Source organism: Nipponia nippon, unplaced genomic scaffold, assembly GCF_047370975.1.
Source record: "Nipponia nippon isolate SJK-2023a ecotype South Korea unplaced genomic scaffold, ASM4737097v1 scaffold_7, whole genome shotgun sequence".
Lineage (NCBI taxonomy): Eukaryota > Metazoa > Chordata > Aves > Pelecaniformes > Threskiornithidae > Nipponia > Nipponia nippon.
The window spans coordinates 10732461-10791452 of NW_028262391.1; the positions used below are offsets into that span (position 1 = coordinate 10732461).

The following is a 58992-nucleotide window of genomic DNA, read 5'->3' on the forward strand; positions in this document are numbered from 1 at the left end:
CTTATACAAAATTTGTTGGCAAAGTTTTAAGGATAAGTAATTGGAAAGCTGGGATTTGGTTTTGTGTTGTTGTTGATTGTGGTTTTCGTTTGGTCATTTATTTTACATTAACCGGCGTCTTCAGATAAAACGATATAATTTTCTTTCATCTAGCACCCAGGTTTATCCACGACGACTGTTGTATAAATCCCTTTTTGACAGAACATTTCTTTCAATGGATAGCAGTGGCTGCCTCAGTGACTTTGTGAATGTATTTATTTTCAGTTATTTAACGGAGCCCTGGAATGGTCGGTGAAAGTACTCAGCTTTTAGCAAAGGAAGCTTTTAAAACTCATCCTCTTTTTTTTTTTTTTTTTTAACAGCAGGCCAATGAAGAAGAAAAATTTTTTTGCTCTATTTGACTTAAATTACAGCTCATTCGGTTACAATTCTGGGGAGAAGCTGTAGGAAACTTCAGAGTGGTTTCACTTAGGTGACGTGAAAATATTTTTGAAAAGGCTCTGTCCTGCAAGGGTGCCGGTGCTTGTCATTGTCACCGGCCGTGGCAATGATTGAGGAGTTCACGTACGGATACTTCAGCGATTCTCAACAACGTACTGTTTCCGCACAAGGTAGCCTACCATGTGCTTTTATCTTGTTTAGTGTATTAGAGATGCTGCTTTCTAAATCGGATCGTTATTACAAGATAAGCTTTCAGAAAATCACGTTTTGGCAACCTCGTGCTTTGCCCTTTGCGCTCTCTTGCATTTTCTTGTCGTCTTTGCAAACTCGTAAACATTTTCTTGTCTATAACCGACGGTTAATCGCACGTGTTCTCTACCACTGTAAACAGGTTATTGTAACACTGCCGCCTGTCTGGCGAAGCTTCCGTGGTGTGCTGGGGGGGCCGGGTACCCCGGCGGGCGCGGTGCCCGCCATGGCTGCCGGCGGGCTCTGCCTCAGGGCGGCGGCGCAGCGCCCCACGGCGGGAAGGGCGCTGGTGGGCGGGGAGGGGCGGGCAGAGAGGCGTCCTCTTCCTGTGCGCGGTGTCCTCATTGGCCAGCGTCTCTGGAGGCGCCCGCAGCCATTGGTGGTTGCCGCTGTCGGGCCTGGAGCGCGGGTTCGCGGCCGGGAGCGGTGGCTGGGGTAGCGCTGGCTGGGCTTGGCGGGCCGCGGCAGGCCTGCTGCCGCCATGTCGCGGAGGCTGCCCAAGTGAGACGGCGGTGGTGGCGGCGGTGGTGGGCGCCGTGCCGGGCCGGTGCTGAGCCGCATCGCGCCGGTCGCTGCCTGCGTTCGGCCGCTTCGCGCCGTATCCTGCGAGCGGCGGCCGGGGCGCGGGGCGTTGCGGGCGGCGGGGCGAGCTGAGGTGGCTGGGGTAGAAACTGAGCCCCCGCCGCCCTGTGGTTGTCGGTGCTGGGTACCAGGGCCGTTCCTGTGGCTTCTGCATTCGGGCAGGGCTCCCGGAGAGGTCTTCAGCGGGGCACTGGCAAAATGGCTTCTGGTTAACCCCTCGCTGGCTCATCTGCAGTTACCTCAGAGCAAAGCCTCTTAAACTGTTCCTTTTTTCTGTCAGAGAAAATGGGATGCCGATTATACGGTAACTTTAGGTGTCATTTGCAAAAGAAACCAAAATTTACTACGCCAAACTTTGAATAACTAGTATATGAAAACTAATTATTTTAATTGGGAGTACTCTTCAATTAATCCAGCAACACAGTAGGGTAGTTTTGAGATACACTAAAGGTCGTGGTTATTATGTATTAGTTGAAACTTGTATTGAGATTTTATTGTTACATATTACTTGATTAAAACAATTGGTAGTATGTCGATCTTCGCTCAGATGTGCATTAAACGCATGGCCAGAGATGTTTCCATCTCTTAGCGTGCAGTACCGTGAGTTACTAGGTGTATCTCTTCACCTAAAGGGGCACCTGGCTGGGGGAAGTTTGTATTAGAGACAGATAGTGCAATTACCCAGGTTAGGTTGGAGGAGGTGATTATCTCTAAAGTTTATTATGAAGATTTATTATGAATAATAGATGTCAAGGTGTGAAGGTAAGCTTAATGAATATGTGGGGAACAGTTGTTTTAGCATTTCAGCTTTTGTGGATATAGGCATGAAGTTATACAGAGTTAATCAGTTACAAACAGCTTTTTTTTTTTTTTTTAACCTTTTCCTTAGATGAGAAAGATTGGTGTTAGGAAAATAAACGGAAATTTTGTTGTCTCAGGTATAATTAGAGATGTAACTAAATCTGGAGAATTCTTAATGTTGTTGACAAAGATAATCTGTGAGGGAAGGTAGGGTGGAATGCGCAAATACCATAGTTCAGTCAGTTAATTTGTCAGCTCTTTATTGTAATTGCCTTAAACTAATGTATTGGGGATTAAAAAAATGGCAGACAAAGTTTTCTCCTAATATAAAACTTTTTTTGAATGTTTCCAGGTAAGTATCTGAAAAAAGTTGTAAAACTGGGGTTTATAGGTACCCTTACATAAAGGAATAAAATAGATTACAAGGAAATAAGAATTCTAAGTCATTGTCAAATATTTCACACTTTGTCTTTCTGCAGAGATTCTGCAAGAGAATGCTCTCAATATAACATCTACAGAGGAGAGAGAAACTATTCCCGTTTTTCCTCTCCTGACTTTTACTCCAGTCTTGGGTTGGAAGACTTCCTCCCTGTAGGTGACACTTCTGGAACAGAGGAGGATACAGACTCAGCTATTTTATATGGAACTTTGCGAGGAAGTGTTGTTGGGTTACGATACTACACGGGGATTGTAAGTGCGTGATAAATTATAAAGCAGAAGAAAAACTTGTTGTCAGCTTCAGAAAAAATATGTTTAATTAAATTTCAAAAATTCCTAGAACTTTTGACCAAGCATAATTTTAATAGATTCCCTCCCCCCCCCCCCCCCCCCCCCCCGACTTGCTGTATTCAACATTCTTAACAGGAAGTACTTAATCTAAAACTTTAATTCAAAATTTAGTTAAGGTAGCAAGCTTTCAAATCTGGTTTAGTTATTTGGTAGCTCTGCTCACCCACATATGGCAAATGGAAGTGACTGAAAACAAGAAATTAGATACGTCTTTGAACTGTTTACACGGACAAAAAGGGATGTTTATTCCCTTTCAAAATGTATTAGCAGTTGAAGGTAGTTCTTGCTCTCAGGAATACTTTTGAAATTGCTGACATTTATCAGGCAGCTCTTATAGTAGTTTGAATACATAGTAGGTTATTAGACTGACTGAACAGCGTGCTATATACCAAATTAATCTTTAAACTTCACGATGTTTAAGTAAATGTGTATTAGATATTTCTGCAAGTAATTTGCAACTAAATGAATGTGTTGTGGTGTTTGTTTTGCTTTGTTAGGTTAATAACAATGAAATGGTTGCACTTCAGAGGGAGCCCAATAATCCTTACGACAAAAATGCAGTGAAAGTAAATAATGTGAATGGAGACCAGGTAGGCCATATAAAAAAAGAACTAGCGGCAGCATTGGCAGGCATTATGGACAACAAACTAGCATTAGTGGAAGGGTAAGTGCGAAGATTATGCTTTTGGTTCCATGAATATAAATAATGGAAACGTTTTTTGTTGCTACACTAGCAAGTTCCAAAAACTATTTATAAGTGTTCAGTTTTGACAGAAATGACAGGTCTTAGTAATATGATTAAGGCTTCATGTTTTCAGACTCTTTATTTTCCTGTTGAACTGCTTGCATACTGTTCATTCTTTCCTATATATGATAAAATGTGGAGACACTCGTGAGAGCAAATTCTTTAAAGATTGTTGTGGAACTCTTAAATTAACTGCACGGGGTGGTTTGTATAAAAAGTTTATGCAGTGTGAGTACTAACACCTATCTGGAACATTTTGTATTTTGATAAAAATAAGCACTTTGGAGTACCTCTTGCTGAAGAAATAGCAAGGTTTATTATTAAAAAATTAAATAATTAAAAGATACTGCTGTGGGTTTTTTTCCTGCTTTTTATCAGGGTTGTCCCTTATGGAGCAAAAAATGCCTTTACCATGCCTGTACAAATGAGCTTTTGGGGGAGAGAAGAAAACAAGGAAGCGGTGCTAGATCAGCTAAAAAGGCATGGATTTAAATTGGCTCCTCCTCTGAAAGGTAAGTCCTGAAGTTTTGGGTTTTTTTCCTTTTCTAAAATACTTAGATTGAACTTGCCACTGATTGGAAGAAATGGGCTTACTCCACATCGTAGTCTTGTCATTCACAAAATTATTTTTTTTTTAACTTAGTTGGGGAATAATGCAGAGCCCACAGCTATTAATTTTAAACTTCATAGGCAGTATACTTTTGTGTCTTATCTTTTATGTGACCTGCCAGCAATTGGAGAGGCATTTGAGCAACCTCAGAAATATACTCGATTCCATAAGTTTCTTAAAAATTCATAATGATTCCCTGCATTTCTCCAGACTTGAAAAAAATTTATTTTTTAAGAAACAGGTTAGACCCTTTCATAGGGTGAGGGTTTCGGAGACAGTGCTGCCTTTTAGCAGAGCGCTAGGACGCGTATCTTACTAGTGAGGCGTGAGCAAATAGAGATGAGATGTCTCTGAACAAATAAGCTTAGCAGACCTGATGCTTTGCAGAGCCAGCCTTGTGCGAAAAGCACCTGTGCTCCTGCAGCTCGGCTTTGTGGAAGCAGTGGTAGTCAGGAGTAAGGATGCGTGCAGAAATCACGCCTCAGAAATCCCTCACCTCACTTGATGAGGGATAGATCTGTTTTACCTATAGCAAGATTTCAGTTTTTATCTTCTAGGATCTATTGTGCATAGTTAACAAAGAGAGTTTGGAGTAAAAAAGCATTTTGCGTTATCAGTCATCATACTGTTAACCAAGTCAAATTTCGTGTAACAGAACAGTTTTTAAGAAACACGGTTACCATCTCAAAGGATCCCAACCCATAGCTCATTGCCCGTGAGTCTTACAAAGCTTTGTGGAAAGCCTTTGTGGCCCGTTGAAAGTAAAGGATAAATTGAGGTTAGAAGACAAATGGTGAAAGATACTGTTTCGTAGCCCACAGTCTGATCAGCATTGTTACTCATGAGCCAGTGAAGGCTGAGATTGGGAAGTCATCATACTGTTGTGTTTCAAAATACTATCTTTTTAATGGCAAGTAGGTCCAGAATGTGGTTTTGGATCAAAGTGGATTTCTGGGAGAGCTGGTCCAAGTTATAGCGCTCCGGTTCATGCTGCTGTGCAGTTGACAACTGAACAGGTTTGCATTTTGTACTTAAACACCTGGAAGTTGGAATTTTAATAGTGGGGGCCTTTAACTTTTTGATTAATAAACCAGTGCTTGTGAAGTGGAAGTCTATTGCCTTTTTTTTTTTTTTTCCTCTTCTGAACCACAGATTTGCTTTGAAGTCATCTTGAACTTTTGACTGTTTTCATTTTTATACTGTAAGCAGATGTTTCAGCTGTGACAGCCTTGAGTCCCATGTAATTTCAGGAGGTTTTGGTTGTTCAATAATTTTTTTACATTGTTGTGGTGGTGTGTCTTCTTGTCTCTGTCCTAATGCTTTACCAGATAACAAGTATGTTAAGTTCTCAAATGAGAGTAAAATCAGACTTCCAGACTTTTTATCGTCACATTTAGCCCAGGGTGATACGTGAAGGGTTGGGTGGTGGTTTGGCTTTGGTTTTGCTTTTTGTTTGCTCTTTCAAATTAGAGTGAAGTAGTTTCTTTAGTGTATTGTACAAGGGTGTGACTATATTCAGCCATCCTGTCTCAAGCTCTTGCTCGTATTGGCATGTGCTTGTCTTGGAAAAAATGAACTTAACTTCTATAAAGCAGTAGCTAACAAACATATTCCAGCAAATCAGGTCTAAAGTGGTAGAGCTATCTATACTGATTACCATATGATAGGTAATTGTAATTCAGTAGTGTCATTGATTATTTCATGAGGTTATTTTTAATTGCAATAATTTTAATTGGAATTTTTGTGTTCATTTATGCAGCTTAAAAGTGAATTTGACAAATTGTTTGAGGATCTGAAGGAAGATGATAAAACTTGTGAAATGGAAGCAGCAGAGGTATTTCTTAAGCTAGAAACTGTTTTCTATAAAAATATAAATACTTAAACATCGAGATGCATATTTAGCTTTGTCTGGACACAGGAGATGCTTGAATCAGAAAGAAATTTAGTAGATACAAAGGACTTTATAAAAAAAACATTCTTCCAAAGATGGAATGTCATTTTTAATATGCAAATAGTGCATAACATATCTCTTTCATTTGCAGGCTGTTGGCACACTCTTGCTTCCCCATCAGAAGCAGGCTTTAGCTTGGATGGTTTCACGTGAGAACAGTAATGATTTGCCACCATTTTGGGAAGAAAGAAGTGACTTCTATTACAATATACTCACAAATTTCGCAGAAAAGCAGCGACCTAAAAATGTTCTTGGAGGAATACTGGCTGATGATATGGGACTGGTAATAATACTTACCAAGCTTGAAATCTTTTTATACAGAATGTGTGTGTGCATGTTTCTTGATCGGTTGGTCATTTGGTTTGTTTTAATCTGTGGAAAATACTACATTCTTTTCTCTTATGCAGGGTAAAACGCTTACTGCTATTGCATTGATTCTCACAAATTATCAAGATGGCAAGCCTCTTCCTGTTGAAAAGATCACAAGTGAGAAGTTCTATGAGGTGAGACGAAAGAAAAAGCTGGTTTTAACAGAGTTAATATCGCAGTTAATAAAAAACCTACGCATAGTAACTGTCTGTATGGTGAACTTTGTATACGTTTTGTAGAAAAAGTTATTCAAGTACATCAAATAAGAGGAAGAATAGGGCAGATCAGTTGAAGGTAGGTGGACTGTGTTACTTCAGACTGTATAATTGAGCTGTAGACTGTGTTACCTTACGAGTGTATGCTTAAGTATACTCCAAGGAAGAATTTATGAAGGTGTAAACATTTTCAGTGTTAAGTTTTATAAATTCTCAAGTTTCTTATAAATTTCTCCTATAGGCAAGTTGTGACTGCACAAAGAGAAATGGTGTGTTTTTCTGGGGGTGTGCATGCATAGTTCCTGTGCCTGAAACAACCAAAATAGCAAGCAGAGGGTCTTGGTATAAAGTACATAAATAAATAAATAAACCAACCTCAGTTTATATTTTTGCCAAATACTTGAAATGAAGAGAGGAAGGGAAGCTACAGTTAGTAAACTGACACCAATGTGCAAACTCTTCTTAGGTAGTGCAGTTCAAGTGCTTTTTGCTTTTGTTATGATACAATTTTCAAGACGATGAAATAAACTAAATGCTAGGATTAGGTGAGTTGTTATGCAGTATTCCCTGATAGCATTAAGGCTGGGGGTTTTGTTTCCTTTTACTGTGCTTGTCTAAATTTAACAAAATAATGCTTTGTGTTTGACCTCAGAATGTTACCTGGGAAATGTTATTAGTGTGTTTTCTTTCTAGGACAGCTGTGTAGACTGAGTTTCTCTCCTCTGCCTCTACAGTTTCATTTGAACTCTGTATGTGGCTACTAAAAAGAAAAAAAGTATAGTTTTTTCAGCACCTTTAAGTGACTGTCTGATTTGCCACTGAGCAAGTCTTTCATGTTTCAGAGCAGTAATTAATCACTGGTCAGATTAGTGTAATAATGTTATTGGCATTTTTTCCAGTTGCTACATTAAAGAATAAAAGTTTCCATTCCTCAATAGGAATCTGGTACTAACAGCATGAACAGCGTTGGACGCGGACTATGTAAAGGTGACAGCAAACTATGAAAAGTCCAGCAATGTTTGCATGATAATTAAAGTTATTACCTGGGGTACTCTTAGTCTGTGGTCAGTGCTAGTCTTCACAAACTCTTGACGAACTAAGTATCTCAGAGAAGTATTTCAAACATACCTTTAAAGACGTTTCAGTTCACATATGAGAAGATTAAGTGCCTTGTGAGAAAGTTGCACCCTGCCAGAAAAGTTACCATATCCAGGAAATGGATTCTGGGTTCCTTTTGCTTTCCTTTTTCCTTCCTTGTAGATAAAACAGGAGCACTTTTGCATCTGCTAGAATCTTGTTTGTTTAAACAGTAAACATTAGGAGTTAAATTGTAATTAGGTTCTATATTAAGTAACTTTTTTTTTTTTAGTATTTTAAAGTAATGAGCAAATCACAAGTATTTAGAAGGATTTTATCACACCTATAGTTTTCAGGTTGTATCAGGAGAATTTATAGATGTATATGAAAAATGATACTTGCTGTTAGCATGTTTTGTAACTCATCGTGCTCTTGAAGAAATGTATGGGGCTTCAAGTTTTCTTGCAATTTTAATATGGATGGGCCTAACTGATAGCATAAGAGAAATGAAAGGGACTGATAAGGAGAGAACACATTAGTATGAACTGCCTCTGGTGAAAGTTATTTTTATCAGTACTCTGGAAGGGAAGAAATGCAGACTTTCATGGGGGTCAATATGAGTGTCACCAGAAAATCAGAACCTTTACCAAAGCTGAAAAGTCTAGCAGCATCCAAGATATTTATTTATTTTTTTCCCAGAGCATCAAGCATTTTAACTACTTACAGCAGTGAGGGGAGAGCCTGTTTCTACTATTATTTAACCTGAAAAAGTGATGATAATGTCTTTCAAATCCTTATACCCCCCGCCCCTGTTTCTCATTCTGTTGTACATTAAATTGATACCTATTTCTTGAGTCTTTGCAAGTTTTGCCATCTTCAGGATTGTATTAAACTTTTTTTAATATTAAAAAAAAAAATCTTTACTGAAGTTTTAATCTGGAGTTCAAGCATGAATTTACTTACCTGAGTTACAGCAAAACTCTTTCTGCAGGGGCTGTTGCTTTCAGTTTTGATGTCAACTCTATCCTAATGCGTTTTCTTTCTTGCATTTGCTTCTGATACCCTATTGTTGGCAGAGTGCCAGAGGTGATGTTTTGTTCACTACCTGATTGGAGACTTTAAAAAGCCCCACCAAAACAAAACAGCGCCCTCTGCGCCCCCCCCAAACCCCCACACGTGCATCTGTGATATTACCACATTTTTTCTATTAACGTTGCTGGTTTTCACTTCGTTTTAGGCAATGTAGAAATCATTAATTAGTGAAGTTTGACCTGTAAAAAACCTTTACCATTTAGCATTATTTGAAACTTCTTTATAGAGCTTTACCCTTACTGTTAACAGTACAATGCTTACATTTGGGTTTTCCTCTTTTGTTGACAGTTTGGTTTTGACCACCTGCAAAGTCAGTACACATTTTATGACTTTGTAACTATTTAAGATTGTTTTAGGAGTATTTTTATTTTTCGTTTGTGATTGCAGTATCAGTAGTACTTGTCCCATGCAGAACTAAGGTTGTTTTAAAGCAAGTTTGTACTTGTTCTTGATCAAGTGATGCTGAAGTTGGTTTGATAACCAAGCTGAATACTGTATATTTTTCATAAATACCAATTTCTTTTTTACGAAGACTCTAGCGATGTGATGGAGCCTGGTGTTTCTAACGTAAAAAAGTTTGAAACTACTCCGTTAAAATTCTCAAGTTGTCTTCCAAAAAGGTAAATAGCTGGAATAATCTTTTTCTTTTTGGTGGTTTGTTACACAGATATTGAGTAAAACTAAAGTGGTACTTGATTATGATTAACCTGGCCTAAAACATGTTCCTGCTCTCTCCTCACCTCTCAGTGTGCTTGTACTTCTGCTTGCATTTATCATAAGTGTTCTGTATCTGTGCTGAGCTTTGGAATATATTAAAAAAGCATTAACTCATTCTGCGTGGCTTGCGTGACTGCATGCTTGGATGTCTCCTTCAGTAGTTGTGTCCGATAACATCAGTGTGTGGCATCTAAAAACCTGACTGTGAAGTAATCTTTCTTCTAGTATCAGTCGGGTTTTTAAGTGGTTAAGAAATACTTTGCAGACGTAGAATCATTTAGGTTGGAAAAGACCTTTAAGGTCATCAAGTCCAACCCTAAAGCTTGGCCCAGTCTTGCAGTTTAAGCACAGCTGCTGCAAACAAGAAGAGAGAGGGCCTGAGAAAGACAAGCAGGATGTTTATAAATGATGTTCTACCAATTTTTCCTGGAAAGTCCAAAATCATCTACTTTTAAACAAATTGGAATAAGTTGAGCAAAAATCATTTAAATTGTGTTTGCAATAGCATCATTCACTGTCAAAGACAATGACGTGATTTTCTGGTTTATAGTGGAACACAGGGCACTGTTAACCTTTCTCCAAAAATAAGGAATTACAGTTTCTCCTGTAAAAAACATGTATTTGTCTTAATACCTCTAAATTTCAATTTCACTGAATTGAGAACATTTACTGAGCCTAGTACTAAACAGAGTTGGAGTTAGAAGTGGAAAAGGCACAAACACGTTTTTTTTTATCTGCTGAGAAAGATCATATGGAAGAAGTGAATGACAACTAATTCTGAGAACACAGTTACGGGTGCAAATTTTCATGGGTATTTTGGCACCAAGACATGCAAACTAGAATATGGAAAAGTACTCAATTTATGTCACAAATTACTTACATTTCTTTGAAAAGCTGTTCTCTGTGATCAAGTAACATTTAATTTGCTATGTTCCTTATCATACTCTTATTCTTTAGCAACGTTCAACATTTCCTTATCAAATAACTCTGTACTAAATACAAATACACCGTGAAATAAAATCAGTGTCTTAAATCAAGGCTTACTACATGATGATTAAAATCAATTCATAAAATGTAGGCTTTTATTCACAAGTAGAAATGAATTTCTCATGTGAATGAGAGTCCTAAAACACATCACATGAATCTCAGTATTTCAGGTTTTCCTGGTAAGGTCTCAAAATTTATGGTTTGAAACTTAATATGACTTCCCCCTTTTCCAAGCTCACTTTCCTGGTGCTTTGAAATCATCTCTATAAAAGGAGACACTGCTTTCAGTTCAATCTCCATGTCTGGGCTAAACTTCATTGCAGAAACAACCATGGCATGAGCTGATGAAGTTGTGAAGCTTACTGATCTGTTTGAACCTACCCACCACACTAACCTCTCCTTATAACTGGCGTGAACTTCAGTGATGATCTGTACCGTTTGATGAGCATCATTCACCCTGCAGCTCTGTGTTCTGTGCTTTCCCATTTTCTAACCCTTCTAAAGAAGAAAATTTCAAATCACAGTGGTATCTAACTTGCAATATCAAGTTCATTTGCTTTATGCTCTTGAGATTTAATATGTAAATTTAAGCAGTAGTAGAGTTGTGAGGGTGGTTGTTTGGTTTTTTTTTCTTTCTTTCTTAATGATGATATCTTAGAGATAAAGCCAAGAAACCCAGATATTCAGGAAGCAGTGACTTGGGAGAGTCTGAAGAACGGTTACTGCAACAAACAGAAAGTAAGTTGCAAGGAATTATTTTTTTTTAATTGGTTACTGTAGCACTTGGTGTCTTCCTTTCTGAAGCCAAACTGAATAGGATTTCTGATTAACTGGAAAAGCAATTAACTGAACTACTTGTGTTTTGTTTTGGTGGTTGGTTTTTTTTTTTTTTTTATTCAACCAAAACTTTAAGCAGAAAATTTTAGAAATTGCTGAACTGAAAAGCAATGTTTTAGTCCAAACTGTTGTAGTTTTGTTTCCTTAGCTGAACGAGTGCTGGTGTAACAAGCTACGAGCAGGGTGAAACGGATGGTGAAAAACAAAAATGCTAAGATTTTTAGAATTTGACATAGACTTGTCAGGGCACTAGGATTGGAAAAACATTCAAAAAATTAAGTCCATCTTTTGTGGTAAATACCTGAAATGTGATCATGAAGAAGCAAGAACATGTGTCATTTGTTGAACTAAGTATCTTGCAAGGGAAAAAAAAAAAGAAGGGCTACAGGTACTCTGGAGTGAGCAATTAAGTTTAGGTTTAAAGTACTTGGAGTGAAACCCGTGCTAAGCCTTTTTTTTTTTTTTTTTTTTTTTTAATGACTGGTAAACTGCGTTCCTCTGAAGATTCATAACCTGAAATAAATGTATAAGATACAATTCTGCGCAGACACCTGTCAGAGTTCAGGGAGCGTCTGGATGATGGTCTTACCCGCATGGTTTAGTTTTAGGTAGTCCTGTAAGGAGCAGGAAGTTGGACTTGATGATCCTTATGGGTCCCTTCCAACTCCAGATATTCTACATTATTGTATTGGAGAGGAGAGGTAATTTGGTTAACAGGTTTGACTTTTATGAAGCGTGTCATACAAATAAATGCATGCACATGCTCTGCATGGTGTGAGAAATTTATGTCTCTCTTTTTGCAGCAACTTCCTGTGTTATCCAAGAAGATACAGGCTTTGCATCTGCTCTTCTACCTTCATCTACTTGTTTAAAAAGACAAAAAAAGAGAAAAGGTAATGAGGGGATAAATAGATAATATTAATTTCTGAGTTTTTTCAAGCTGAAGTATTATACATATTTGACTTAATAAATTAAGCTTATGTTTTTGTAAATTGCTTTGATGCTGTTCAGGTGCAGAAATTTAGAAAGGACTTCTGGGAACCATAAGTTTCTTGAATGTCTACTTTGCTTTAAAGTGAACTGTTATGCTACTAAATATGATTTCTGTTTTCTCAGGTACCGCTAGCGTTCAGTCAGTTAAGAAGAAACATTCTGATGATGGCCCCAGAGCAACACTGATTGTGTGTCCACTATCTGTCCTAAGCAACTGGATCGTAAGTGCTAAGCTGTTTTAATGTGTAAATGTGATATGTGTTGATTATGATGCTATAGAAATAGTACCCCCTGTAGTCTCTCATGCGAGTAAAAGGTCATAGTTTTCCTTTTTTATGAAACAGCTGCTTTCACAAGGGAGGTTTATTTGATAGGAATTTTAAAACGGGAGTAGTATTGTAATGAGAGCGCATTTGCATGAGTAGCGAGCTCATCACTGTAAGAAAGAGCGAGCTCACTTTCCACTCCCTGCTTTTGACTAGGCAGATTCACTTTGGCACTTCTGGAACTTGTGCGATTTAACTCCTTAAACCAGATGAGGAATGTGGCGGAGGCAGGGCTGCCTTCTTGCATGGTCAAAATAAAATATTATTGTACTTCATTGATAATGCATGTCACATTTCATTTACTAGAGGTGTTCAGTAATTTGGCAATCTTGTTGGTGATTTGTGGGAGTACGTCTGCTAGGGTGAACAGGCTGAAGGGCCCTTCTAGCTCTGTCTCTGCATTAGTTAAATTTTTCTGTTTGCATGACATTTTGAATACAAATACTAAGGAGATAACTGTAACTTTGAAGTTATGTTTTATTTGGAAGTTTTTGCTGTCTGTGTTTAGAACATGAATAAGAAAAGGAAACAATTTAATCTTACACTGTAGGTAAAACATTTAAATCATATAATTGGGAAACATCAAATAGTGTAAAAACAGTACTCTCTTCATCAATTCAAAGTATTTAAATTAAGTATTTAAAAAGAAAGAAAACCTGTGAGTCTGGTGCTTCAAAAATCAAATTGTTGATTTTTATTGGCTGTTGAGATTACTGTATGCTGAGTACTTCACAGAACAAATGTAGGGAATATAAACACTGGTTTTAAAATGAATACTTTGACAATTCTGCCATCATTTATGTTAAAAGGTAGGTGGTTAACCCAGTAAGGGGAAGAAGCTATAAGTGAACAGTTAAAGAATAAAGAAAGAGAAGATGAAGGCAGAAAGTGAAAAAGAACATAAAAGCTCTTCTGTTAAAGTTTGGGAGGAACAGTGGATTTTGAAATGCATATACCGTCAGGATGTGAACTAATACTGTGCGAGAAGTAGAGCTAGCGTAATCAGAATGTGATACTATGTACTATTACTAATGACTGAGGTGACCGCTTCTGGTTGCTCTTTTCATCTGGGTGGAGAGGTGAAAGGAAACCCAAATTCAAGTTGCTTTTGTTGTATAAGTGGATGTAGAATGTCACAGAGCTGGAGTAAGTGGTTTTTAGTTAAAGCAACTTACAAGAATTTTATTCTAACAATCATGACTTTTGACAACTTTTCTTTCAGGACCAGTTTGAACAACATATCCACCAAGATTTTCATGTAAATATTTATGTTTATTACGGTTCTGACCGTAGCAAAGACCCATCAATTCTTTCAGAACAAGACGTCGTACTGACAACATACAACATCTTAGCGACTGATTATGGAGTAAGTAAATGAGAAGAAGTGTTCTTTGAAGATCCCTTACTGTTCAAGACTCACAGTGTTTGGGCTACTGATGGTAGTATATTCGAGTGCTGTTCTGGTAGGCAATCAGAAGGTTATAGCTCTAGTTTTGCTTTACATGCTTTCTTATGGGTTTGCTGTGGTAACAAAGGGAGTTTATTGATTGCTCTGTAGAGAAAATTATTTGGCTGCAATTATGGCAGCTTAAGGAAGAGAGTTTTTAAGGATAGAAAAGGATGGCAAGTATGTAAATCTCCCCAAATCTCAGTGGCGTGAGGCTCCCACTTCTGCCTCCCCCTATCAAATTCAAAGAACATGGAGCATATAAAAACGTAATTCCATAGTTCTTGTTGCACGTGGGCTGCAACCAAGTAGCTCATTGCGTGAGATGTATTTGTAAAGTGATGTTTTCATAGAAATTCCAGCCATTTTAAAAGCCTGATGATTACATCTTTAAGTATAATGTAAGCTTTTAATTTGCTCTCTGATCCATTTTCCAGCTCTCTGTGTCTTTGAAGCCTTTCTTCTTTTCAGGCTTAGCTTATTTTTGCTGTAGCTCATTCCTCATATTCAAGTATGAGAAGACTGGTTACATTTACCAGGAATCATTAAATCTAAAAGAAGGAACACCTCATTCTTAGTTTTGCTCTTCTGTGCTGCTAAAAAAACAAGATGCGAATAAATACTATTATTGCGAATAAATACATTACTAATTGTGGAATTGTTATATTAATAGCTTGCTTAATCCAAATTGCAAAAAAGGATTTTAGAGTCAAAGATTTAAAAAAATACTGTGTTTCAGGCGAGAGGTGACAGCCCTTTACACAAAGTCACGTGGCTGAGAATTGTGTTGGATGAGGGGCACACTATACGAAATCCAAATGCTCAGCAAACTAAAGCTGCCTTAAATCTGGAGGGAGACAGAAGATGGGTACTTACAGGTAAAATATTTGACACAAGAGGAAATGCAGTGCAAATCATCTTAGTATAACACCATCTTGTGTTTCTCACTTTGTGTTTCCAGTTTGGCTTTTTCTGGGAGACGGTTAATGTCTGTCTGTGTCAGATTCATTTGGAATGTTTTTAAACTTGTCTTTGAGCAGTGATTTAGGTGTGTCTTTTTAGTTGTTTTTGATTTTGTTTGCTTGGTTTTGTGGTTTGGGTTTTTTTTTTTTTTTTTTTAGTTTTTATTCCATTCATAGACACAAATTTTAAAATACCATTTGATACACAGGTTTGGTGGAAGTGCAAGTAAAAAGGGTCTTACTTGCGAACTGGCATGTTACCCCTGATTAGAAGCTCACACTCTTATGTACTTATCTGAACCTCAGTAGCTTTTTGAAGTGTAACAGTTGTCCTAGAAACTGCCAGGGACCATGCAAGCGTATGATCCTTAAATGTAATTTAAAGAAGATCATGATGTAACCACTGCTGGTGAAGCTGAAATGGAAAGATTAACATCCAAGTCTTCCTAGCACTGAGAGCTGCAGTTTTCTCACTCTTACATATTCAAGTGTTTCGTAGTATTTTAATTCAGAAAATAGTATGTATTATACTTAATGACATGTCAACCTAGCTATGAGAGACCTTGTCCATGGTGTATGGTTTGAAGAAAGCACAGAACTTTCACTTTGACTAAAAATTTGTATTTCTTAGTTTCTTTGAGGTTTTACAATCTTTTTGTGTTTGTTTGTTTTCTGTTTAGGCACTCCTATTCAGAATTCTGTAAAGGATTTGTGGTCTCTTATTTCCTTCTTAAAACTGAAACCTTTTACTGATCGAGAGTGGTGGCACAGAACAATTCAGCGTCCAGTCACGATGGGAGCTCCAGGAGGACTTGGGTATGAAGTGTTCCCAAAGGGTTTGTGAATGAGTATGACTGGCAGTGCTCGGGCAATGTGACAAATCAGTGTTTCATGTTTAAAACTGAAATGCATGTGTCATCAGTTCTTATTTCAGTTTTTTAGTTCAAATTCATAAATATTAAATTCAAATTATTTAATATTTCAGATTAGTGAATTATATTGTACTGGTGGGCTTGGATTTTGTACAGAACATGTATTTATGCAATAAACTGGGGGGAGGACGGGGGGGACACGACAACAAACAAACAAACCCCAGAACAACAAACCAGCCCCAGCTGGGTAATAGATTGTCTGTATATGTATTTTTAGGCGTTTACAGTCTCTGATTAGGAGTATTACCCTTAGAAGAACGAAAACAAGTAAAGTTAAAGGAAAACCCGTTTTGGAGTTACCGGAACGTAAAGTACTTATTCAGTATGTTACGCTTACAGAGGAAGAGAGACAAATCTATCAGTCTGTGAAGGAGGAGGGCAAAGCTGCTATTAGCAGGTAAGTAGAAGGCTTTCTTAATCCTGAAGGTTGAAGTTTGATACCACAAACTTGTGTTTCAAAAGTTCTGATTATGTTAGCTCTGGTAGCCAAGTGTGTCAGTTTGCATGCCGGAAGCTAATAATTGCAAATTAGCATAGCATCTGTTCAGTTCTGAAGAGTGAAGTAGAGACTCTTGCAGAATTATGTATTAAAAGTTCTGTCTTACGAGAAACAGAAAGCGATACCAGATGCGTAAAGAATGGCCTTAAAATTTTTGTCACCATGTGTTAGCGTTTCTTCTTGTAGAACATGCTACTGGTAGCATTTTGTACCTTGTTTCAGAAGAGGATTTGAGAAAATATATTCCAAGAGGAAAGTGAAAAATCAGAACATCGTTCTAACAGCTGAACTTGATCACTTGATGTTATCTGTTACTTCAGGCTGTAGCTTTTCACACTAACGGTAAAACTTTTGTTCAGATTTTTCAGTGAAGGGACGGTACTAGCTCACTATGCTGACATCCTTGGTGTCCTGCTCAGATTGAGGCAGCTTTGTTGTCATCCTCATCTTTGTATAAATACATCTTCTTCTAGTTTTTCAGCTGGTGAGTGAATGCTTTTAGCTCCTGTGTTTCTAAAAACAGGACTTGCACTTTGTATTCAAGAGCAGAAACACATTTGTGTGTTTCCCAAGCTTTCTAGCTTCAGCTTTCGTCTTTTCATCTTGGATTATTGAACTTCTATCTTTGTTACTTTTATTTTTTTCGTACCATAATATGTTTGAATATGTTTGAGAAGTGAGTACTTGAGCACATGCTCAAATATGAACGAAAGCAATGAAGTATGAGTAGTTACGAAGGCTTAGAAGCAGGAGTTAATAAGTTTTGACAGCCCATACAGAAATGACCAAAGAGGACCTCTGCAGAGCCAAATGCAGAAGGCTTGTTAAAAAGCAGTGTATCTGTTGTTGTAATAATTTGCAGAAGTGCTTTTACAGCAAATATTTTTCTTTGCCTCAGGAGAGAAGATGTAGAGGAGCTTTGGGGAGTGGTTTGTAGATTGGTAGCCATGTCAGCAGAACCATTGCCTCTTCAGCAGAATAGGAAACTGTTGACTTTGTTACAGCTGTAAGGAAGGGTGAACACAGAGGACTGAAAGGAGAGCGAAATTTTATTTTTGACAAGCCAGAACTGTACAGCTGCAAAGTGTTAAAAATTACATGCATTTCTTTCAGAAGAAAGTATGGTCTGTTTGAAATACTCTAAATTTGAGAATTCTCAAATTTAATATTTTGAAAAATCCTATTTTGAGATGCCATTGGTATAAGTGCGGTTTGTTTGGTTTTTTTTTTTTTTTTTTTTTCAGGAAACCAAAAGACCAATTAGATATGGTCAGAACCTTTTTTAGAAAGTTGTCATTTATCTTCCTGAGAAATACAGTCTGGAGAAATGACTGGATAATTGCTCAATGATTATTTAGAAATTAATTAGTAACTCATAACTATGATATGAATTTCTTTACTTAAAAAATAAAACAATCTTAACTATAAATAGTGTCATCTCCGTAGTATTCTTACTACTTGAGCAGCCACCATATGAAAATTGCTTGTTCCCGTTAGGCATTGTGTCGCACACGTACTTATCACTGAGCATGCAGTCGAGGTTCTTGGAATTCTAATTACCATTTTTCCCAGTAAGATTACTCTTAATGTGTTTTGAAATAGTAGGTTGGAATTTTCTGTAGTATTTGGCAGCTTGCGTTTTTATACATGGTAAGCTATATCCGTTGTGTATAAACTGTCCTAATGGCGTTTTGATCAATGGAACTGTATTGATGTGTGCCAGCTCAGTGTGTTTCCTGTATGGAAATCTGCTTTTAAGTATCTTTCTATATTTGCAGATAATATAACTCCTGAAGAGCTGCGTGAGACATTAGTGACTAAAATGAAGTTGGTTCTGAGCTCTGGTTCAGATGAAGAATGCGCAGTTTGCTTGGAATCACTGACTTTTCCTGTGATAACGCGCTGTGCGCATGTGTTTTGTAAGCCATGTATTTCTGAAGTCATCAGAAGTGAACAGGTTGGTTGTGCTATGGTTACAGTTAAGTGTAATAGCTATTCAAAAGCAATGAACTGGTGTCACCAGAAGGCCATCTAGCTATTGTTCTTTTAAATCATAAATGGTGAACAGTGCAAACCTAGTTATCAGTTGTGTTATAAAAACTATTGGCCTGAAGTCAAACTATGGAGAGAGGAGCTGTCAAACTGAACAGTGTTAAGGTCCATCAGTATTTTCAAAGTCCTTTTCCCTAGTTCTCACCTTACTTTGCCCCTAGGGTAAAAGTGATGGCATCCAGTGCAGTGTTGTATACCTCCATGTGGTTGGAGGCCTCTTCACTGCTTGTATGCGATGTGATGCATGTATATATTGCTGTACTTCAAAAGACCAAAGCTGTGTATTGGAAGTTGACTGTTGAACTAAAATCATGCCTACTCTCCCCGTTCCGAACCAATAACCTTCTACGGTGAAATAGCTGCCTTGCTAGAGGGTCATCTTTATGGCCCTTCTCTGGACTCGCTGCAGAATAAGCTTGTAGATGAGCATCTCTTGATTGCTTTTTTTGAAAAACATAGTATTTTTTTTTTTCTTGTGCGCTTCTAAGCTATACTTTTTCTTCTTGTTTGCCCTTTCCTTTCTAGGGCAATCTGATAGTGTGGTAATCTCACCATCTGTATCTGGTGCTACTGCACTTCCTCTCTGGAATTGTTCTGCCTCCTACTCAGCCACAGGAGGGCTGCGAGGGCCAGGCTAAACCTAGGTGGTTTTCTTTATAGGAGGCCTTAGTCCCCGCTTGTGCAAAATCAGTCAACCTAACAAGACAAAAGGTAGGAAGTGTTGTCTGTTTGGCATGTAGATTGACTTTGTTTCACTGCCAGACATGCAAGGGTCTGATGCAGATATCCCAGTCGAGAGTTTCTGAGAATTTTGAGGGAAGCCAGTGATGTGAAATTATTCTCTAAGGAAAGAGCACTTGCAGAGGCCTTTTTCCAGCACAGAGGTTCTTGATGTGTCTGTAGCAGAGTTGGTGCCCCTACTCAACCTTCAGGTGTATTTAGGCATGCAGAGAAATAAATCGGGTTATGATGTGATGGAACCAGTATTATTTGACTGTACAGTCTAATTATTTACTATGCTTTGGCTAGAAGGGACCTTGGAATCTGCAGAACTACGGCCTTTGTCCAGTCCCACATTGTTCCATAGATTGCTTTCATAGTAGTCAAGTCTGAACAGAGGTGGCTGTAGATTCTGCTCTTTTGAAGTTGAACTATCGTGAGTTTATAAAGCAGTGAGTGAATAAACCTTTCTTACATTCAAAATGATTCCCGATTTAAATTGGTTCCCAAGGAAGTTTTTGCAGCTTCCAGCCAAAACACTTGACAGACATCTAAATTCCAGAGTTGGGGAATTCACTGTTTGCACATGATAGGTATTTGTCCTAGTGCTGCATCTCAGTTGGGTAGTTACTCTGCCTGAATGGTTACAATGCAGCTCTCTCCTAGTAAATACCTCGGGGAAGTACTTTACTTACCACCTTAAAAACAAAGCAAACCAACAAACATGTAGCCCTTCCCCCAAAACAGCTTGGGTTCAAACAGGATTCTTCTGGGCCCTTACAAACTTGGAGACCATTTTATCTTTCTGATGTTAACCTAGCAGTATTTACTGAAATTGGAAAAACTTTTTAGTAGTTAACAGCTTGAGAGTTAACGCCTTCTTCATTTCAGTCTTTCATTGAGGTGAGCTTCAGAGTTGTGCAAGTAAAGATCCTATGCAGAAGTCTCAATAAAGCTGTAAAATCTCTACAGTAATTTAATGCCTTTGTGTATTAACTGTCTTCTTGTAAAAGCTTGCCAGATAGTCATTAAAACATTCTTTTTTTTCTTCTAGCTGTTGATTGCGAGACACTCTTTGTCACTTTCACATGCTTGCACTGCAAGTCTTCCATATCTGTGTTGGCGTTGTCAGCTGTGTTTTGGGTTTTCTGTTGTTTTTAATTACAGTACTGAATTGGAGAAGGGATGAAGAAAGATGTGAGCCTTTTATTAAAAAAAAAAAAAAAAAAGTCTTTGTGAGCACTGTTAGGATTTTTTTTCCAGAAAACTTTTTCAGATTTATTAGAATTCATTTATTTTGTCTCGGCATTGGAGGATTTTTGGATTGCTGCTGAATCAGGAATGGTTCATTTGTAACTACGTTTTGGAGACACTTATTTCAGATTCTTTTGTGTTAAGATTCTGTCTCTTGAAAGGGTAGCTTTATTGCTGCAATTAATTAATGTATGCAGACTATGACTGCCAGCCTCTTTAATCAGCGAGAGGTTCGTTCCAGATGAGCAGCCCCCAGTATTCCATCTGCTTTGTGAGGTCTGCTTTTGCCTGTCTAAAGATGCCTTGGTTCTGTGACCAGATTGCTGTACAAACTGAGTTAGCTAATTTTAAAGGGTTGCTCTCTTAGGCAAAAGTTTTTCATGTCTGTCATCTTTGCTTCGCAAAGTTGTGTATTTGTATAGCGCACGCAGTCTTTTGTTAAATTTTTTAAGTAGTTCTATGGAAGTGCTCTTGTATAAATTCTAAACTTTGCCTTATCTAGAATATGCTTCAAAGAAAAAAGCTTTTGGTGTTAAATTATGTCTCATTTCTCATGCCTGTTGGGGAAACAGAGAAGATACCCTGTGTCTGGCCCTGACAAAGCATATTTCATCACACTGCTATTATTTCTGTGCAGGCTTTGAAGAAAAAGGGTAAAAGGTCATTCTTTGTTTGTAACTAAGAAAGATCTTGTCTTTGAAAGATGGTTTATTTTTCTGGTATTTTAAATAGTCTTCACCCCATAGCCCAAGTATTTGCTTGCGTTTAAATCTTCAGCTGCTTATTTCAAGTATAAATATGCTCAGAAAGACGACCGCTTTTAAAGAAGGCTGAGTGGTTTTAAAATGTGTAGCATTTATGTCACCTTAATGTTCTCACAAATAAAATATTTTGATTGTTATGTCAGAAATGACAAAGCAGTGTGTTACAAGAATGACTGTACTCCTTGAGGATTTTTTGTATGAACACGAATATAATTTCATAAAAGATGCTTTGTAAAGGTGATCTTTAGTGCTCGTTATAAATAATTCGATTTAATATGTTCCATCTAATGTTCTTTGGGCTTTTTCGTAGCCAAATGCCAAATGCCCTCTCTGTAGGAATGAGCTTCGAGCAGAGCACTTGGTGGAGTGTCCCCTAGAAGGGGAAGTAGACTCCAGTAATGGAAAGAAGTCTGATCAGGAGTGGATATCCAGTGCAAAGGTACATTCCATTGATTTTTACTTGGCTTTTATTATGTTTTTGTAGGGCTCTCTCTAGAATTTTTATGTTAATATGCTCAACATACTTTACATATGCATAACATACTTTAAATTATTATTTAAAAGTCTGCACAGTGTGTCCAGCCAGCAGAGGAGAAAATGGATAATAAAAATCCCATTACAAATTTTGCAGCAGGGAATCAAGACAAAAGGAGCACCGGCTGTAATTTGATGCTGGTCATTATGCAGTACATAGATGTGTATTAATTAAATGAAACTTTTGGTAAAAGAGCTGTGGCTTTGCATTTCGTTTCTGTTTCTGAAGACAGAGTAGTTCTATAACCACTGAAACTATTCAGCTCTTAATTTACTTTTGGAACTTAAAAACCTAAATAAATCCTTCTTTCTTAAAACTCGTCTAAAGAATATATATTCTGTTCTAGAGGAGAAAAGTAAACGGGTGTCATATGTTCAATATAACACTTGTCAGATAAACTAGTGAGAGATATTTTTATTTTACTTTGCAGACCTGTTTCTCAAGGTCTGCCACATCGTTTTTTGCCTCGCCTTAATTGTGCATTCGCTGCCAAAAATGAAATCTTCCTGCTTTTACTTTGGCCTTTTTGTTTTGAGATTGCTTTTCTGAAACATTAAATTTTTAATTTTAATTTGTAATGAAGTTATTGTTCTTTCAAAAGTTGGTTATAAATTTATTCCCTAAAAATCTTTCTGTGGAGACCTAAGAACTAATTTAGGACATTGTGCTCTAGAAAAAATTAAGATTTTTTTTTTTTAATTTTTTTTTTCTTTTTTTACCTGGTGCAGTTACTTGCATTCTCTAGTTAGTGGTTCTTTACCTCATCATAGTTAAACCTTACATGAGAAAACCGGCAATGTTCTTTTGCTTGAGATGCAAGTCCTTGCTCCTTTTGTTCTCACGTTGGTCCTAAGAGTGCTTCTGGTGCCTCCTTTTCCTCTGTCATACCTAGCCAAGGGTCTTGCATAGCTTTCTGGAATGTTGCTCAGGGAAGCCTTTCTCGCTTCCTGAGTATCGCTACAGTAGAGCACTCGCCTTGTGGCTGTCCCTTGCTTAAGCCTTACTTTTCAGAGTTCCAGTACTCTATTCCTTTTTTCCATATGCACTGGAGGTAGGGGACTTGTTGACTCCTGGCAGTGGGAAGTACGTCTGGAAAAGGGGTTTGTGAATCCTCTTCCCCAAAGCACCATGAATCACCCTGTAGTTTGTGATCGTCAAAAGTGTTCAACCTTTAGTTTCCTTTAGAAACTGAAAGAAACCCTACCCACAGAATTCAAGATCAGTTCGTTTAAAAGGTATTACTGAACAGTGATTTCTCAATTGATGTGAACTTTATCAAAGCACCTGTAGGACTGGAATCTAACCAAGTCAGAATAAGCTGCATAAGTCTTCATTGGATTTCAGATAAATGCTCTCATGCATGCTTTGATAGAACTACGGAGGGATAATCCAACTGCTAAGTGTCTCGTCGTTTCTCAGTTCACAACTTTCCTGTCACTGATAGAAAATCCCTTGAAGTAAGTAGAACTACTGTCATTTTTAATAAACACGTGCTTTTACGGTGTTTTAGAAAGATCTCTCAAAGAATATAGTATCCCTTTGATTTTTAGAACTTTAGAAGAGGAACAAATTACTTAGTTTAGTGGAATAAAACCATGAATCTCATTCTTCTTGTTTTTAATGTATCACTTGTTAAATGCGGGATTTTAAACATGCATTTCAAAGTAGAGGTCAGGATTTTAATGTATTTATTCCCTGTAGTCACAGAAAATGTATTCTTACATTGAACATTTTTACTTTCTCTTCAGAGAATCAGGGTTTGTCTTTACTCGTTTGGATGGGTCAATGGCACAGAAGAAAAGAGTAGAAGCAATTCAGTGTTTCCAAAGCAGCCAAGCAGGATCCCCAACTGTAATGCTTTTGTCTCTGAAAGCAGGTGGAGTTGGATTAAATCTGACAGCAGCTTCCCGAGTGTTTTTAATGGATCCTGTGAGTAATGGGTTGTTCATAATGATCTGGCTTAATCTAGGTGAAGCTCCTTTGGTGTTTTCCTAAGAGGTAGAAGGAAAACCCCTCTGAGAATGAATGACACTGATGAGTATCTGCTAAAGGGCAAATAGGGCTTTGCTTCATTTGTTTTCCTGGCATGTTTTTGTTTTAACACAGTATTTTTGTGCTGTCCATTTATTTACTGTCAATGGAAAGAATGCTAGTAGTGCTGTTAACAAAGCAGTGTGACACCTTACACTGTTGCATTTGATGTGGGTTCCTTCTTTATTTAAATTTATTAATTATTATATAAAATAATTTATTTTGTATAATTTATTTTATTTTCTTTATTTATTTCTCTTTCTTTCTGAATGTGGTTTTCTATTTGTTCCATTTAATAACTACAAAAGCCATAAAGTGGAATTTCAGGAACAAGGTTTTTTTGTTTGTTTGTTTTACACTGCTCTAGTCTCTTCTGTTACTTTTGTGAATTCATTTATAAAGACATTAGTCTGAGGTTACTTTTTGTGGTTGTAGGAGACTGACAAAGATGGTAATGCCGAAATTTAGGAAGTTTTTTCCTTTCATTAAAGCACTCAGGAATGCAGAATTATTTGTAAGGAATACAAATGTAAATTACATTTATTGATAGCAAAATGGTATTCTTAACAAAATTTATTCATGTCTTATTGTGTCATTGTACAAACCCACAGTTTTTCTGTTCACTTCCTTGCTTCCCCGCTCTTTACTCCTCTGCTCTGATGTCCTAATTTCTTGGCAGTTGGACACTGAGACAAATTCTGCAGTTTGTGCACTTGAAAACAAAACCAAAGTAAATGAAAATAATAGTGTAGCTTTGGACTTGGGCATCTGCTAACACCAATAGTAAAGAAAAAGTACTAGTTTGGACATCAGGTTAGTGATAACAACAGTATGAAGACAAAAGCTATTTACTTAATAAACTAAAGGAATTAAATATGAGTGAGGGATGTGGAGAAGTTGCCTTGAAAAAGGTTTTTCGTGAATTGCAATACATCTTCACGAGTATTGTTTCTGTATGTGTCGCATTGAATAGTTCGGTTGCAAGGGACCTACACCATCGTCTAGTCCAACTGCCTTTTTTTTTTTTTTTAACAATTCTCTGAATAAGAAAACTTGTGGAAAGTCCAAGAGAATTTTCATTTTCTGTGAAGGTAATTAATGAGGTATAATGCATCCACTGTCCTGTGGCAAGCAGTTGTAAGAAAATAAGCTAAACGTTGTTAACACTGAGTCATCTACAGTAAATAGTTCTACCTCACAAACCAGAGCCAAATATAATTGCAGCCGTTATACACCACTGAACAACTTCTCCTCATCTTGCTGGTAACCGTCCCAAGGGGCATTGGTTGACTACTTGTATTTGATGAAGGGGCAGATCACATGATCTCTTGTGATCTCACTTTGGAACATTCAGTGCCGAATGAGATTTGGTCATGCATTAGCATTCCTTGAAGTGAATTAGCGGCAATAATAGGATTTAAGAAGCAGAAACACCTCTGGAGCAAGTGGAGTAGCCATTTTTTCTACTCAAATTCTGTGGGTTTGTTGTAGAACTGTAGCTTGGAGGCCTGCATTCTTTCTCTGAGAGGTGTTATACCACAGTGCAAGGGAGGAATATTTATCCAACATCCAACCATAGACTACTTTCTCCCCCCCCCCCTTTTTTTTTAATTGTTTGTTTGTTTATATACAATCATATCTGCTGAATTCTCACCTTTAGGAAGAAATACGAAGCTTTAATGTGACAGCATCACAAGTATACAGATGTTTCTCTGAGGCTTGAGTTTCTTCAAATTTTTCCATGTAAAATATAGTATCCTTTGCATGAAGAATGAGAGTAGTACACTTTTGGTCCTCCTCGACTACAGCAAAGATAAAATGGAACATGCTTGTGCATGTTTGGGCTGGGTCTTTCCTCAAGACATCATCTTGTTTGTACAGTCAGATTAGTATTACAACGGTTTGCCATATGTAGCTTGCCAGGAACGTTCATTTTGCAGTGAGAGATACATCATTTGTTGCACTTCTGCTCGCTGCCTTAGATTGGAGAAACAAGGCTTGTTTGGCTTTTATCTTGCAGCTTGATGTCGTAAGTGTATTTAGGCATCAGAGGTTCTTAGAATCTAAAATGAATTTTCTGTGCTAGCCTAATGCTGGTTTCTCCCCCTTGTATAGAAAGGAGTCATTAAGAAGAGTTCCTAGAGAACTTTCAGTATGTGGGTGATCATGGCAACGTGACATTGCACAAGACCTGCTTATCACAGACAGAACATTATTACATTTTAGGTAGATGTAAATATCCGTTCTGTAAGAACTAGTAGTACTATACCTTTAGATAGAAGAAACATGCTGGAAAAATGCAGAGCACAGACTTGGCATTTCACAAATCCTCATATTTAGTGTTACATCCTAAGCATAAGTAGGAACAGCTACACTAACATTTTGTGTTCAGCAAGTTTCTTGTTTACCTAACTTGGTAATTATTGCATATACTAATGGAATTATACATGGGCTTAGTCTACTGATAAATAACTGCCTGTGTTCAGCTGGTTTAGATTTTGTTATCAGGAAAAGGGTACTGAGGCAGTTAGTATATGCAGTGTTTATTTCAGAATTAAAATGATAACAAGATTGTTTTGATGTCTCCTAGACTCCTGACAAACTTAGGTTTTTAAAGCATTTACCTGAAGTTCCTGCTTGTTATGAATATATAACCACAAGTTCTCAAAGTTTTCTTCATTGTGGGATACTTAAGGAGTGATACATTAGGTTGGGAGTAATTAATCTGCAAGCAGTATTTTTTCAAGAGCTGATGGTACAATAACTTCTTTTACAACTCCATGTGCATCTTACCGTGTATTTTGAAGGGAGGTTATTTAACTTGTTCATTGCTGTTACTGATAGGCTTGGAACCCCGCCGCAGAAGACCAGTGTTTTGACAGGTGTCACAGGCTGGGTCAGAAGCATAATGTTGTTATTACTAAGGTGAGTTGAGAGATGATCTGTTTGAACAGTTTTCTGGTTCTGACTAAATAAATTATTTTCCAAAAAGCTTTACTGTATTTTTAAAAGGATTGTGACATTGTATGTCTTACTGGTAAACTTAAATTGTGGTGTGATTTTTGAAGTGTGGGCTTTGGATTGTAAGATTTTATAAATGTAACCTATTTCCTGTGAAATAATAATTTTAGAAATTAGGTGTCCCTGTTGAGCTATTTGGAGTGACTAAGATGGGCTAGTATTGCTGTTGCCTAGCCTGGCTATTACAGTTTATTTTCTTGAAGGCATGTAGAATGCTTTTGCTTTTGTCATAGCAGCTTGTTTAGCTGCAGAAGAGCAGCTGGTCTGTCTCGTTAATACCCAGTCACAAAATTATTACTGGGGAAACTGAAGACAGGTTCTCTTCTAATATAAGTAGCAAAGAAGAGAGAGATTTTTTTTTTCCAGAAGTGTTTAAAAAAAAAAGGCAAAGAAATTAAAATGCCAAACCTTTTTCTCCAACTGCTTTATAACCCTTCCCTCTTCTGTTTTCTTTACAAAGTAGTAATTAAATAATGTAACCATACTTTGGGGTACTGAGCTTTTTAACTTTTTTCCCCAAAGTACCTAGATTTCTCATCCTAAACTTTTACTTAAAAAAAAAAAAAAAAAAGAGAATCCCTTCATTTCTTTTATATTGGGGCTTTTTTTATATTTCAGTTCATTGTGAAGGATTCAGTGGAAGAAAACATGCTGAAAATTCAGAAAAAGAAGAGGGAACTTGCAGCAGGAGCCTTTGCTACCAAAAAGCCTTCAGCAAGTGAAGTAAAACAAACCAAAATTAATGAAATTAAGGCTCTAATTGACTTATAGCTTGAAACTGTGGTATTTTGAGTAAAGAATCTATTTTAATATTTTAGTTAACATTGTTCTTCAAGTTATATGTCTCATGCTAACTTTTAGTTTTGCTGTATTTGTGGTCAAAACATAAATGCTTCAAATAAATTATAAAAACTAATTTGCTCCTAAATGTTAATTTAGAAATGCACAAACTTGTTTTGCATTCCTGAAATCTTTTTCAAGTGTTCATTTCTTCAAAATGTTACTTATTATGTACAATGCTTAAGAATACATAAAAATCCCTCAAAACAGAAAGGCTTATTCATGCATTCTAACTTGCAAGAATTTAATCTCTCTTTAGAGGTGAAAAGGTAACAAAAGGTAAATGTGTGTTTTGTCCTTTAGACATGAAGAAATGAATTGGCTTCATGTTTCCTGATAGCCGAACAGGTCATCTGGATTGTTTGTTTCAGAATAAGTGGTCAGTGATCGCTTCATAAGGACCTCTTACTTTTGCAGACTATGTTCAAAGATGGTAATTCAAAATTTAAAAATATTTTTGTACTATTTCTGAATAATACAGAGGTGCAGCAGGGACTTCCTTTGTTGATTACTTCCCAGGAGCTAGTGAAAATCAAGTACTTAAATTTGTAAAACACTTTCTTTTAATATTTTACTTCCCTTAAACAGAATTCCACTGATTTTTGTAAAAGTAAAGGTTTTGTGACTTGGATAAAACGCTAGAATCCTAGGCTTGTATTGATAACACACTTTCTAATAATTTCTGTACACACTTGGAACAATACCACTGTGCTATATGCGAAGTAGAATACGAGCCACTCACTTGTCAGTGAATCAGTTAGCCCTTGCAAAATGAATTAAACAGAACAAATTATTTTAATAGCTGCCAGCTTTCTAACAGTTTTCTGGCACTGCTAAGTCCTTTTCCAGTCCCATATGTATGTCTTAATGGAATGCTGATCTGCGTGTGTCCTGATTTAGGAGGAAGAATTTGGTAAACTACTCATGTTTGTGTATCGCAAGTAATAAATAACACTGAAGAATCTCAGTTGAATGTTAGTTGAATATTCTTGTCTGTTTCTTCTAGCTCTTTCCATTTGATTCTGGTCTTCTGTTATGTGTTTTCTTAACACTATGCTGCCTTCCCTGTAATGCTCAGGCTTAAAATTGGAGGCAGAGATTGCTATGTTTAGGTCCTGTTTAGATTCTATGTTTAGATTTAGGAAGTGTATTTGGCAGCAGAGAAGTGGAATCTGATTTGCTTCTAATGCCTTTCACCTTTTCTTATGTCTTAGAATACCAGCCAGCTGATTATAAGATGAATTGCAAACATAGGAAATGGAAAAGGACTGAGAAATAAAGGGAAGAGGTCTGATATTTGGAGAAACAGTGAGCCAATGGAAGGAGTGAGAAAGGAATTCAAAATATGTAACCTAACAAGCTGATGCAGTTTTTGGGGAGCCAGCATCTTAGCTATGGAGATAAGTGTGTTTTAAGTCTGTTAGAGAAAGAATTAAAAAGACATGGATGTCAAAAGACAGCATGGACCCCAGTAACTGGTTGTCACTGGGAAGTTGACAAAGGAACAAGAAAACAGAGCTACACCTGATGTAATTTTTTTTTTTTTGCATAAAGTTTATGTAAGTTAAACTTCCTTTGGGTTTTTGTGGTTCAGATTCTGATGTTTAGAGATAAGATGGAAAAATAATTCCTGATTATGAATGAGAGATTTGGCTTTATGTCATTCTTTCCAAGTTAAAACTTGATGAGGAAGAGACCCATTTCAATGGCTAGTCAAGCTACAGCATTACTTGTGTTAAAATATACTGACATTGTGCAGAGTGATTATGAAAACAATTACTAGTATCATGTGTCCTCTACTAGATGATGGTTTGTGTTCCAAAGCCAAATAAAAACTTACTGGAGTTAGTATTAAGCTGTATAGCTAATTAAGGTCTCTCCCTAAAAAGCCATTAATGTACCTGAGAGAACAGTTAAAGGTCAGAGCTGAGAGCAGAAAAGTCCAGTCTGATTTGATGGAGCTGTTCAGTTTCTTGGGTGGTTAAAAACCACAGTGTTCCAGTTGTTTGGGGTTTCTTTTTGCTTTTAATGAGCTGCAAGTAGTCTTTGGCTATTGGTATTCTCTTTCTTGGAGTTCTAACGGTACGTTCTGAGGCATGTTCTAGAAATGAGATTTGGAATTATGAACTTAACATTTTTCATTCCAAAGACTGAGTATCATTCTGTTGGTTTTTTTTTTTTTTTATCCCCTACATAAAATAAAAATGTAAATGAAAAAAGAATTTCTAAACTTTTAAAAGTTGCTCTGAGTTGTCACCCTTTAAGGAACACCTTAGATGATACGCTTTTTAAAAGCAAATGGAGTTCCAATACTTGAGTCACGATCTAAGCAGGGCTGCGATTCTTTTGAATAATGATGTTTTGAGTATAGTGCTTTAATTCAGTTACTACAATTTAGAGCAGAAAATTGTTTGCTGTATAAAGTGATACTATTACAAGGGATAAAAAGGGATCTCTCTCTTTCTGCAAATGCTGCCTGCAGTAATTATGAAGGAAATAGTGGCAGATAATGACATAAATTGTCATTTTATTGAAAATAAGCTGCATAAGAGTTTGGTATAGATGTCATATCTTTTTGCTTTCCTGAGGCTGTGGGTAAACACTTGATGATAGTATGAGTCACAGAGGCCAGGACAGAATTGTTTTATATGTTTTCTTTCTTTACAAACTATACTTAACCAAAAACATGCAGGTTTTCATCTTATTCAGCATCTCTCCTTATCTTCTTGTATTAACGTAACAAAACTTAAATGCTAAACCAAATTTTCAGGTTGGTATAGTCTCATGCTTCTACACTTTGAGTTCTCTCCAACTAAGCTTAAAAAGAAGTAACATGCCTATTCTCTAGTATGAATACAGACAAGGGGAGCAAAACTAAGCTGTTTAGCTGTCATCAAAAGAGTATTTTACCATTTTCCACAGAGTATTTTGTGAGCATGCAGAACTCCAATATTTGTACTTGTTGGATGAAATATACTTTTGTCACTACAGATTGTAACTAGTAATCCCTCCTGCTTTCACACAACTTCAAATTTATCTGTTAAAAAAAAACCAAAACAACACAGCAAAAGGAAACCCACACAGGAAAGGGCTAGTTACAACTGGGAGTTCAGATGCTATGTACTTTTAAATAGCTACAAGCTACTTCAGTTTGGACCTCATCCTTAGCGTTTTTGCTAAATGGTGACTGAGGAATCTTAGAGCAATTAAGTAGCGAAAACAAGTTAAAACAAACTAACTCTCATACCCAGATGACATCTTCTGCTTTACCAGCAAACAGTGACAGCTTGTTGATAGTTTATTTTATCTTAGTTTAGCATCCTCACCAGCTTCCTGCCAAAATCCTCCTTTATTAGGAAATAATGAAATAATACTTTCGTAGTGTTTCTGGACTAGTACAGAGTATAGCTGTCAAAGACGGAACACTAATTTGGCTCTGTTTAGACTTTTTGCTAAAGGATGGATCTGAAACTTAGTACAGATAATGGCTAATCTCTGTCTGTCTTCATGCTTTTGTTATTGTGGTATTTTTACTGCTTTTCCATGTGTCTTAAAATACAACATGTAGCCTAAGTGTGGCAAAAAAGCACTTTTTTTTTACTCTCCGCACACATGGAAAGAATATTTTTCCTAATCAGGGTAGGTACAGTTACAGTTACTTAAGCAGCTATTTAGTCTTTCTTTCCCAAAATAGCATCACTGTTGTGTTTAAAAACAAGTTCACAGTGTACAGGGCTTACGTTAGGGATGATGTTTCTTTAGTCACTGAAAGAAAGATTCCCTCTTCCCAAGCTCCATGTTGCCCATGGGAGTAGCTGCAGCAGGTACTTCCTCTGCTGCCCTGTCCTGTACTTGGGGCAAGCAAACAAGGGGCCTGGCCCTCAACAGCTCCTTGGCAAACGACTGTGTACTCTGTAAATAATTACGGAACTAAAAGCTGGACACTTGCAAATGGTAGCTAGAGTAGCATTAGCAAAGCTTAAGGGTTATACCTGTTGAATATTTTAGTTGGACTGCTTCAGAGCTCCCTTTTTTTTTTTTTTTTAATTGCTCAAGAGTTTAGGGAAGCCAGAAATGCATGACAACTTTTTATTTTTGTATCAAGTGCAACATTGCAAGTAACAGATAAAACTCAGTTTACTAGTCCCGTAGTATACAGAACTGAAAAATGCATTCTGCCATGCTGTAGGCACTGTGCGTAAGAACCTGGTCAAAACTTCAGTGCAATTGTGACTGGAAGAGCAAAGCAGTGCTATTACTGTTACATCTGTATGTATCCCAGTGTCATTAACACATTTATGGTAAAGCAGAATGGCTACCACTCTAGTGTATGAGCAATCCCATGAACTAGATTTTACATCTAAAACAGCAAGCAAAGGAATCAATGCTAATCACCTAATGAGGTGAGGTAACAAACCCAGTTTCAAGGAATATGTTGAGCCAATTGATCACAACAGAAGAAAATTTAAGCTGAAAATACCTGGTTTTATCTAGTAGGGAGAATTGGAAATTGGGCAGTTACAGGTGGCCCAAGGAATTCTGCTTCCTAGCTTTTGCTCAGTCTTCATCTGTAGCACTGCAGAGGCCTTCAGCCAAGAAGTTTTTCATCAAGCTACTAGCAAGTGTAACTGACCACCATCTACACCTTTCTAGCTGTTAGTTCTGGAACAAGTCCTTGCATCACCACTGTTTGAGACAGGCATTTCTATTGAAGGTAGGTATCAAGTTTCTTCTTGATGTTGTCAAAGGAATCCACTCCCATATAGTCAGCTTGGCCCTGTTCCCACCGTTCCTTGCGTTCTTCTGAAGATACAGTTGGTAATACCGGTGATGGTGCTGATACTGATATGTGGGACACTGCCTCTGTAACCTCTGCCTAAAAGGAAAGGCAGAGTAAAAATACAGAAATACTTTGCATAGCTAAAGTGAGCGACAGGCCATAGAATGGGACAACGAAGTAGATGTTCTCATGCGCAGCAGCAAGCATTGCCAATGGGCAGGGATTATGCAGCTTTCCTAGCAAAATAACAAAGCAGAGTTACAGAAGTTAGCGGGGGGGAGGGGGGGGTGGAAAAAAGGAAAAGTTTAAGTTCTTCATACCTCTCTACAGAAGCCACAAGAGAAAGCCAGAGTATAGACCAAGCCCGATAGCTGCAAATAGTTTGTTAGAAAGATGTAAGATTAACAAGAGAAAGCACATCTTAAGAGATCAGTAACTTTGGTCTTAGAAAGGTTGAGAACTTAAACTGGCCCATGTACTAAGCTAAGACTATAAAGTCTGCGATCAGATGCAAGCTACTGAACTCTGTGAATGAGAGCTAGAGTTAGAAGCATTACTTTGGCTTTGGTAAGTACTGGGATTCATCACTGCCAGTCTATGTAAGTATTCGTTCTCTAGTTACCCTAGGCTTACCTAGATTTGTTTCACCATGCAAGATCTGTATGTACATATTGCATGCTGAACTGGGGTTCTTCTGCTCGAGAACCTTATTAGCTGCAACACATTAAGAGTTAGGGCCCTTCTCTGTATATATTAAAGAAGTTACTACAGTAGAATTTCTGGTGCGCCACTAGCTACTTACATAGTTTGCTTTAGGCAAGCAGACAGCTACATTCAAGACCACTGTAGCATGCTTCTCTAGTATTATTTATTCCAAGCTTAAAAGAGCAAAACCAAAAAACCCTGCATCCCACAAACTAAACCACACCCATGCTTTGAGTTGGACAGAGGGAAGTGAAATAAGTGGAATGGGAAAGAACCTGTCATCCAAACTTAGGTAGTTTCTACAAAAATATTAATGCACATACCATGTTTACACCTGTAGGAGTTTCTTTAACAATTCCATGCTGTTCTAGTAATGGTAAAACATTAGCCGTATAGGTATCCCACCACATGTTGAGGAATTCTGGGTGAACTATTTTAGGGTCGTCCATGTTGCCTTTTATGCTTTTTGTTCTGGAGTCATACGTATAGTTCCATGGCTTCGTGCTTCCCAGGAAATGCACCACTTTAGTGTTCGCACCAAACCTGTTGGACAGAAAAAGTTAGAACCTGCAGTTTGTGCAGATGCCTAGAAAACAAGAGTTTTGACTGGCAGACTTTTTTTTTAACCTGCAGTTTCTGTAGGTGTCCAGAAAACAGAAATATGAATATATTTAGGAGGCTAAACACTAAATGATCAAACTGCCAATGCCTACTGGGACTGAAAGCATCACTATACAACAGAGAAAAATGCAAACGGAATTCTACATTACGCTAGTCAGAATACAGCCAAAACCTAATGGTCTGGGCTATTTAAATACTTACAGCCAACTCAAGTCTTTAGGTAGAGTGATGTCCATAGCTCAGGAGAGAGCAGTCTCAAGCAGCCGTTGCAATCGGAACTGGTTTTAAAAGTGAAAAAGATTCTACTCCAAAGTCAGTGATCCAGATAGCTAGGCATTACAAGCATTACGTAGAGAAGGGTCAGTGTTAGAGTTACCCTTTCAGTTTACAGCCCTATAGAAAAGCATCAGTGGAAGGCCCTGCGGCAGGAGGACTCTGTCCCTGCAAAATAACAGCTTTATAGAGCCTAGGCATTTCAGAGGACTTCTGACCTTGGTGCAGCAGGGTCTTGCTAGACAACCAACCATTACTTTCTAAATAACCTTAGTTTAGCCATGGGTGGGTTTTGTGGTGGGGTTTTTTGTTTGTTTCTTTTTAAAACTATTCTAACTCCATTTTCAATATGGACTTTTAGCTTTGTCCCAAATGTTACCAGTATGTTCTTTTGCATTAAGAATGTAGATGAGATGCACCCCTTTTGAAGTAAAGAACCGCACACTAAGAGAGACAGAATTCTTTCCATTCTTCTATGGTTCCAGAGCTAGAGTTCAGCTTGAGTCAGTTTTGGGAACAAGCAATACCAGTCTCTAGTAACAGTGACTGTCTCACCTACTTCAGTTTGCATCACGTTAGGATTTCTTCTCAACATAACATGATTAAAACAGATAATAATACCAAACTAGTTTGTCTAACATTTTGTTAAGCACACCCTTGTCATTTTGACCAGGACTCAGATGTTTAAGGAGTTTTACATATGGAGACTATGCAGGTATGTTTCAAAAAGTTTAGAATATTCAAAACAAGGCAGTACGCCTATGGATGGGGAGGGTTGTAGTATTGTAAGATAGCCTTGACTGTATTTCAATATTCATGTTCAATGTTTTGGACACAACTGATCTCATTGCAGAATGAAAATGTATGCATGTGTGAAACAAGATCAAGAATTTGCACTAATTGCAAGAAAAAAAAAGAAACAGCTGTCTTCAAGAGGTCAGTTCCTGGGCTTTAACTTTAAACTCCATATGCCAAGATTTGGCATAAGAGGACTACCTTATTTTTATTAGCTGTCACAGCACTACTTAACAGCCTGAGTTTTCTTCATCTTAGGCTGCTGCTGTTCTGAGGAAACTTGTCATTGTTTAAAAATCAAGGCTGTTTAAGCTAGAGAGTGCCTCAGGAGTGTTATGTTACACTTGCTGCAAATGGAGAAGTGTATTCTTAGTATTCTGTCCACTTAAGACCTGTACAACAGTTGACAGGTGCCAAGCTTCTACAATGTTTTCGTACCTGCTTTCTAGATACTTTCTAGATCTGCAATACTTTCTTTTGACGTTTAAGCTCAGCTGTTGGGAAGCTTTATGTCCACACTGGCCTCAGCAACTAATCCGTCTTTCCCCATCTCCCAGAAAAGTCCTTCATCAATGTTTTGAAGTTAGAGAGCATTTGTCATGAATTGGCATTTTCCTTTGGAAAAAGGATTACTGAGACTGCTGTGAAATCTAGTCTCGCTGTACAAAGCTGCGAAAAACTTAGCTATTGATGTCAGTAGGTTTAAATTTCACTTTATTCCAACTGCTGATTATCAGGACTGTAGCTGCCGATCTAACCAAGGGAAATTGTTCCACCTATTGAGCAGGGCATTTAGGTAAAAGGGCCGCACCTCCAGCATTCTACTTGTGAAGGTCTGCTGAATTCAGTTCGGCCATTGATTCAATCAGTTAAATGGAATTTTTGTCAGAGCCCCCAAATCCAATTAGTCTTTTGTGGCAACAAGGTCATTTGCAGATTTAAGGTCATGTGACTAACAACCAGCCAGCCATGGAAACAGGACATACTTTACAATAGATGTTAGCTTATCAAATGCTATCCAACTACTTAGTCATTCTTAGGCCTGCATATATTTCTTTAAATAAGTGTTCCACTTTTAGCATGACAGGATTTCAAATGGTATTCTGATCACAAGACATAGTTTGATCCTGAGCCAGCAACAGTCCTGCTTATGCTAGCTGCTGCTTTAGACACTAGTAACCTGATGTCATTCAGAGATCAGATTGTTTTTATGCAAGTGGTACTTTCCCTCCACCCCCCACCCCCCCCACACTTTTGCAGCTCTTAATGAGTAGGAGTTTCAGTGTAACATTTCAGCTTCCCATGCTTCCCCCCCTTCCTCCCGTGTTTATTATAACACCTTGAGTGACCCTGCCACTGACATATGGTTTATTCCCATGCCAAATCTAATACCGCTAGCTAGGGAGGATACAGTTGTTTTCCTTACTCAGGAAACATGCAGTAGTATGGTGGTTGGCTGTAGTCTTTGTTCCATCTTGCTATTACTTAAGGAACTGTCTGAGATCTAGGAAGACTGTTGGCAGAGAATTCTAGCTTTATACAAGTCTGTTCACCATGTTTATTTGAATGGTATAGGCTGATTAGATGAACTGTAACTACTGGTTGTTAAATACCCCAAGTAATTTGAGTGAGGAAAGGGCAAGCTAGCTAGGTGGGAACAATACCACCAGTGACATGCCGAAGTCCAGCTGATCCAAGAGTTACTGCCTTTGGTTAGAGCTCTAACAGACAGTATCCCATACTGGAGTAGTGGTTCTTCCTTTTGCAAGTGACTTGTCAAATGTGCTTACTCTAAATCAACTTCAGTGTTACCACCAGGGATGAGTGGTTTAAGCTACAGATACAGCTTGCTTTCTGCATTTATCATGAGATGATTCAGTTAACTAGTATTAATTCAACTTTTTTTTTAAAGAGTGGAAACTATTATACCTTCTTTTAGTGAGAATAACGATCTCCCTTTAGAATAACTGTGGAAGTTCACATTGTGCCTGTTCATTCTGTTACAAGAAATTAGTTTATGTAAGCTCTGAAAGTTGTCCTAGAATTTTGAACTTACGCTTTAAATGCTGGAAGGTAGGAATATACGGAAGTGCTGCTCAAGTTATAAATAAATGGTAGATGTTTGCTCATGTCTGTTGTTGCCCAGCTGCTGAAGAAGGTGTTTAATAACCCCTGATCTGCACCTGAAAGAGAAAGCATTAATAGGCTGTAAGCATCAGAAAGCTGTTTCAGGATCTTTTTCAATCACTTCACTAATTAAGAGTTGGTAATGCAGTTGTCATGTCCAGTAGGAGTCTGGCACAGAGCACTAGCGTTCTGCTTGTGAAAAACCCTGTAAACCTTGCAGCCTTTGGAAATCCAAAAAATGCGGAGAATGAAAAAGGTAGTATGTGTGGGGTTACTTTTGCTAAAAGATAGCAAGCTGCTCCCAAAGCCTGCCATTCAGGTTTTTTACAGCTTAAGTTCAAGCTGTGTAAGGCAGCAAAAAACAGGACTTGACAATTGAGTACTGTTCAGCTTCAGGAAAGCTGTAGCTCAGAAGATCAAGTGCCAACAATTAGGTTTTTTACTTAAGCTTACAGATGCATGACCAACATCTCAACGCCAGAGTTAGGGTATCAGTGGTCTGTTAGACCTGCAGCCCTGGATGCATCTACCTACACTGTGATATAAGGGAAGAACATTCAGTTTTGGTGACAACTCTAGTAAAACTTCATCAAATCCCTTAAAAGGCAATAGGCGTTCCTAGTTCTGTACTAAAAAGCTGCTGACTAACCCCTGAGTGAGGGCAACAATCTAAGTTATGGCCAGACCTACTGTGCTGGGAGGGGTCACATCTTAGTTTGCAAGCAGAGGTAGTGACGAGGTGAAATGAGTCTGAAGTTGTTTGGTATGTCAGTAGTAAAGTAGCTAAAAAAAAAAAAAGCCTCTGGCCCAAAGCAGACTAGTATATAAGCAGCTACTGAGAAGTAAAAACTACTTATTTATATCCATTCGTTTTTTATTGCAGTGAATATACTTTGTCTTTAAGTGCTAATAGTTCCTCTTATGAAGGAGATGGAAGGGAGTCCCTCAGCTTTCATTTGCTGTCTCCCCTTCACTTGTAACTGCATTCACAAGTAGCATTGCTAAAGAATAGGTAAATGGAGAGCTTAGTTAGAAAAGAGACAATGTTTTACTTTAATCTTTAAATTTTCTAAAGCACTCAGTCTCTGCTGACTCAGGAAAGGGTTTGGTTTTTTTTAATTGGCCTTAGATTTAGGGCAGTGCTAAGGTTTACACCCTCACTGCTGTTGGAGCAGAATTTGCTTTTTGCAACTGAAGTATCTAGACACTGGGCATGAACTTAGATGTACGGACAGTCCACTGACAAATATAAATTCTAAAGTATCCTGTTACAGCTGTCAGCATACATGCAGATTGCAGAGTGAGAAATTGCCTAGAGACTCAGCCCAGTAATTTCAAACCTCTGACTTGCTTCTCAACCCGTAAAGGAAGGAAAGCACTTTTGAAGTTGTGTCCATCACAAGAGAACAGAGTCAAAGAAACCAGACAAGTCCTCTGGTCTTTACTCAGCCATGTTTCCTTTTAACTTCTAACTTAATGCTGTGTTAAGAATGCATATGTTAACAGTAAGATCATCTATAAGAAAAGAAAGTCTGGGATGCCCTCTCAGAACAGATAGCTCATAACTGAAGGGGCAGCAGCAGCAATGTATTTAACTTATTCTACAGGACTTTTTCTCTCACTCAGATTGTTTTTCATACTCTGCTTTTTTCCAGATTGCATGCATTTGTGCCAAAGCAGCCACTGAAAGCAGCATTTAGCTGTCCTAGTTCAGACTTCAACAGTAATCTGGTTGTATGAACTGGACCTTAGACATAAGGTGAAAGAATCAGGCAGTGGTTACATTAGCTACATATCTACAGATACAGTCTCGCTGCATTATATCTTTATATGTAAAAGCAACCATTTTAGATCCCAGTCTAAAGAGCCAGAGGATTGTTGAAGCAATAGCAACATTCTTAAGGTATCAGTACTACCAGATTTCTTTTAAAACCAAACTATTTTTCCCCCTCACTACTTTTAGATGGTATGTAGAACTACTGCATGACATATTCCTCATCTAGAAAAGTGAAGTTCAAGTAGACAAAGTACTCATCTACGTAAGTAGCCATCACTCTACCATTTCTGGACAACAGCATTACATAGGAGGCATCTGTCCACTGTTATAAACATGGAACACTCTGGAAAGTCTTGCATTCCCTAGTTACTGCTACTGCAGATGGGGCGCTTAGAGCTTGACTTCAATTATGCATAGCTTGGTAGCTTGTTGAATTTGCATCCCTGTGTCCTACTAAAGACAGTGACCCTTCACAGGTGTTTCTCTTATAAAAAGTTTCCTAGGAACTTTCATTACTGTCTAGATAATTTATGTTTAAATCTCCTTCTCCCCACCGAGTTCATGAGCTCAGCAGCAGCTTATGCAGGTAGTATAAGTATTCATGGTCTCATTACTCAGATCACTGCTACCATTTAATAAAAAATGAATAAATTTCAAAGCTGAAGTACAAATTACAGTTCTAGAAATTTGGTACCTAAACCACTAACCCACCATTTTTGCTGTTAAGAGCTGTAACAATTGCTTCATGTTTAGGACACTGAGGAAGTTTCACCATTGTGTGGCTTTAGCTTTCAAGTCAAAGTATACTGTGGAGGCAGTTCTAGTCTTTTAAAGGGCAGAGGCCTTAGATCCAGAAGATGGGGTCTGCTAGCAGCAGAGCACAAAGCTCAGAGGAGGCAATCACCAAGTCTTAGATGTTCCTTGAACTACTCAGCAGTCAGTTTGCACAAAGATGTGGGTTTGTTTGGGGTTTTTTGGTTTGTTTTTTTTAACGCAACAATTCGGTACTGCTGAATTAGTAGCTGCTAGTCAATTTACACCCAGCATTTGAGAGCACTCCCAGAGCTACCAACTGCTACCTTGTCAGTAGCGAGGTACAGACAGACCCTTCATTACATTGCAGTACTCATTTTCACTAGCTTATTCATATGGTAGCATTAAGCATCCAACTGTGACTAATGTTCTTTAGGAGGCCACACATAGCAGTCCACACAGTAACAGGGATTATTCTGCATACTAGGAGTGACATCTAGAATTTTTACAACGTACTGAAGGGTAAGTCAACAGGCTGGCTAATTACCTTCTATTAAGAGTTCCATTTTATGGTCTTATTTATGTAATTTTCTGGAGCTTTTTCAGTTAGACTTTGTTTCGTACCACAGTAGTTACATAATGCAATTTAGTGACAGGCGACAGTGAACGCTTCATTCAGAAGCCTTTAACTATAGCAGTCTTCAAGCAATGTGTGCATTTCCTGCAATGGTAATAGATTGGTAAGGAGACTTACAGGACAGCAGAACTTGGCTTCTCAAGCTTAAATCTGGCACAGTGGCCAATCCCAAGTGACCTATAGTGGGAAGCAGCCAAGGCTACAGGCACTTGATATTGGGAAAAAGACGGTCACCACCCTATAATGACAGGAAGCTATCACATAGCATATGAAGAGAGAGTTGCATCTTCAAATGTTTGTTCCTCTGAAGCTGCACTCAAGTTGAGCAATACTACTTTTCCCACAGCAACTTGAGTTAGCATAGAACATTCAAGCCTTGAGCGTTACGAATGCATGAAGCATAGTACTGCAGTTTCACTTGCTACTGCATGCGCTGGGCTTGCCACATCTTAAGATTCCTTGTTACACAATTCCACATTGCTAATGCTTACAGCTGCTACTTTGGAGGCCAAACTCTTAGGGTTTTTATTTCATGAAGTCTGAAAAAAGTAATTTTACTACATATTGTAATGATAGCCTCTATTGTGAGAAGGATATAATTTTTGTGTAGTTACACCGAGTTCAAAATTCTATCATACAGAGTCCCCAGGAGACATATGTAGTTACTGAGCCATCCCAACCACTATTACCATTTTGGTCTAACTTACATTGAAATGCGAATTAATACATACCATCAAAGCTGCCTTTCTCTGTGGCAAACTGTAAGAGCTGATTGTATGTTTCAATGGAAGGTCGGTAAACAAAAACTCCAGAATTAAAACAGTCAGGCCAGCCTGGATCTGGTGCTGCAGACAGCTCTTCTCTCTCAAAAAGCTCATCGATATTTGACAAAACCTAGTTGTAAAGGGGGAAAACACTGTTTCATGGTTTTTGGGTTAGGAATTGGGGTATCATGTTTTAATGGATTTTGACATCCACCCTAAGACATGAAAGAAAGTTCTCATATCGATGCTCTTGTCTTATGGGAGACAATACTTTATGGAGATAGTCCCCACCGACTATGTTACAATTAATTTAGATAAAGGTACATATATTTTTAGAGTTACTAGCTCAAGTAGCAAAAAGGCCTGTGTTATCCCTCCTCTTAAGAAAAAAAAAACCAACAAAAACAAAACAACCAACCAAACCACGAGCCCCCCTCCCCCCCAAAAATACCCAAACAACAAAACCAAAAACAACCCACAGAAAAAAAAATCCAACAGCCCCCATTCCAGGTCATTAAGAGGTACCATGAGACACGGCCACTTACCATCGTGTCTGCATCCATGAAAACGCATTTTGAAAACTGCGTCAGTTCCCAGCAGTGAAGCTTTGTTAGTGTGACACCCAGCTCAGGTCTTTTCATTAACGCCAAGTGTGCTGTATCCCCGCTATCCAAGACATTTACCAATATGACTTCATCAAAGACTTTTTCTAGCACTCTCCTGGAGAAAGAGCCAATTGCCAAGATTTAGTTCTATTGTTATTCCAGCACTAGACCACGTGACAGATTCCATAAAGAGAAGTGGAATAACAGGGAACCTGGCAGTATTTCTTATGCCATCACTAAGTTGACTGGAACGCACAAGTACACCTGTCTGCCTCAAGGTTTCTGCTTTGTAACGGGCACATTTTGGGGAACAAAAGTTCGTTTGGGTTTTTTTCTTCCACAAACAGGGCTTTAGTTGGCATTGCTACCGAGTCCAGTAGGTCATGGCTATGTAGTACAAACTTTCCACACAGCTTTTTTTTCAGCCAGACTCTGATTTTTGGCAAGTTAACAGTCTATTTTGAGCAGGCAATTAGGAACTGGGAAGTTGTTAGAGTAGCTTGAGCAGGGCAGTAGCTGAATCCTAAAACAGCCGGAACAGAAGTTTATGCAACAGTTACGACAACGCTGTTCTGGATTTGCAACTGTTAGGGACATCTGACTAGACCCAGTTGCTAAAGCTTTCTTTATCCCATAACTTTTTAAAGACTCATTAATCACAGCTGTGGGTACAGCAGTGTTTTGCCCCAGTGTCATGTTCACCTAAGGGTGACACTTAAACTTTCAGACAGCATAGTGAAATTTTGTGGCAGAGATCCAACCTTTGCTTTACCATCAGTAAAGCATTACCATGGGTTCAAGAAAGGTTAAGGAGTTCGTGCTGCTCAAAATACAAAGCATCTGTGAAGTCTCACTATTCTACAGTGTATCTTGAATGCCCAGCAATTATCAGTCTAATTTGAGCCACAGAGCTTGTAAATGAGTTTTAGAACTCTGCCTCGCAAGGCTGTCTTTACACTGACAGTTTGGTATGGACAGTTGCTTCTGAACTTAAGGCACACCTTGTTAGTGGATACAGAGTGCGAAATGCAAGTTCCAGTTACACCACTAGGTAGGTAGGTATCGCTGGTCTAAGGGCATAGTACTAGCTGGCTTACACTAGCACATAAGTACATTTATGATTCATCTTAAAAGAGCACACTCACCTAATAGGCTAGAATGGATGTTTCTATATGTAGCATCTTTATATTGATAAGGCCGTTTAGCTGCCAAGAGACTCCAGGGAGAGTCACTCCATTTATTATTGAGCCACTTCTCTACTGTCTCTATAAATTGAGAGATCTTTTCAGAAGAACTTCCCCATGTAGAGAATCTTGACCTATCATCTGTAGTTCATGTAGCTATTAAGTTAATTGGTTTTTTTACCCTCCTCTTACATGTGGAAAGAGCACCCAGTCCACTCCATACTGAGACTATTCTAGAGAGGCTGTAGGAAGCAGTTGCCTGTTAATGTCATTTGTTGTACTGTGGTCACCTCCTTAGATGCCTCTGTTGATCTGCTGATTTGACGTACTTGGTGCTACTTTAGTTCTGCTCATTTTCTTCTCTCATGATAAAATTTGAAGTGTCTGCTAGATTTCAAGAGAGCTTGCGTTACATTATCTCAATCTGGAATGCTTCTGCAAGACAAATAAATACTAGTCCCCTGCTCCCACCTCCACATGCATACATACACACAGCGCTAATGAACGCACAGGCAATATCATATTATTGGATAGTTCTAAGTAGGACTATGAAAGAGCAAAGATCCAGTTGAAATATCGGTATCAAGTCACAGTTTAGTGCTCTAACTACAGAGTATTTGTTAACTCATCGTATAGAAGAAAGAAAAAAAAGCCAAACCAATTTAACATTTGAAGAACTTGCAGAATTCCAGATAGTATAAGCTGAATTCTGCTACGCTTAGCTGTTAAGCTTCCAGAGTTTTGGAAGGTTACTATTAAGGAATTTAACTTCCATTTTTCAACCTTGACACGAGCAGGAACTGTGGCAGTTTGAAGTATATAAGTGACCTTACCTCATAAGATCTGAGACCTGAGGAGTTATGAGTGCAGTCAGCTTCCTTGTTGTTCTGTACTGTTGCAAGGATGAACCAAGTACCAGTGCTCCTTTCACATAGGAGTCATTTGTGGCTAGAGTCACAAAAGACTGGTCTGGAAGAAATGAACTTGGTCAAGTTAGCATGATCCACTGCTTTATTCTGGGACAGATATACTAGAAGCCTATTATTGTCAGGTAATCATGCTGTGAGACCCCTCAGATGTGCTCTTTAACTCTGCATGTTGGGCCTACCTACCTGGCTGAAGGAAGCAGGTTACGCTTGCATACCTATACTTGCTATTAGTAACTTGACACATGGCAAAATGCAGTAAAAAACCAGAATCAAGACTGTTGCGAGAGAAACCAGTTCCAGTTCACCCACAGGTCAAATAAGTCGTGCCAAATATTAGAGACAATCTAAAAGGTCTAAAGAGCCTTATTTTGGCCATTAATATACTATTTTTGAGCTAAAAGTATTGGGAGTCAGTCAGCTTGCCTTTGACCTAAAGTTAGTAACAGTACGGTGTAGAGTCACTCTAGGTTCAGCTCTGAACCCTGAAGCTAGGGCAGCGTAAAACTTAATGTTTCATTTTCCAATGAAAATAAGCATTGAATTAGATCTTGGACAACAGTATTAAGTTTTGCTAGCTCAGGATTTTGCAGACGAGTTGTTCTGCAACCCACAGTTACAGCTCTATCACAAGCATGCAAGATTTAAATGGGAAGTAACCAGTAACAGGATAAGCAATTTAAGACTTTGCCTGAAGAGCAAAAACTGTTGCTGCAAAAAAGGTAAAGTTGGATTGTTACTATAATCTTCTGCTCCAGCTGTATTTTAAAAATAGATTAAGATGGATCACTTTGCCATATACTGCTTATTGAGGCCATATAATACAAGCTTTGCATTCTTTCAATTGTCACGGTGTTTTAAACTGCCAGGGTGGGACTGACAAAAGCAACCAAGTAACCTCTGAACTTCAGTGCACTGTTACCTAGCGCCAGGTGGTACTCCTTTCCAAGCTACAGCACTGTATAAAGAAGCGTGCTCTTTTCTACCAAACCATTTTTGACACCATCAACAAAATAGCTTCTTCCTAAGAATTTCAAGAGTAGTTTTTTTTCACATTCAAATTTATTTCAGCAACTGTGATTTCTTTTCTTTACGGAAGTTGTTAATTAGGTTAGATCAGAATTGAGAGTGAGGGTTCTGGACACTTAGAGGCTTACTATCGAGTCTAGTATAAGATTAAAATAGTGACTGCTCTACTTTCAGAAAGATTGTTGTTTGGTACAACTCCTTAGCCCATGAGACAGTCATCATCAGTATCTTTTTAACTTAATACCATCTTAACAGCTGACAACAGAAAGGCATGTACCATAATTGTCTATAAGCCCTGCAAACCTGGTTTGCAAGCTCTACAGACCAGCTACAAAACCTTCTATTTTGCTTAGCAGCAAAACCAACTAGTCCCAAGGGATTTACATTATAGTGGTCAATTACAAAGTTCAAAAAAGCTTCTACAATGCTGGGAATAAAGATTTTTTTTTTTTTCCAATTCACTTTAGCTACCAATTTGTAATAGTTCATATAATTCAGCAAATCTACAGAACAATTTTGTGTTTCTTTGAAGCTTTACAAATGGCAAGTGTGTAACATTTTAAGTGGTGTGAACATCCTCCTCATAGGGCAGCATTTTTCATTACTTAATTTGCACATTATTCCTCAACTACTCAATAAATAGAAGTCTGCCACGCTGTGCTGACAGACAGCTCACTAAAAATCCAGCGTAGACAAGGTAGGATTGTACTTTTCCGAACAGTATAAGACTAATTCTTAAAGGGACCTTGCCACTGAAAGACTTGTCTTTTTCATTGAACTCTTAGCAGGGATACTTCTGCCACATCTCCTCATCTTACTGAAACTGGCTATTCACACGCAAAGGTCTTAGAGAAATAAAGTCAACGGAAGGGTGGAGTAAAGGCTAAGCAGCCCCCATCACATCCCAACCGCAGTAGGAAACTTGATGACTGCTTGACAGGAGGACGCTGGCAGCTTGTGGAGCACCCAAGTCAGTACACCTTTCCAAAGTTTTGAATAAACTATGTTCTATTTCATACCTTCTCTAAAGTACATTCGGACACGTTATGTATGAGTCCATACTACAGCTTGGGCAAGACCAGTTGCTGCTTAAGATGGAAGCCACATCTGCAAGAGACTAGTCCATTCTACCTAAGCCTTGTGGTGGGTCTTCATTCCCATCCTCTCCCCCTTCTCCATTCCCTGTAAACCTCTCCTCCACAGCAGGCGATGTTCACACAGCAGTCACCGTTACGCCTGAGACACGCTGAACTATTAGTAATAGCGTGGCTGCAAAAACAGAGTGCGAGACAGTCGCACAGCTTCCTAATTCATTTATCCAGGCAACACCGAGCTACTTCAGAGACCTCTTTGGCGGCCCGGTGCCCAGGCTGGAGTACCTGTACGCAGGAGCCCCTGCGCTAGCCCCTGCACACCTAAGGGTGCCCTGGCAGCCCGGGCCAGGAGCAGCCTCTCCTGGGCCAGCGTGGTGAGGGGAGCAGGGCGCTTGCCCCAGATGTTTTAAAGCTTCCCCCGGAAGCGTTTGCACTCCCAGGTGTCTGCTGCTCCCCTGCTCCTTCAGTTCCTTCCCTGCTCCTCCTCCTGCACCTGATGCTGGGTTTGTTTGTTTGTTTGTTTTTTTAAGTACAGGATTTCCTAAAGAGACGGGAGCATCTAATCAAGACGTGCGCCAGACTTCCTCCAGCCCTCCAGATCTGAAAGTGAAACCGACTCCTCTGACAGCTTCAGGTAAGGTAAGAACCGGGAACAAAAAAAAAAAAATCCGGGATAACAGAGCCAGGCATCCTTGGAGAGGTGGTGAGGAGCGGCTCATTGTAAAGCATCGGAATGCAGACAAGTTCCACGCTCTTTGGCGTTTCGGGGAGGGCTCGGTTTTCTCCTGCGAGCCGCCGCGGCCCTGGAGTGGCCTCCCCGGACCCCCCTGACCCCCGCCACATCCCGCCCGTGAGGGACGGAGCCCCGGGCCAGGCACCGAGGCAGGCGGCGCGGAGCAGGGCTGAATGGCGAGCGGCCTCCCAGACCGCAGGGAGCTGCCCGGCGGGACGCCTCCGCGCCCGGCCGCGGGCGGCCCCAGCCCCCCCGGCTGCAGCACCGGCTCGCCGCGGCCGCCCGCCCCTGCCAGGGACCGCCGCCTAAAAATAGGTGGTGCCGGCCCGGCCCGCCCTGCTCCCGCGCCGCGGCCGGACGGCGGCCGGGGAGCGCCCGGCGCCTCCGCGGCTCCCCCAGCGCGGCCCCCGCGAGTCGCGGCCGCGCGTGTCGGGCGGGCGGGGGGGTGTGGCGGCGCCCACTGACCTGCCATGGCGCCGGCTCCGCGGATCGGCTGCAGCAGGGACGGCGGCCGCGCTCCCAGCGCCGCGCCGAGGCCGCCCCTTATATAGGGGCGGGGCCAGGCGCCGCACGTTTTTGGCCGGGGGCGGAGGCCCCGCCCTAAGGAGTCCCCGCGTCGTGGCGGGGCGGGGTCTCCGCCATGGCCTCCGGCGGCGGTGGCACGTCATCCCGCCTGCCGCCGGTGGGCCCGGCTGGGGCGGGGGCCCCCCCGGGAGGGCCTCCTAGCACCCTCCCCCCCCCCCCCCCGGTGCCTCCGGGGCTCAGCGGCGCTCGGAAATACTCCACCGTGGGGATGGAGAGTAGGAGCCCGCGCAGGACGCTGCGGCTTCGGCTGGCAGCGCCGGTGGCACCGGGAGAGCGTCGCCCCTCTCGTCACCAAGCGCTGCAGGAGGGAGCAGCAAAGCCAGGCCTGGCCCAAAGCCATCCGCAGCGGCGGGGAGAGCGTTTGCAGTACACGCACATGCCAGGCCCCCGCGGCCGCGTTGGGGTGGCGTGGCCGCTGGCGAGCCGTCCTCGATGCTGCCGCAAAATGGCAGCTGAGGACGGCGCTGCCATGAGGAGCGCCTTGGGCCGGCTGCAGGCAGCTGCGCGCGCGGTTGGGATCGCTGTCGGGCTTTGAAATGCAGCTGTTGGCGCATGCAGCGTTACGGGCGGTTCAGCGGCGGGCGCTGCAGGGCGCTGCGGGGCGGCAGGAGGGGCCCTAGAGAAGGTGCGAAGCAAGTGCTCTCATGTGAAGGGTTACAGCATCATGCCGCTGTTAAGACAGCGTAACCGGTACTGTTGGCAACGCTTGGCGCCTCTGAGGAGCGTGCGTCAGCAAGCGGCATGAGGAGATACGCCCATGCTTAGGTATTTTCTTTACAGCTCGATTTCAGTCTTTGAAGAAATTTAAGCTGTACCTTTTCAGGAATATAGGAAGGGTGCTAGTATGTTTCTTGTGCTCTTCTTTATCACCCTTGCAAGCATGATGAGTATTAAGACTCTAGTACAGGTTCTTTGTTATTCACATGACTACCTACCTACTAGTCAAAACTGAGCAATTAAAGATAATGACAAATAGTGAAGGGTATAGATACACAAGATACCCTAACTGAAGAGATGAGATAGTCCAAAGAATCACAGAATCACAGACTGGTTGAGGTTGGAAGGGACCTTTGGAGGTCATCATCTCTAGCCCCCTGCTCAAGCAGGGCCACCCAGAGCCGGTTGCCCAGGACCATGTCCTGATGGCTTTTGAATATCTCCAAGGATGGAGACTCCACCACCTCCCTGGGCAGCCTGTGTCACTGTGTGCCCATTGCCTCTGGTCCTGTCGCTGGGCACCACTGGGAAGAGCCTGGCTCTGTCCTCTTTGCGCCCTCCCTGCAGGTGTTTATATACATTGATGAGGTCCCCCTGAGCCTGCTCATCTGCAGGCTGAGCACTCCCAGCTCTCTCAGCCTTTCCTCATAGGCAAGATGCTTTCTTGCCCCTTCATCATCCTTGTGGCCCTTTGCTGGACTCTCTCCAGTATGTCCCTGTCTCTCTTGTACTGGGGAGCCCAGCACTGGACACAGTCCTCCAGGTGTGGCCTCACCAGTGCTGGGCAGAGGGGAAGGATCCCCTCCCTCAACCTGCTGGCAATACTTTGCCCAATGCAGCCCAGGATACCATTCACCTTCTTTGCAGCAAGGGCCCATTGCTGGATCCTGTTCAACTTGGTGTTTACCAGGACCCCCAGGTCCTTTTCTACAATCCATTATCTTCCTCAAGACAATAACCTATACCTGCTTTTTCACCAGAATAAACTGAGGAAAGTCTGTTAGGAAGGGGATTCCTTTCTAACCTGAAATGGCAAATAGGTTTTGTCATTAAAGGATTTAAAAACTAAACCCTCAAATGCAAACTGATGAACAAAGAACATTCCACCTCCAAATTTCCCCAATATGGGAAATTGTTTAAGCTGAGAAAATTTTTGTAGACCTGTTTTAAAATCAAATTGCTTACTTTTAAAAATACCAAAATCAGGGAAGTGCTCCTTGAGCAACAAGAACAAAAAAAGCTTTTAGAGCATACCAGTAATGTATAAAACATCACGTGCATAAAAATGCATAAATCATAATTATAGGCAATGCTGGTAATGTTCTATGTGAGTAGGGATTACTGATATTTTCCGGTATGTGGCCCTTTTTCAGGTATCCGTGGCTTTGACAGACTTTCTCTGTGATGGTGATGGGCATGGTTTGTGTCTGTCTCAGATGAAAGTTTTGAGAAATTTTTAGCCAGCACATTTCAGCTGCGTCTAGCTTGTTGCTTTGCCAAGTTTTTGAGAGAAAACAATAGAATAGCCACTGTTGGTGATTGCCCCCCCCCCCTCCTGCCCCCCCCCCCCCCCCGGCTCCTTTGTATTATGTTAGAGTGGAGCAAAAGAGCACCATTCCTTCTGGTTTCCGTGTTAAAAACAAACAATCGAAACAAAACCCCTAGGTTTGTCAGTGTTAAGGTTGAAAGTGTGACAGAGAAATGCTCCCCCCACCCCTAGCACACACCTGTTTGCACAGGGTTGTTGGAGATTTGTAAATGTTCGTGGCTGAACAGGCTGTAAATTCTATGGTTCCCTTGCGTGCCTGGATTGCACATACATCCGTGCCCCTATGCTGACTGCTTACGCTCCTTTCCCCACAACCTGGAGGCAAAAACTCACAGGAAGAACCTGCAAGACAACTGGGTGTCCCATTGGCTTCCAGATCAAATGGAAGAAAAGATTATGTGACATGAGGATAGAAGGAAAAAAGCTGGGAAAAAAGAGAGGAATGCTTGGGACAAGCTCTCATGAGATGAGGGCTAAGACGGGAAAGCATCTAAGCCTAGGACAAGCTGAGCAAAAAAAAAAGCTTGGCCTCAATTTTGATGGAAGAGGATAAATGTAAGACTAGGTAAAAGGGATGAGGATGGGAACTAGCCAGGGAAGCTGTGTTACTTGTCAGCGCACCATAGGACTTGATACAAATCTGGTGAGGAAGAAGGAATAAAGTTTGCTGGATAAAGAGACAGACAGTATTCAGAAAGAACAGACAAAGTGCTGCAATAGCAGCTCCTTAGGTGAATTCTGGTGCACTGAATGAGGTGCAAGTCCTCTGGAAAATGAGCCTGTGATCGTGCAATTGAAAAACTACATCACAATGCATGTCACAGAAGTCAAATTTACCATTACACATTATAGAACTTCCTACTTTCAATGACTGAGTAATAGTCTTATTTTAGTAGGAGCTTGTCTATAGTTTAAGTAAAAAGGTATTTCAAAACACCAAATACTAAGAAGTAGCTTTGAAATATAGTTAGGATTTGCATAGCTGTAACAGAAACTGCTATCCCTGTAACTGGAATGTGTTAAGTGTAAACTTCCAAAGCACTTAATTAGCCATTTACACTTAAGCTATACAATAATCTTGCAAATATGCACAGTGAGTCCAACCATTAAATTAATAAAACATTGTAGGGAAAGTTTCAGAATAAAACATTATTTCTGCCTTTGCAAAATCTGGAGAAAACCAGAAAAACGGTCGACTCCATGCATTCAGTCCAAGTTTAAAGTACTCGAATTCACTTTTTACAACATTGCAACTGAAATGGTAATCTGTCTGGTTTGGAAAGAGACTTCCGTGGTGTGAAGTGCATAGCCGGATATATAAAAAGAATACAGCCCGATTCAAGACTGTGCTGAGAGGTTTGGTTCCATTTTTGTCCCGTCACCTCTGTCTTGCCCTGTCATACACTTCCCTGATGACAAAAGCGGTTCTGGGTCATCCCCTCTGCTTTTTGAAGCCCTTCTCACCTTGACCTTACTGTGAAGCTAGACTGGACATTTACTATTTCAGGACTTAGAATAGTCTGGATAGAATTCTAAAAATTGGCACAAATTTTTCCTAGTGCTAGGATTTCAATATAATATAACTTATTCCAATAGGACTGAAAACGCTTTGGTGTTTCTATTTGAATAATCAAAATACTATGCTGTCACTCCATCTTATTTCCACCTGTCACATTCTCCTTTCCTAATGGGCATTCTCTTGGCCTGTCCCGGAGCCAGTTAGAGCTTTGGCCTCCTTTCCTTCAAAAAACCCCACTGTTACATAAAGGTGATACTCTTCTGCAAAGCTAGGCTCTATCTTGTAAATCTTGCATTTGCTTGGTGTGCGTTCCTTAACACATGGCAGTGAGCACATGTGTAGCAGATTAAGGAATTCTTACGATTTCTTCTAGCTAACATGATAAAATAAACACTCTTACAAGGAGTGAAGCAAGTAGGTCTCAGTTTCTTTTGATTTAGATCATCTTTTGATTCTCATTTTGGTCTATAATGCAAGCTACAATAGAAGCTTTTCTCCTGGTTGCATGAATAACCTGGCATCTATTAAGAAGTAAATTGATGCTGAGCCTTTTTTCACATTGGAGAAACAGCTACCTCCCTCATCAGTCTTTACAAAACTGTTAAAAAGTAGTAATGCTGAGACCTCTCTCCACTTTCTTAAACTTAATGAAAAGGTTGAAATGTTATTGGATAACACAGAACCACATACAGATGATTTCACAAGCCTCTTCTCCCTTCTCCTTTGGCAAACAGGCTAAACAAGGCACGTGTACGTGTGTTTTTCTCCTAACCTGCCCTCTGTGCCACCTCTGTCTGCTCCCCTTTGCTAGCGACTCTTTTAGGATGGGAGGCCACGAGACCTACTGATCAGGACACGTGGCCGGGAGCAGAAAGCAGGGGTTCGTCACCAGTTCCACTCCTCATTTGCCATGACGCTAAGGGCAGCCAATGCTGCTACATATTTGTTTCCCTTTTTTTCTCTCTTTACCACTTGACTAAAATCAGTAAGTCTGTCTCTTGCTCTGTATTTGTACAGGGGAGTCCTAGTCATGTATCCAAGCTGTAGGTGCTACTGCCTCAGTAGGTAACAATCAGCCTTACGGTTTCTTACTTGCACAGATGTGCAAGAGAATCTTAAGCTCTCCTAAAACAGAAGACTTGTAGTTCCTTCTTAACATGCATTTCATTCCTTACTACAGGAAGTGCTAAAACTCTTAATACTTGAAACAAACAAACTAGCAGATGATAAAATTCCTGGAGATGCAAAGTTCTCAAGATACAGAGACTGTAGGAGGGATTTGGGAAGAAGCAGTGGTAATACTTCCACCAGGTTACTCAGACTTACAACGGTGCTCTAGTTCCATGCTGGAGTTGTGCTGAATTTCAAGCTAGTACTTCCTCCAGTTTAGGCCATGTAATTAACTTTAGTCTCATGTGAAAATAATAAAAAAAAATCAGGATCACATTTCTAATTAATATTAAGTGAATTCAATTATTCCCTTTTAGAAAACCTTCATATCATTAAGCTCAGATGCTTCAAGCCTTTTCATAGCTAAGGAAGTATAATAGCATCAATATTAGGATAGGATAGAGTAGAGTAGAGTAGAGTAGAGTAGAGTAGAGTAGAGTAGAGTAGAGTAGAGTAGAGTAGAGTAGAGTAGAGTAGTTGGAAGGGACTGACAATGATCATCTGGTCCAACTGCCTGACCACTTACTTCAGGGCTGACCAAAGGTTAAAGTATCTTACTAAAGGCATTGTCCAAATGCCTCTTAAACACTGGCAGGCTTGGGGCATCGAGCACCTCTCCACAAAGCCTGTTCCAGTCTTTGACCACCCTCTCGGTAAAGAAATGCTTCCTAATGTCCAGTCTGAACCTCCCTTGACGGACGCAGCTTTGAACCATTCCCAGGCGTCCTGTCCCTGGATCCCAGGGAGAAGAGCTCAGCACCTCCCTCTCTACGTCCCCTCCTCAGGAAGCTGTAGAGGAGCAATGAGGTCTCCCCTCAGCCTCCTTCTCTCCGAACCAGACAGGCCCAGAGTCCTTCTCTAGGACTAGAATGTTACTAGAGAAGTGATGCATTAACAATAATGCTCAGCAATTATAGCTGTCAAAAACCTATATAAGCATTAATCCCACATCTCTGAGCAGTTAACTATTACCACATCCATTTTTACTGAAGAAGATTATAGGGCTCATTTAGATTAAATGGGAAGATAGTTTGCGGTTTATGCTAGCATAAAGCAACAGCAGTGTTTCTTGAGAGGTCATTTGAATTGACCTCAAAGGAATTGTTTCAGCATGACACCATCAGCTCAGGCAACACTGGTCTTTCTTACATGACTTCCTCGGGACTGCACAGAACATCAGCGATACAGATCTGTGGTGTAACGGCTTCCACACCTGACGGCACTGACAAGGTCTGGTACTCATCAGAGCAGAATGATGTGAGCCTAGAGGTCCAAGTTCCTGGGTTCTTGACCTAAGTGGGCCAGCGTGCTTAAGGGATAATGAGTAAGGTCTTCTTTAAGTGGAGTTTTATCATAGGATGTTCAGGTTTGCACAAGAAAAAGGTCATCAGTCAAGGCTACAAGATGTTAATCAGTAGTCCTTGTTATCAAAACCATCGCAGCGCAAAATGGTCTGTAGGTGTTAAGCCCCATCTCTCTGCTAAAATCGATGTCATCCATGCTGAAGGACAGAGGTCTTGTCACAGGGCTGAAAAATACTTAGGCTGGACATAAACAGAAATGTATCTGGTGAACAGTTAAAGGAGAGCTAACTGAGTCAGCCTTACGAATTCCTCGTTCACAGTGATTGACGTGTGCTATAGGGCAGTAAATTCCACTTCAGAGACGGGTGATTGTTTTTCTGTTGAAAAGTCTGCAGAAAACAGCTTCTCGCTGTGTCCTATTTACAGAACCCACGTTGGCGGTGCTGGGAACGTTTGCTATCTCAGGTGTATCATTCCAAGGAAATATTCCCATGTTAAAAGGTTGATCCTTAAGTTTACTCTCCATCATAGTTAGAATAGCTCTCAAATGTAGCTACCTTGCAGTATATGCCGTATGAAGTGGGTTTCTTAAAAATGTTTTGGGGCTCTATTAGGAAGCTGGGCATAATTAGTTTGACAATGCCTTCTCTTATGAATTGGTCCCCGTATATCCGGCGTGGCTCAGTGATGATTTTCTAGCTGCATAGTTCACACAGACTATAGTATTATTTATCCTGTGCAAACATTGAAACAACTTCTCATGCTTTTCTCACTGTACAGTCTGGTTATTTTTTCATTGTCTTTTATCAGGATTTTCATCAATGTTTCCCCACAGCTTCCAGATTGTTCACAATGCAGATGCAGCAGTTCTGTTCACTGGGCTGGGCAACAGCAATCACGTTACCCATGCCCTGCATTCTTTACATTAGATGTTCACAGGAAGACAAATTTAATTATAGCTAGTACTAACTGGGGACAGACGGACACTTGGTTGTTTGTTTTAAAAGCCACAATTGACATAATAAGGAGGCCTAAGCTCCATTTGCTTCTTTCTGATGCTTTTGCTAGTGACTGTTTATATTTTGATGCAGCCTATTGCCTATGAAGGTCAGTTTGTTATAGCAGTTTACACTTATACAGCTGTTGTGGCTGGCACTTAAGATCTGAAGCAGCTGGGTTCGAGTGGGTTTTGAACCATAGAGTTTTTCAGTACTTTGCATAAATAGGTAAGACATTCAGAAGCCCTGTAATGCTTCTGACTATATAACATCTTACGAAGTGAACTCCACTGGTTAACTTTATCATTTTGTCAGTGCTAAGTATAGGCTACAGAGCCTCCCCATCCTGTGCTCACCAGTATCTTCTGAAGAAGCCCTGCTTAAAGTGGCAGTTTTAGTGTTTCAGGAAAGGTTTAAGGCATCTTTTTTGTTATTTTTCCTATATGTTCTCCTAATAATCATTATTTACAAGGGATGTTCAGAATATTTTACATCACACAGGGATGACTGCTACAAAGTTTCTGGATTTTATTGCTGTGTTCTCTGCTACAAGAGGCATAAAAATTTTGTAGGTAGGAATTCGCAGCCATTATTTTTCATCTAAATGTATATTTTATAGCTTTTATGAAAGCTATAGTACAGAATTATTTGTGACATGATTCTCGCTTAAAAAAAAAATAAAACCACCCCACTTGTACATAAGTTGAAAATTGTTTTATCTAAATGTTTAATGGGTATAATGGTCCAGCTGAGAGATCATGGGATTTAGCCTGTAGTTATTAAGCACTTAACATTGATATGGCTTATGTTCAGGAGGCCCATTTGGATAAAGTGCAGTATCACTTGTGTGAATATATGTTGAGGAAATGTGTTTCACTTAGGAAAAGGTACAGCAGAGAGTAAACCTCTCTTTATGAAGCCAGTAACAATTACGAAAAGCGTAGTAGAAAATATTTTGTTCCAGCGTCTCCTTCAGCCCGGGCACATTTAATGTCCATAGCTTCACTTAAATTAATGTGCTTTTCCCTTCTAGCATTTTAGGTATATTTAGAGCCACTGGTAGGCTTCAAATATTATATGGAAAACTTTAATGAGACCCTTTTGTGACTACTTGTATTAGAAAGGACAGAGTTTTGTTCTGGAGTAATAGAAATGAAGGGGAGAGTGCTGCATTTTCCTAATGATTACTGTGTATACACTGTTTTTCTGTTCAGTTTTGTGTTGCTTCTTAACTGAACTTGGAGAGTTAAGACAAATGAAAGCTGTCCATTGGTCCAGATAAGAAGTGAAAAAAGATCAAGAAGTGAGACAGCAGCAGGAGTAGCAATTTGGAGCATCTGTGACAGGAGAAAGGATTGGGAGATCTCAGATAATCAGTAGGAGAGCTCTTATGCACTGCAGCGTCATGCTGGAGAATGTGGTCATTAAACTCTAAGGAAACTCTAAGGACGATAAAAGGAGATGGACAGGACCAGAAGCTATAGATTACAGCAGGCTTCTTTAAGTTTTTAATCCAGCTTTTTAAAAGCTGCTTATATTAAACAAGTCTGATTGATAGGGAAATCTGTATCATGCTTGTCTTGTAACTGCTCATCACATCTTTCAAAGACCTCGGTGTCCAAATATACCTTCAGAGCTAATCATGGTTGGTACGAAGAGAGTTTTAGTGCTGGTTGCAGTGTAACGGGGAGTGAGCTGTGGAATTCCCCTTACTTAAATATGATACCTGTGATGGTGAAACATGACCATGGACAGTACAGCAGGACATAAGAAACAGAATTTGTAGGTAGAGGTCTTTTACTCGATCAGCTGATTTAGTAGGAGAAAATAGACAAGCTTTTGGACACATGAGCCCTTCTTTAGTCTCAAATAAAACCATGGACTTAATAGCCTCACTGGTTTCATGGCATATCATAATATACCTCCTCATTAACCTCTCTGTTCCATAGGCAACAAACTGCCTGATTCTCTTCTCTAACATTGTCTCCTCTCTTATCCCCTGAACAACTTCTCTTTTACTTCAAAGCTGTCAGCTATCATGTCTTTCAGAGACAATCTAACCAATATGCACCTAGCTAAACTCTAAGCAATTGCTTTCTAGTTGTATTTGGCTCAGCTAATTTTATTTAGGTCTGCCACATCTATTTTGGACTTGATGAAGGTCTCTGAGAGTTCAAAAGCTTGCCTGGTTTTTTACAGTTATAGCAACTGATTTAATGCAGTGTAATACCTCTATCTGCAAATCTAATGAATAATTAGATTAGGGATGAGAAAATGAATGAAGAAAAACTTGAACGCATACTGGACCCACCAGACTGAAAACAGCAGTGACAGGAGTTTTAGTCATTTAAAAACTATTACATTTTATCTTTGTCTTCAAGCCTTGCAGTTGTACTGGTTACCATATAAGGAAGCAGTCCAGAAATGCTGATCTTCATAATCCCTAATATAGGTACGTCTTACTCTGAATATTGTGAAGGCAAAATGTTTCCAGGGTCATGTAACGTTTGTGACAGATCTTGATATCATTTCTGGTTTAAGTCCATGTCTCACCCTTTTCTTGTCTCCTTAGGCATATTCATTGATACTTAGACCTTTGGCTACGCTTGAGCTTAGCGGGGCAGAAACTTGTATTTGTTGCCTTCCAGCGTGCAGTCTTCTGAAACGTGCTGGGATATAGCAAGAGTAATTAGTGCCACTTCTACAGCTTTGCTTTCTCTCCTTTGCAACAACAAGGTTACTGACCATCCCAGCTTTTCTAAAGCTAAGTACTGTTTATTCAGTCACACCATTTATAGGAGTAAACCTCCTGTAAAACAACAAACTGTTATCCCATCCAACCAGGCAGGCTCTCAGCACCTCCCAGCACCATTAGGTGACCCTAGTTCAGTTCTCGAGTAGACTATGAATAAACTTGGACAAACAAACATGCATGCTCGTGTGAGGGCCATCACTGAGGTTGTTCCCAGCCCTTCTTTGTTGCCAGACCTTTAGTATCAGATCAAACCAGTAAAATGATACCCCCATCCCCTTGGGGTGAATCTTTGAAGGGCATAAGTCATGCACATTTCCAGTGTTGTTTTTCTTCTATCTGCTTCTCCCAACTTTCTGCTGGGACTCCACTGCAGGACTTCTCGTTCTTTGAAAATACATTTCACATGGCTGAGTTTGCTACAAATACTTTCAGTGACAAACACTTAATGATAAATGTGTCCTTTATAACATCAAAACAGAAGTGTGTTTGAAAATTTCGTGCCTTCTCAGCATCTGTTATATTGCTACATTGCGGTCTTTGAATGGCCCGGGATGTTAGGACATTGCAACAGGAACATTTTTATGCTTGGTTTCAAGGTCGCCCCAGCTGTAATTATAGGGAGACATAAATCTTGCTCTACCTTTCGCCCTCCCAGTGCCAGCTGAAACTGTCTATTTAGATTTCTCAGAGTTCCTTTTCAGCAAAGACAGGGAACATACAGCAGATAAACATTTCTGTAGGCTGTGGCCTAGCTCCCTGACTTATTTTATCAAACAATGATGGAGCTCAGCTGAACCAAATGGTCCTGAAGCTCACTTGGTTGCCGGGCTTACAGTGGAGTAAGAAACAATTTCTCTGCATCTATATAGTGAGTGGGAATGCAGAAAAAGCTGTAAAGAAAAGGGAAATAGTTGAGAGAAAGAAAAACATGAGGTAGGCCCAGGAAAAGGAGAGGATTTATGGAAACTGAGGAGAGGCTGGAGAGGGCACAACATAAATGAGAATAAGTGAAATTGAAAGAGAAGAAAGGTTGAAAAGAATTTCAGCTCTAAGGAGTCTTCAGAATTGGAAAAAGAAGAGACCTGTAAGAATAAAAATAATATTTCTTTTGGGGTTCTTGGCGATGAGATGACAATGATGTAGTGAAGAGGGGAGAGACAAAATCAGGGACTTTGGCTGGGACACTAAGTGCGACGAATTTTAAAAAGGCTTCAGGGCTGAGGCTAAGAGAATAGGGAAGCTAAAGAATTGTATGGGAGAGAAGTCTGAAGACAGGCTGGAGTGCTTTGTTAGGTAGGGACATTTGGCAGTGTCTCTTGAAACCATTGCCCAGAAAGACTTGTGGAGAATAAGAGGGGCACTAGGCAAGCTTCTTCATAGCAAGACCTCCCTAGGAAACCACTGGATTGCGATATGTAAGAGTGAGATACAGTCAGCACTTTCACTGAGGCTGGCACGCAGCTGTTAATGCTGGAAGATACTTTGCATCCCACTTTGCTTCAATTAGATTTCTTCTGCTCCATCTTTCCTTAACAGAGCTACTACTTTGTTCACTTTCCAAAATAGCTGGAACAATTCTTGGTGGGTCTATATGCAGCACATCTTTCATTGTCTTGCATTGGACTTGCATTTAATATGATGATAAAAAACTCAATACTTAGATAACATTACCCTTCTTGTTACTAATGGCTGAAATAGCAAGCAACAAGTATGCATCTTATCTGGCTGTAAATAAATTTTTAAAAATCTGAACA

At 39.7% G+C, this 58992-nt stretch overlaps 2 protein-coding genes across 9 annotated transcripts; one reads left to right on the plus strand and one right to left on the minus strand.

Moving 5' to 3' along the window:
• The first annotated feature begins 1081 nt into the window (after positions 1-1081).
• On the plus strand, positions 1082-28805 carry HLTF (helicase like transcription factor). Of its 6 annotated transcripts, XM_087739025.1 has the most exons (25): positions 1082-1191; positions 2553-2763; positions 3360-3526; positions 3986-4119; positions 5133-5233; positions 5977-6051; positions 6260-6451; positions 6576-6671; positions 7691-7739; positions 9454-9540; positions 11274-11363; positions 12266-12355; positions 12579-12676; positions 14004-14147; positions 14968-15106; positions 15871-16006; positions 16340-16519; positions 16981-17105; positions 18400-18578; positions 21722-21850; positions 23291-23403; positions 23695-23875; positions 26822-26902; positions 27617-27721; positions 28142-28805. In XM_087739025.1, the coding sequence occupies exons 1-25, from the start codon at positions 1172-1174 to the stop codon at positions 28145-28147; spliced, it is 2928 nt and encodes a 975-aa protein (XP_087595151.1). In that variant the 5' UTR covers positions 1082-1171; the 3' UTR covers positions 28148-28805. The 6 variants fall into 6 exon arrangements, with proteins under 6 accessions (XP_087595151.1, XP_087595149.1, XP_087595145.1 ...); XM_087739023.1 differs by having other exon boundaries at positions 9454-9541; positions 11284-11363; positions 27617-28805; XM_087739019.1 differs by having other exon boundaries at positions 27617-28805.
• A 3108-nt stretch (positions 28806-31913) lies between these two features.
• Positions 31914-47225, minus strand: GYG1 (glycogenin 1). 3 transcript variants are annotated; one of them, XM_087739026.1, is made up of 8 exons: positions 47107-47225; positions 43693-43828; positions 41616-41790; positions 41038-41200; positions 37069-37195; positions 33647-33866; positions 32939-32989; positions 31914-32714 (listed from the first exon to the last, which is right to left on the minus strand). In XM_087739026.1, exons 1-8 carry the CDS (start codon positions 47111-47113, stop codon positions 32544-32546), a joined length of 1050 nt encoding a protein of 349 aa, XP_087595152.1. In that variant the 5' UTR covers positions 47114-47225; the 3' UTR covers positions 31914-32543. The 3 variants fall into 3 exon arrangements, with proteins under 3 accessions (XP_087595152.1, XP_087595154.1, XP_087595153.1); XM_087739028.1 differs by lacking the exon at positions 47107-47225 and adding an exon at positions 43052-43246 and having other exon boundaries at positions 43693-43804; XM_087739027.1 differs by lacking the exon at positions 32939-32989.
• Positions 47226-58992: the final 11767 nt, after the last annotated feature.

Bases quoted from the DNA above. Each gene is read 5' to 3' on its own strand.
- GYG1 (XM_087739026.1), bottom strand. The intron at 33,867-37,068 runs GTAAGTTCAAAA...TCTGTCCAACAG, and splicing joins TACCTTCCAGCATTTAAAGC to GTTTGGTGCGAACACTAAAG. The intron at 32,990-33,646 runs GTATGTGCATTA...AACTATTTGCAG, and splicing joins CTCCTACAGGTGTAAACATG to CTATCGGGCTTGGTCTATAC.
- HLTF (XM_087739019.1), top strand. From the start codon at position 1,172: ATGTCGCGGAGGCTGCCCAA. The intron at 7,740-9,453 runs GTGACAGCAAAC...TTTTTTACGAAG, and splicing joins TGGACGCGGACTATGTAAAG to ACTCTAGCGATGTGATGGAG. The intron at 17,106-18,399 runs GTGAGTGAATGC...CTATATTTGCAG, and splicing joins TTCTTCTAGTTTTTCAGCTG to ATAATATAACTCCTGAAGAG.